The sequence below is a fragment of the Rhinolophus sinicus genome, chromosome X (genome assembly GCF_036562045.2).
Source record: "Rhinolophus sinicus isolate RSC01 chromosome X, ASM3656204v1, whole genome shotgun sequence".
Classification (NCBI taxonomy): domain Eukaryota; kingdom Metazoa; phylum Chordata; class Mammalia; order Chiroptera; family Rhinolophidae; genus Rhinolophus; species Rhinolophus sinicus.
Genome location: NC_133768.1, coordinates 45059614 through 45118268, shown reverse-complemented (window position 1 = coordinate 45118268; position 58655 = coordinate 45059614). Strand labels below are relative to the sequence as shown.

Sequence of the window (58655 nt, the reverse complement as noted above, 5' to 3'; positions counted from 1 at the left end):
TTGATGCCAGAGGCACAAGGGGAAGAAGGAAATTCATACTTATTGAGTGCTTACTATGTGCTTGGTATTACAATAGCCCCAGAAGTAGTTACTATTATTTACCCCCTTATCCATATGAGGACACTGAGGCACAATTTTTTTTTCAGCTGTTGGCTTCCTGGGAAGCACTAGGACAGTTTAATGTACAGGATATGAATTAGGGAGCCCTTGGGATGGACAGTCGCAGAAGAGAAGGAAGCAGGACTGGACAGGGGGAGCTGTCGGACCACAACAGTGTTAATGGAAACCCCAGTCCACCCTAGGAGGAGCTCTGAACCTGGAATGGCCCTTCCAGAGATACAATGTTCCCTATTGTATCTCTACAGGGAACCAGGTCTTTACATCAGCCACTATATCCCTAGTCCTTGATTTCTACTTTGGAGTTATTTCAACTACCCCTATCATCAAAGCATCCCAAAAGGGAGAAAAGTTTAAAGAAAAATGATTATGCAGAAAAAGTAGGGGGAAAAATGGTCTGAAACCAGACAACCTAAGTTCAAATCCTGAATCTTCTCTTACTAGCTGTTTGTTTAACTATGGACGAACTATTGAACTTCTCTGAACTTCAGTTTACTTTTTTTGGAAATGGCAATAAGAATACTTAGCTTGAAAGGTTGTTTTGAAGAGCAAATGCAATCATTTATACAAAGCATCTTGCATAGAGATCTGGCACAGAGTAAGTACTGAATAAATGGAAATTATAATAGTAAGATAAATTATTGTGCATTGATGTGCCTGGTTTCCTCATTTGTAGGGTGAAGTGAAGAAGAATCAAAAGCTACCCAGAAGGAGAAAGGGCATTACATCTTTTCTATTACCTGGTACTTATAGGCACTCAGTCAGCATTTACTCCAATGAACAAATGTTTATTGAAAAGGATTTGTACAGACATAACACTCTTACTTTCGAAGAGCAGAGGAATCTCATATTATGAACACACAGACACTGTGGCAACTTACAACTGCAGTTAAGGAAGTAAGGAAAAATATCTCTCCTTCCCCAGCCAGGGACTGAAACCTGGAGCTAAAACTTTTTTGGTCAGCCAACCCCATCCCTGTCCCTTAAGTCAGAGGGTGACTTTACTAGAGATCTGGCTTTGGTGGAATAAAGACCTGCAGGGCCTGGGGAGCCTGCTGCCTTTTTCCTTTGGGAGGAAAGCCCGCCTGCACAATCCACAGGAGAGGAGGTGGCCAGCAGCTGACCTGAGCTGAGGCTGCCTTGTAGAAGAGGGAAGACCCAAGAGAAGGAGGGATGAATGGAGGGGAAGTCCCATCCACTCGCATGTGTAAAGTAACTGGCACTCACATGAATCTCAACCCACTCCTCTAAACCCTAAGATTTACCATTGAGTAAGTACCAGAGTAACGGTTTTGAACAAAAGGCAACTGTTATCAGCCTGGGGCCCCTCTCAGCCTAAGGCAGCCCCGACTGCAGAGCCCTCAGCCCAATGACTTAGGCAGCAAGTTAGGCAGAACTCATGGAGTGGGTGTAGCTCCAGCTCCCTAATTTTGTGGGGGAACTTCTACTACTAATTTGTAAAAACAAGGGCTATGGGAGAAAGACCTGTAGATCTCAGGATCCCCAGACACACAGCCTGGTACATGAGAACTTTCGAATATCTGGGAGACTTGGGGTGGAGGTAGGGTGATGAACTCTATAACAGCCAGGCCTCCAAAATGAGTATAAAGAGGAGGGCTTGTCCAAGCTACCTCTGGGCCTTGAGGATGAGATGAGAGTAGGGGAAATACATATATAAGCCTACTGTAAAAGCCAGTAAGATGACTGTTGTCCTTTCAGAGCCTAAAGCAAAAGTACAGGGAGGTGGCAGACTGGAACCTTTACATGAAACAAAAAATGGGCCTTCCCCCAACCCTTAGACCTTAGGTCCCAGGCCTCAGGCACAAGAAACTGAGAATCACATTTGGGCCTTCTGCCCTTGCCTTAGCTCCAAACAAGGGCAAGGGTTGAAATTGGGAGGCAGAGAAGGGATCATCAGACACACTGTCATTAGCACCTGAACCACATCTCTTCCTAAACAGAAACCCCAAGAGCAGAAAGAAAGAAAAGTGAGAGAGGGGTTGTGCTTCTATCACATTAAATGGGAGATTTGGTAGAGGTGGGGAAGGGTTGTTTCACATCAGGACATTAATCACTGAACAAGAGGAGGGGTTATGAGCAGCAGAGATCTATGTGTTGTTCCTCTCTTCATTCATCCTGCTTCCGTTTTGGCTTTTTGGGGTTCCGGGACCGACTCTTGGCTTTGCACAGAGGGCATATAGGTGCATTCCGATGAATTTGCTGATGACATGACAAGCAGGCCTGGTGGGGTACACAAGACAAAGAAAGATTTTTTTTGTCAGTCAGATTTTTCTAGGCTGTACTTCAGCCTTCTGATCCCCAGAGGTCCAGAAAGCAATTGTGATTTTCCCGACAGGAAGGAGCAGTAATCAGTAAGTGAGACCTAAGTAGAGAGATCAGTGCTGGATGTAAGGGATGTAAAGGATATAAGGGAGTGAGGGTCAAAAAGGGGTATTGAAGGAAAATATCCAAAACTTGGAAATAAGGCAAAATGAGAATTACGTATCCATTTAGCATTATACTACAGCATGGTTTAATAGCCCACTCAAGTATCAATTCTCTAGGATATCTATCAGTAAACTTTTTCTGTAAAGGACAAAAGAGTAAATATTTCAGACTTTTCAGGTCATATGGTCTTACTTGTAACTACTCAACACTAACTGTTTTACATGAAAGAATCTATAGACGATTCATAAACGGGCATGCGAGTGGACCAACAAAACTTTATAAAAACAGGGAGCAGTTCAGACTTGGCCCGTGGGCTCTAGTTTGCTGACCCTACTCTAGGAGCATGTCCTTTTGTTTAACTATTTACTATTGATCAGGGCCCAGACTCTGTGATTTATGCTGATAAACTACAAATGCTTTTTGCCCATTAGAGATGTAAATTACTTCTGTGGTGAAGACAAGACAATCACTACAGTTACAGATTTGGCCTGTACGACATTAACCAGGTCTGTATTTAACTTTGCAAACTATTTCAGCATTCTTTTCCTTTCATGATTGTACAATTATCTGTTCCTCAAGTGCTCTTGGAACAAATTTTGCAATAACACCAGCTCCCACTTTAATGATACATGCTTACTATATACCAGAGGTGCCAAAAAATGTATACACAATACTTGTATTCATCTTTGGTTATTGATATATATTGAGTATTACAATTTTTAAAAAAATTTTTTTTTCAATTTATTGGGGTGATAATTGTTAGTAAAGTTACACAGATTTCAGGTGTACAATTCTATATTGCATTTCCAGAGGCTCACTTCACGCCGCCATTTTAATGACATCACTCAATGGAATTTTTTGAGTATTGCAATTTTAATACACCTTTTTGCTTTCTTAAAATGTGTATACATTTTTTTGGGAACCCTCTGTATTTGTAAGAATCATGTTTCTAACTTTCTGAAAATTATATTTTAGCAGAGCTTGCCAGTCTTCCTGCATTCTAACTTCTCTGGGAATGTAGGCAACAAAACCAGCGGGTCCAACCCAGCACAGACACCACACCCCTTCCTCTGTGTCCCAAGCAAAGACTGTTTTAGAAAAGCCCCAGATAAGTAAAGCCTATACTCCCAAACCATGGAGGGCTACTTAAGGGTAACTTGCTTCTTCCACAGTCACTACCCAGCTCACTCACCTTCATAGGTGGGGGCTGCTGCCTGAAGGTGGCTGTCTGCCGAGTGTCCTGCTTCCTAGCCACTTGAAGTTGTTGAGCGGCAGCGGCTGCAGCGGCCAGGGACTCAGGTATGGGGGGCTCCTGAGGCTCTGTCTGCCACTCTGCTTTCTGCTTCTCAAAGTAACTTTGGAGATGAGAGACATTAGCTGGATCATTCTGAAAACAAGGAGAACCTGCCCCTCTTAAGGACTCTATGCCACAGAACCAAGGGGGTTGGGCTGTGGCTCATTATAGAGAATTCCTGCACCCTCCCCAGCACAAGGTTCTTCTCCCTGGGTACCAGACCCATTGTCTGCTGGTAATCTTCCTGCTCCTTGGCTCTGACAGATCCAGAAAATAAAGAAATTCCAAGGCTAGCAAATTCCTCGAAAGGCATTCGCCTACCATCCATCCTACGTTCCTTTGCAGTATTTCTATTAAGTGTCTGTCCTCAGGCTTCTGTTGACATACCTCTAGAAATAAGAAACTCACCACTTCCACAGGCAGCCTGCTCTATCTTAAGGAAGTTCCTTCGACTGAACTTAACTGTCTCTCTGTAAGGTGAGCCTAGTTCTTAACTCTGGGTCTTAAGATGAAGTGCCAGGCTAGACCCTAGAGACCACGAAAGCTCTGCCTTCTGTGTTTTCAAAAGTTTCTGGACATCCCTTCTAGGCCTTCACTTGGGAAGTGACCTCTTGAGAGCTATATACATATACAGACACACCACACACACACACACACACACACTGTGGGGGCAGAGCCCCAGAAAGCAGTTTCCAGGCTCTCGGCCTCACATAGACAGGTGCTGGCTCAGGTAGTAAATGGCCAACTGTGATTGCATGGCCATCAGCTGTGGCTAGTTGGCCGTCAGCTGTAACCAGTGAGCCATTGGCCACAATATAACTGCTGTGGCTATGCTAGGAGAGAGAAGAGAGAGAGAGAATGGGGGCTAGCAAGAAGATGGCGGCTGGGCTGGCAAGTGTGGATGGCGGTTTGCGGACAGTATGGATCTAGCCTCCAGTGAGAGTATAGTGCCGCCAGAGAGAATATAGTGGTATGACTCCCCTACCTATGGCTCCGTGGGTGTTCCTTTTTGGCCTCACCATATCCTGCGTTCTTGTGTGGGGAGCGGGAGCAGAGACCCAGCAGGCCTCCCTGCATGACACACACACACACACACACACACACACAGAGTCATAGACATAGTCTTGTATTGTTAAAATTGCACAAAGAATTTTAAAAGCCATCTAGTAATTCAAGTCTAATCATCCTCCTTCTGGTTTAACAACCCAGCACAGAGGCATGCCCAAAGTCATGCAATGAGTTAGCTACTGACAGGCCTGGGGCCAGGACTGGGTACCCTGACATTCAGACCAGGCTCTATGTATGTTCCTGTGCATATATGTGTGTGGTGCGTATGTTACAGGGACAGGCAACTTACTCCAATGAGAGCTTTTCCTCCTCTTCACATAGGTCAGGGAGCCTCTGCAGGCCCAGAGTCATGCGCAGGGCATCCACGTGTTCCTTTAGTGGCTTATACTCATCATGTAGCCGCCGGGTAGACTCCAGCAGCTTGTTTAGGTCATTCTCAGACTGTTTGATGGTATTTTCCATCTGGAACACAGAGTGAGTTAAGCACAGAGAAAAGACTCCATGATATTTGATGAAGCTGTACACGTGAGTAGATGATAGCACAATCTCCAGAGTCATACCAATATATAGTCAAGTCCTCAATCTGCTATGTATTCTATGTGACTCTTGTCAAGCCTGTTTTTTCACCTGTATAATGGTTATAATAATAGTGCCTACCTTGGTGAATCCTTGGTGAGGATTCAATGATTGAATTCTTACAAAGTTCTCAGTACAGGGACTAACACAGAATAAAGACAATAAATGGCAATTATTCAAATACAGCATCTTAGAGCTGGGATGGCCTTTAGAGCTCATTTAGTGTACCCCACCACCATTTTACAGATCAGGGAATTGAGACTCAGAGAAGAAACCTCCTCAGAGAAATACTTCTTAGGGACAAAGACTAGATAAAAACTCAGGGCTTCTGCCTCCCAAGCCAGTGGCTTTTCTTTTAGATCAATGTTTTTCAAAATGTGGTCACCAGATCAGCAGCATCAGCATCACCTGGGAACTCATTAGGAATGTAAATTCTCAGGTACCACCCCAGCCATACGGAATCAGAAACTCTAGGGTGGAGTCCAACAATCTATTTTAACAGGACCTCCAGGTGACTCTCATGTATGTTGAAGTTTGAGATCCAATGGCCTAGATTCTCAGCCCCTCTGTGGCTAATATCTTGTTCATTTCATTGGCTCTGTATCCTTAGGTTATCTGGCAGCAGAACTGCCAACTCCCCATGAGACCCTGGAATCCTGTGATCTTATGACACAGAAAATCCCAAATACCTACTGCCCAAATTGCATTTATATTTTCTTTAAAAAAATTCTAGGCCTGGCAAAATCAGGAAATAAGTAATGCCACAGAAATGAGTTTCCTGAGAATAGAAACTTAACTCACTCAAATGTAGTTTTTAAAAAAAGACTTCCGATTGTCATAGGCTAAGAACTGGAAAAGACCTTATAGGTCAGCACCTCCAACGTCTGTCTGGGTGAAGGAATCATCAATACCACAGCCCAGACAGGTAATCACTCAGACTCTGCTTGAGCAACTCCAAAAAGTTGGGAACTTACCGCCTTAGCAGACAGTTCATTCCCCATGTTCCAAGAATCTCCAAAAGAGAGACTGTAATGAGTGGCCCCACTTTGGCAGGGGGGCAGAGATGATTTGTTTGGCCCAGTTAGAAGATTTGAAACCCTTTAGACTAGACCCCAGAGGTAGCTGCCTGCTCTGCTTTTCACCAAGGCTAGCTCCTAACTCCCAGACTCTCAGAATAAGGATATCAGAGCTGAAAGAGACCTTAGATATGACTGAGTCCCTCTCATAGTACAGAAAGGGGAAATGAGGTCCAGAGAGAAAAAGGGACTTTTCCAGTGATATATAGTCAATCAGTAAAAGCACCAGGGCTGGATCTCAGAACTCCTGGATACTTCAACTCTACCATAGCCTGATGTCTACTCCCCAAAGCTGCCACAGCCACATCTTAAGGAAAGGCTACCGTGCTTCCCCGAAAATAAGACCTAGCCAGACAATCAGCTCTAATGTGTTTTTTCGAGCAAAAATTAATATAAGATCAGGTCTATATTAATTTTTGCTCGAAAAAACACATTAGAGCTGATTGTCTGGCTAGGTCTTATTTTCGGGGAAACATGGTATTATTTATTCCTCAAAGGGCCCAGAGATAGACTTCAGGCAGCCAGCCACGTACCACATTGATATCAGCATGGATCAGTCGGAGTTCCTCCACATGGGCCATCTTCTCCTGTAGCAGGAGGTCCATCTCCTGCTTGTATTCCTTCAGGTGTCTCTCCTCTGATTCAAGGGCCTCAAACTCAGCTTTCAAACGGGCCTTGATCTTCTCCATCTGCAGGGTCTTGTTCCTGCAATTCCCCAAAACCAGGATACAGACCAACAGGAGATGGGAGGAAAATGGGAATGAAGTATAGAGTTACACTCTGAGCCAGGGCTATCTTTCTAAGCCATTGTTCTAAGCTTCCCTCTCTCCAAATAGAACCAACCTGTAGCCATCCCAAAAAAGTTAGGAGATTCTTTTTTCTAAGATAAAAGCTCTTGGGTCTCAAATGGATATAATTTTGCTCCTTTATGGGGCATTTGCAAACACTGGACAGGTTTTAGCTCCCACCCCAGATACCATCCATGACCTCTTGAGAAACTCTAGAGCAGCACTATCCAATAAATTTTCGACAATGATGGAAATGAACAGTATCTATACTTTCTGATACAGTAGTCACTAGGCACATGTAGTTAGTGAACACTTGAAATGTGGCTAGTGCAACTGAGGAACTGAATTTTGAATTTTATTTAATTTTAATTCATCAAATTTTAAATTTAAACAGCCACATGTGGTTAATGACTCTCATATTGGACAGCACAGCTCTGTAGGTCCACTCATCAGTTCCAGAAACGGAAGGGGAAAAGAACTGTAACTCATTTCTTAGAAAAGTAAAACCTGTTTCTGGTTGTTATATCCCAATTGCATCCCCTCTGACTCAGTAATCCCATACCTGGGAATTTATTCTAAGGAAATAACCTAGCCATTATCCATTACTCAGATTTGGTATCTCCTTTTTTCTGCCTCAGTAGCTGGCTTTCTCATCTGTTCCATCCCATACCATGGGGGCTCTTGCTCCACTCCCTAGATTCTGGCCTCAAACCACAGCCTGCTTCTGTCTTCAGTTTCTCTCTCCTTTCTCAGTATTGCCTGTGGCTTCTGACTCAAGAGGTGGCCCTCAGTGGCACAGAACCACAGAAAAATTGTGTGGCTAGGATCATGGGAGAAATCTTTCATTCTATATTGAAAAATTTACTTTCATGTTATTGTTTTTATCTTAGAAAAGGGTAAAAATATAGATGTTGTTATACCAGTTATAAGGAAGAAAATTGAGGTGCAGGGTATTAACTTGCCCAAGACCACAGAGCTAGCAAAAGGGATGTTAGGACTTAAGGCCAGGATTCTCTAACACCACCCTTTACTCTACATTGCCTGAGTGGGGTTACCCAGGCTAAGGGCATAAACATACTGAGGGTTCTTGGCATACCTGTTTAACTGTCTTGCAGAGGGATGATACTGATTTTGTATTGCTCAATTAAGTAACTATTTAGAGCCTTTCCTATCTAGACTTCTATTCTCCTCCTCTCGATTACATGAAGAACAATCTGGACTTTGCCTATCCATACCCCAATTTACAAATGGGAAAATTGAGATTCAGAGTGATATAGTGTCTTACCCCAAGTCATATAGCCAGGTTGCGGCAGTGCTGAGCCTAGAATCCATTTCTGCAGGCAAAGCCAAATTGTGACAGGAACATGGGCTTTAGATTTAGACCTGGGTGTAAATCCTGGTTCTGCCCCTGACTAGGTATTTGCCGTTGGACAATAATAACTATATTTATAGTTTAATTTATAGTTTATATTGAGGATCTATTATGTAACAATTAAAGATATCTTAAACAAATATTCATTCGACAAATACCAGGGGTGCCAAAAAATGTATACACATTTAAAGAGATGTCATCTTAAAATGTGTATACTTTTTTTGGCATCCTCTGTATTTATGGAACATGTATCATGTGCCAGGCACTGTACTACGTGCTAGGGATAAAGCAGAGAATAGTCTATGACAGGAAGCTTCATCCAATGAGGACAAAGATCCTGAATACACTGTTACATGTAAAACTATGTGATGAGTAGGGATAAGACGCAGAATGCAACAGAAGGCCACGACAAAGGGATCTAACAGTCTGAGGGACATTGTAGAATAAAGGGGGCAGTCGTTGGAAACTTCCCTGAGACTTGAGGATGTGACATCTATGAGTATGCTAACACCTGGAGAATGAGTAGGAGGTAGCTGGAGAATGCAGGTAGACACAGAGGAGAGCAGTCCAGGCAGAGACTAACATGAGCAATGGCCCGGGAGCAGAAAAGAACATGGCACATTAGAGGAACTGAACAAAGGTCAGTGTGGCTAGAGAATCCAGTGCAAGACGGAGAGGGGCCTCAGAAGAAACTAGAGAGGTTGCCAGAACACAGCCTGGAGATTGGGATGAGGAGTTAGGATGTTTATCCTCTGGGGACAGGGTAATAATCGTTGCAGAATTTTAAGCAGCAGGACAGTAACATAATCTGATTACCTCACTTCTCTCAGCCCTCTCACTTCACTTCCTCACAGTAGCACAGGAATAATAATAGCACCTACTTTACAGGCTATGTTAAGTGTCAAATGACCTAAGACACATAAAGTCCCCAAGTAGAGTATGTGGCACATGGCGAGCAGTCTACGAATGATAGTACCCTTCCCTCCCACTCTAACTCTTCTGCTCTGGTTATCTCCTTTACCACAATGGTTTGAACTTTGTTATAAAGAGCCTACAGTGAGAAGGGTGTGTTTTCTTTTGTGTGTGTGTGTGTGTGTGTGTGTGTGTGTGTACATATACTGGCATGAGTGGCAAGATATATTGCTGGTTACTAAGATTATAATAATAATCATTAGCATAAGCCTCCTCACAATGTCTATATAAATAATGACATTTTATAGGGCTGGGCCAAGCCTCCCTCATTTGTAACCAATTCAATTAAGATGTCAGCAACTACTACTACTAAATGAGATCAGGGTGAGAGGTCTCTCCCATTGACATTTCATAGAAATCAGCATAGTATATTTTCCCTGCTTGGATGAGTGCCTTTTTACCTAATCCTCACTCCATACCTAATTCTACTTACAGGACCCCATGATGTCATGCAGGAGACACTGCGATATCAGATTAAGTAAAAATAAACCAAAGGTGTTTCACTTGGGGTCACAGTCAAGTGCTGCCTGGAGGTGGAAAATCATAGGCACAAAGCCTTCCTCAAAGCACCATTGGTATTTTCTGTTCCTGGGGAGGATGGATGTCACCAAGTCAGCCTCTATCCAAGGTGTTCTGAAGCCTTTTTCAATTGTCCACTGTGACAAGAAATAGCAAGGACTAGAGACCATGACTAACTGGCAGAAGGGCCAAGACTCCTGTTTACGGAAAGAAAACCAAGTTATGAAGATGGGTTTAAGAAATAGCCTCTATTTGCTATTTCTAAAGTCAGTTTCTCTGGGGGTAGCCTGGCCCATGCTTTACTGGAAGAACAACAGTGTCAATGAAGGCTTTGATGGTACTATTGTTACCTCTCAGCAGGGCAGTGGGAGCAGTCCATCCTGGGTGCAGACAATAAGGGGGTACCTTGTGCATAGAGAATGAAAAAAATAGTAATAAAGCCAACTAAAGTTGTTCTGTTCTTTATTATCACCATGCACTTAAATGCTAAACAATGTCCATTGAAGGACACCTGGGCTGATTCCAGATTTGCAATTATGAATAAAGCAGCTGTGAATATCCCTGTACAAGTTTTAGTGTGACTATATTTTCATTTCTCTAGGATAAATGATCAAGACTACCATTGCTGGGTTGTATGATAATTGTATATTTAGTTTTTCAAGGAACTGTCAAACTGTTTTCCAGAGTGATTGTATCATTTCACATGCCCGCCAACAATGTCTGAGTGATCCAGTTCCCCTACCTGGCCATACATTTTACTTGAACTGTTTTAATAGGTAAGTGCTGATACCTCAAAGCGATCTTAAATTACATTTCTAGTGGCTAGTGACGTTGAAAATCTTTTCATGTACTTATTTGCCATCTATATACCCTTTTCCACGATATGTTTGTGCATGTCTTTGGTCCATTTTCTAAATGGATTGTTGTTGTTTTTCCTCATAGTTGAATTTTGAGAGTTCTGTATATATCCTAAATATGAGTCCTTTGTCAGACAGGTGGTTTGCAAAATATCTTCTCCCAGTCAATAACTTGTCTTTTCATCCTCTTAACCAAGCCTTCAGCAGAACACTTAATGGTTTTTTCTGAAGTCTAATTTACCAATTTTTTTCTTTTATGGATAATGCTTTGGTGTCATGCCTGAGAATCCTTACCAAGCTCTAGGTTCTGCAGAATTTCTCCTATAATACTTTCTAAAAGTTTTATAGTTACATTTACATTTACAGCACATTATGAGTCTAATTTTTGTATAAAGAGTAAGGTTTAAGCTGAGATTCAGTTTTTTGGTTATGGATATCCAATTGTTCCATCACCATCTTTTGAAAAGACTATCTTTCCTTTATTGGTTTACTTTTGCACCTCTGTAAAAATTCAGTTTGTTGAACTTGTGTGGGTCAATTTTTGGGTTCTCAATTTTGTTCCACTTATCTATGTGTCGGTCCCTTTGCCAATACCATAGTCTTGATTAGTTTTTGAAATCAGAAAAAGAAATTCCTACCACTTTATTACTATATTTCAAATTTTCTTGTAGTGCCTTTTTCTGGAACTGGTATCAGGGTATAAAGGGCTTCATGAAATGAACTGGAAAGTGTTCTTTCCACTTGTACTTTCTGAAGAGATTGCTAAGAATTAGTGTTAATTATTTTTTAACTATTTAGTAGAATTCTCCAATGAAACCATATGGGCATGAAGATTCTGGTTTGGGGATTGTTATATTACAAATTCAACTTTCTAAATAGTTACAGGGATATTCAAAGTATCTATTTCACGTTGGGTGAGTTGTGGTAGTTTGAGTTTTTTGAGAATCAGTCTATTTCATGTAACTTGTTCAATTTATATCAGCAGAGTTGTTCATAGTGCTCTCTTGTTATCCGTTTGAAGTTTGTGGGGTCTACACAAATCCTGTTTCACTCCTGAGGTTAATAATTTGTGTCTTCTCTTTACTTATTCTCTTTGATAGTGTTGCTAGAGGGTTTTTTTCAATTTTATATATTTTTCAACTAACAGCTTTGTGTTTCATTGATTTCTTATTGTTTTTTCTACTTTTAATTTCATTGATTTCTGCTCTTATCTATATTATTTCCTGTTTTCTGATTGCCATGACTTTACTTGAACTTTTTCTAGTTTTTTTGAGGTGTGAGCTTAGATGACTAATTTGAGGCATTTCTTCTTCTAATTAAGCATTTATTGCTAAAGATTTCCCTCTCTTGACTGTTTTTGTGGCATCCCACAAATTTTGAATTATGTTGTATTTTCACGTTCACTTAGTTTAATGTATTTTTATTTCCCTTGAGACTTTATCTTTGAAATATAGATTTTAGAAATATGTTGTTTACTCTCCAAATGTTTGTAAATTGTTCCTGGTATTTTTCTGATTTCTTGATTTCAAGTTTGATTTTATTACTATCAAAGAACAGTCTTATATTTCCAGTCTTAAATTTGTTGAGGATTATTTTGCTCAACAGGAGATGTTCTATCTTTTTTGGTATAAGTTCCACGGGCACTTGAAAAGCATGTGTATCCTGTTGTTGAATGGTGTGTTCTATCAATGTTAATTAGATCCTGTCATTGATGGTGTTGTGGAGTTCTATACCCTAGTTCTATCAAATGACAGAAGCATGTTAAAGACTCTAACTGTAATTGTGAATTTCTCTATTTCTTCCTTTGGTTTTATCAGATTTGCTTCACATATTTTGCAGTTCTGTTGTTTGGTTTATACCTATTTAGGATTACTATGTCTTCTTGATGGATTGACACTTTTGTCATTATGTAACGTACCTCTCTGTACTTAGTAATTTCCTTTGCTCTAAAGTCTACTTTACCTAATATTAATCTATCCATTCCTGCTTTCCTTTGATTAATGTTTTCATGGCATAACTTCTTCTATTTTTGTACTTTCAACATGCCTATATCTTTATATTTGAAGTGAGTTTCCTGTTGAAAGCATACAGTGGGCCATGTTTCTTTAATCCTCTTGTGTAATCAGTATTTGAATTACAGTATTTATGCTATTTATATGTAGGGTACTTATTGATAAGTTAGGGTTAAGTGTATCATTGCATTTTTGTTTCCTATTTCATCTCTTCCTTATTTGATTATTTTTTGCTAAGTTCCCGTGATTCATGTTTTTTTTTTACATTTTATCTACAGTGTTTTAATTGCATCTCTTTTTACAGTTTGTAATGGTTGGTCTAGGTATATTTCACAATTTATCATAGAGTACTGTGTCATCATTTTATTATTGTGAGCGAAGACTAGAAACATTACCTCCCCTTAATGCCCCTTTACCCTCCACCATTGATAACTCTCTTAACTATTCCTTCCACATTCATTGAGAACTATGCTGGACAGCACTATATCATTGCTACCACCACCAGAAATAATTTAGAAAATTAAGCAGAAGGAAACTATATTGTATTTTAATCATATTTTTACTCTTTCTGTTGGTTTTTCTTCTTTTCTATATCCCACGTTTTCTTCTTTAATTGTTTCCTTTCTTTTCAGAGGAATTCCTTTAGCTATTACTTTAGGGTAGATCTGCTGGTGACAAATTCTCTTAGTTTTCCTTCATCTGAGAATGTCTGATTTGTTCCTCATTCTTGATGGATATCGTTGCTACATTTTCAAAAAAAATTTTTTTGGGGGGGAAATATTGAGGAACAGTGTGTTTCTCCAGGCCCCATCAGCTCCAAGTTGTCGTCCTTCAATCTAGCTGTGGAGGGCGCAACTCAGCTCCAAGTCCAGTCGCCGTTTTCAATCTTTAGTTGCAGGGGGCACAGCCCACCATCCCATGCAGGAATTGAACTGGCAACCTTGTTATTGAGAGCTTGCGCTCTATCCAACTGAGCCATCCAGCCGCCCCTCCAGCAGCTCAGTAACAGCTCATTGCCTTCAATCTAGTTGTGGAAGGCACAGCTCACTGGCCCATGTGGAAATCGAATCGGCAACCCTGTTCTTCAGAGTTCACGCTCTAACCAACTGAGCCATCCGGTGGCCCTTGCTACATATTTTTGCTACAATCTGGGTTGCTGATTCTTTTCTCTCAGGACTTGAAAAATCATATGCCACTTCCTTTTGGCTTCTATATTTTCTGATGAGAAAAGTACTGTCATTCCAATAGTTTCACCTATAGGTAAGGTATCATTTCTCTTTGGCTTAACAAATTATTTTTCTCTAGTTTTCAGACATTAACTATGATGTGTCATGGTTTGGGTTTTTATGGGTTTATCCTGTTTGTGTTTCATAAAGGTACTTGAATCAGTGGGTGTATGTCTCTTTAAAACTTTGGGCAGTTTTATGCTATTGTTTCAAGTACTTTCTCAGTTCCACTCTCTTTTTCCTCTGCAGACAAGACTTCTCTGTTATCTAATTCCTTCCTTCCTTCCTTCCTTCCTTCCTTCCTTCCTTCCTTCCTTCCTCCCTCCCTCCCTCCCTCCCTCCCTCCCTCCCTCCCTTCCCTTTTATCCCCATTCCCTATACCATTTACCACCCCACCATAGGCAACCATTCAAAAATATTTAATGTCCGTTCTTTGTTTCATTTGTTGTTCTGAACAGTGTAATATTGTTTCACGTGCAAATATATATGAGGTCGGACAATTAAGTTCACAAACTCATCCTAGAAAAAGTGCTACATAACTCATTGTTGAGTATCACTATGGTGACCTTCGAAGTACTCCCCTTGGGAAGCTATGCCCTGATGCCAACTCTTAGTCCACCCTTCAAAGCAATTTTGGAACTTTTTTCTGGAATGACCATCAGAGCTATTGTCGTTTACCCTTGATGTCCTGAATGTCATCAAAATGTCTACCTTTTAATATTTCCTTTATCTTTGGGTAAAGAAAGAAGTCATCGGGGGCCAGAACAGGTGAATAGGGAGGGTGTTCCAATACAGTTATTTGTTGACTGGCTAAAAACTCCCACAGAGAGTACTGTGTGAGTTGGTGAATTGTCGTGATGCAAGAGCCATGAATTGTTGGCAAAAAGTTCAGGTTGTTTTCGTCTAACTTTTTCATGCAGCCTTTTCAGCACTTCCAAATAGTAAACTTGGTTAACTGTTTGTCCAGTTGGTACAAATTCATAATGTATAATCCCTCTGATATCAAAAAAGTTTAGCAACATCGTTGCAACGAGTTCGCAAACTTGTCAGACCTCGTATTCATACACAGATGTGCAGAGAGAGAGAGAGAGAGAGAGATAGATTGATTCTTATGGACTGAATTGTATTCTTCCAAAATTTGTATGCTGAAGCTGTAACCCCCAATGTGAAAGCATTTGGACAGAGGGTCTTCAGAGAGGTAATTAAGGTTAAATGTGGTCATAAATATGAGACCCTAATTCAATTGGACTGCTGCCCTTATCAGAAGAGGAATACAAACCAGAGATTGTTCCCTCTGCATACACAGAGGAAAGACCATGTGAGAACAGAGCAAGAGGTAGCCAAGTAAGATAGGAAGAGAGCCCTCACCAGAAAGCAAATTTGTTGGCACTTTGACCATGGACCTCTAGCCTCCATAACTGTGAGAAAAATAAATGTCTGTTGTTTAAGTAATCCAGCCTGTGGTATTTTGTTTTGGAAAACTGAGCAAATTAATACAGATTATGGTACTGTTAAGTGGGGTTCTACTTTAATAAATACCTGAAAATGTGGAAGTGGCTTTGGAACTGATTAGCAGAGGCTGGAAAAGTTTTGAGGTACATGCTAGAAAAAGCCTATATGGCACTGAAGGGACTGCTGATAGAAATATAAATATTAAAGATGCTTCTGGTGAGGTCTCAAAGAGAAAAGAGGCACATGCTATTGGAAACGAGAAAAGATGATCCTTGTTATAAAGTGGGAAAGAATTTGGCTGAATATTGTTCTAGTGTTTTGTGGAAGATATAACTTGTGAACAATAAAATTAGGTATTTAGCTGATGAAATTTTTAAGCCAAGTGTTGAAGATGAGGACTAGCTTCTCCTTTTTGCTCACAGTAAAATGCAAGAGTAGAGAGATAGGTGGTAGATGAGGGTAAAGGTGATCAAATATATGGTGATGGGGGCCGGCCCGGTGGCTCAGGCAGTTAGAGCTCCATGCTCCTAACTCCAAAGGCTGCCGGTTCGATTCCCACATGGGCCAGTGGGCTCTCAACCACAGGTTGCCAGTTCAATTCCTCGACTCCCGCAAGGGACGGTGGGCAGCGCCCCCTTGTAACTAAAATTGAACACGACACCTTGAGCTGAGCTGCTGCTGAGCTCCCAGATGGCTCAGTTGGTTGGAGTGTGTCCTCTCAACCACAAGGTTGCCGGTTCGACTCCCGCAGGTGATGGTGGGCTGCGCCCCCTGCAACTAGCAACGGGCAACCTGACCTGGAGCTGAGCTGCGCCCTTCTCAACTAAGAATGAAAGAACAACTTGAAGCTGAACAGCACCCTCCACAACTAAGATTGAAAGGACAACAAACTTGACTTGGAAAAAAGTCCTGGATGTACACACTGTTCCCCAATAAAGTCCTGTTCCCCTTCCCCAATAAAAATATTTAAAAATATATATACATATGGTGATGGAAAGAGAACCAACTCTGGATGGTGAACACACAATGTGATATATAGAGAGATAAATCAAATTAATCATTAAGCAAAAAAGAACTAGAACTTGAAGATTTGGAAAATTCTCATTTTATCGATATTGCAAAAAATGATAAAGCATGTTCTGGTGAGAACACTAAGTGTGGGGATGGAAAAATCACTCCATGAGGAGAGGCCTCATGATTTTAATCAGGTATCTAAGCAGAAGTCAGGAATAGAGATAGGATTATAGAGGTATAGACACTATCAGTATGAACCAAGGGGAGCAGGGAGAGGATAAAATATAGAAAAGTTTTTGGATTTCTGGGATGCTACAGGACAAGACAATAACGTTATTTTGCTACAAACATGCTTTCTCCTTAAAGTTAAGTTCATTTAATCATCAGGTATGCCACTCCCACTATAGGCCCACACCTAACAGGCCCAAGGGGCAAGGAATTTTCCTCTTGAGTTTCAGAAGGTGAGCTCCACTCCTCAGTTTCAGCGGGTCAGGATGTCTCTGACTCGTGCCTCAGAAGAAAGGCAACTGAAGAGCTGTGGAGGTGGGATTGCCACAAATAGTCATGGGTGTGATGCTGCTCAAAGCATCCAGCCAAACATTATTCTTTTTTTCAATTAATTTATTTTCCAATTACAATTAACATACAATAGTATATTGGTTTCAGGTGCACAACATGGTGATTAGACATTTATATACCTTACAAAGTGATCACCCGAATAAGACTAACACCCATCTAATACCATACACAGTTATTACAATATTGTTGACTATATTCCCTATGCTGTTCTTTACATCCCTGTGACTATTTTTGTAACTGGCAATTTATACTTCTTAATCCCTTTCACCTTTTTCACCCATCCGCCCAATGTCTTTTCCCATCTGGCAACCATCAATTTGTTCTCTGTGTCTAAGAGTTTATTTCTGTTTTGTTTGCCCATTTATTTTGTTTTTTTAGATTCCACATATAAGTGAAATCATATGGTATTTGTCCTTCTCTGTCTTACTTATTTCATTTATCATAATACCCTCTAGGTCTATCCATGTTGTTGCAGATGGCAAGATTTCATTCTTTTTATGGCTAAGTAATATTCCATTGTATATATGTACCACTTCTCCTTTATCCATTAGTCTATCGATGGATAATTAGGTTGTTTCCATATTTTGACTATTGAAAATGATGCTGCAATAAACATAGGGGTGTATATGTCTTTCCGAATAAGTGTTCTGGATTTCTTTAGATAAATACCAGCAGTGGAATTGCTGGGTCATATGGTTGTTTTATTTTTAATTTTTTGAGGAATGTCCATACTGTTTTCCAGGATGGCACCAATTTACAATCCCACCAACAGTGCACAGGGTTCCCTTTTCTCCACATCTTCTCCAACACTTGTTTGTTGATTCACTGATGATACATTCTTACAGGTGAGGTGATATCTCATTGTAGTTTTAATTAGCATTTCCCTGATGATTAGTGATATTTAGCATCTTTTTATATACTATTGGCCATCTGTATGTCCTCTTTAGATAAATGTCTATTTAGGTCCTCTGCCCATTTTTCAATTGGATTTTTTTGGTGTTTGTTTTTTTGCTTTTGTTTTTTGTTTCTGGTGTTAAGTTGTATGAGTTCCTTATACATTTTGAACATTAACCTCTTATTGGATGGATCATTGGCAAATACCTTCTGCCATTCAGTAGGCTGTCTTTTTATTTCGTTGGTTTCCTTCACTATGCAAAAATATTTTACTTTGATGTAGTCCCATTTGTTTATTTTTTCTTTTGTTTCTCTTTCCTGAGGAGACATTCCAAAAAAATATTGCTAAGAGCAATTTCAGAGTTTACCGCCTATTTTCTTCCAGGAGTTTTATGGTTTCAAGTCTTACATTTAAGTCTTTAATCCATTTTGAATTTATTCTTGTATATCATGTAGGAAAGTAGTCTAGTTTCATTTTTTGCAGGTATCTGTCTAGTTTTCCCAACACTATTTGTTGAAGAGACTGTCTTTTCTCCCTTGTATATTTTTGCCTCCTTTGTTATAGATTAACTGAACCTACAAGTATGGGTTTATTTCTAGGCTCTATTCTATTCCATTGATCCACTGTCTGTTTTTATGCCAATACCATTCTGTTTTGATCACGATAGCCTTGTATTATAATTTGGTATCATGTAATATGATACCTCCAACTTTTTTCTTCTTTCTAAAGATTGCTTTGGATATTTGGGTTCTTTTATGGTTCCATATAAATTTTAGGATTATTTGGTTCTAGTTTTTGAAGAATGTCATTGATAATTTTATATGGATTACATTGAATCTGTGGATTGCTTTGGGTAGCATGGAAATTTTAATGATGTTAATTCTTCCCATCCTGAGCACAGTATATCCTTCCATTTATTTGCATTTTCTTCAATTTCTTTCTCAAGGAAGATTATTCTTAAGCCATAAAAATCTAATAGTGTTTGCCTTGCTATGTTTTGCACTTGCTTGGTGCCTGTCATCCCTACCTTCTTTCTGATTTCCCCCTTTTAAAAATGGAATGTCTATCCTACCATTATACTTGGGAAGCATATAATTTGTCTGGTTTCACAGCTAGAAAGGAATTTAGTCTCTGAATGAATCATTCCTCAAGTCTCACCCGAACCTAATTTAGATGATATTAAAATGAGACTTTGGACTGGACACTGATGACAGAATAGGTTAAGACATTTGGGGCTGTTGGGAGGGGATAAATTAATTTTGCATGAGAGAAGGACATGCATTGGGGGGCAAGGATGGAATGTTATGAAATGCATTGTGTTCCCCTAAAATACATATGTTCAAGCCCTAATCTCCAATGTGACTATATTTGGAGAGAGGACGGTTAGGGAATTATAAGGATACTCTAATGTGGAGGACCCTAATATGATAATATTGGTGCACTTATAAGAAGAGGTAGGGACATGTGAGCTCTTTTATCTCTACACTAGAACAAAGGAAAAGCCACGTGAGGACACAGGAAAGAGGCAGCCATCTACAAGACAGGAAGAACCCTTACCAGAAAACAAAATTGCTGGCGCCTATATCATAGACATCTAGACTCCAGGACTGTGAGAAAATAAATGTCTGCTATAAAGCTACAATGATATCTTTCATTGTGGCAGACTAAGCAGATTAATATTATATACACATACACACACACACACTGTAGACAAATGATAATATATAATTTTCAAGCAGCACTCGGACGTTAAGATCCAGGATTATTTGCTTCTAAGTGTGGCCATCCACACACTTTACCTGTCCACTCTTCCAAGGATAGACTCACTTTGCTTTCATTTACCCACTCCACAAAGAACACTTCAATGCATATCCTTATACTTTTCTAAGTAAATTTAGGGTGCTGTATCCCAGGAGTGGGAATTATGGGACACAAGTAATGCATATTTTTATTTCCTCTAAGCAGTGTCAATTTGCTCTGTAGGATGGCTAGAGCAGTTCCCACTCCTACCAGTAGTGCATGTGAGTTCCTGTATCTGTGTTTGTACTCAGAGAGCAGAAGCAATGGAGAAGCTTGGGGGATCCACCCAACTGGACACCTGTAACAGAGTACACCCTGAGCTGGTCTCGTCTCATTTCTCTTACATAACCTCTGCCCAACTCACCTAGTAGCTCTACCTCACCACCACCAAGATCTGATTAAGAACTTTACCTAGTTATTGTGGCTCTGGCCCCCACCGCCCAAACCTTAATCACTGAGGGTTAAATAAGAATTTTATCCAAAGGTCTCTGTATTTATTTGGATATCTGCAGTGAAGCCAAATGAGGATAATGCTGGACTTTGACAGCAGCCAAGTGATTCACATGCAGAAAGTTGTTCCAGGGACTTCCAGACCAATGTGAGTAGGACCTGAGCACATGTGAATCTCCAGGCTGGGAAAGACCTTCAAAGGCATCTATTGTTCTTTCCCCAACCACTACTTAAATGCCTTTTGTAATACCACTGCCAAGTGTTTAATTAGGCCTTCTTTAAACAATTTAGTCATGGAGCTCTCACTACTTCTCTAGACAATATATTCCATCCATAGGCAGCTCCAACAATTTAAAAACCCTAGGGTCACAGAACACAAATGCCCCTTGTCCCCCCAAATTCATTCTCCCCTCCTTCGATAGTAATAGAACCGCTGATTTTCATCTGTGCATGTGATGCCTGGAATAGAGACTATACTTCCCCATCTCCTTTGCAGCTATCTGTGGCCATGTGACAACGTTCTGGGCAATGGATGAAAACACATGTGATATGTACAGCTTCTAGGCTGTGACTCTACTAAATGGAAGTATGCCATTTACTTCACCTTTGCCTTACTCCCACTGCCTAAAATGTGCACACAACATTTAGCCATCTTAAACCATGGAGATGAAAGTAACACCCTATACATGGTGAAGCAACAAAATAAAAAGAACCTGAGTCCCCAACACTGAGTAATCACACATACCAGCTTTTTCCCAGATTGATTATGTGAAAGAAAAATAATCTTTCTTGTTTTAACCACTGTTATTTTGAAACCCTGTTGGATTAGTTTTATCAATACCCTGGCTAATTGGTTATTGTATTAAATTTAATTTAAGATGACATTGAACATAAGGTACACATTATTTTATTCACTACTGAGAAAAAATGTGACCAATTAAATTATGACAAAATGTTTTCTTATTATTTAAATGTCAATTTGATACTTGTTGAAAGAGCTCTTGTAGACTTACTTAAGACACTATTTTTATCAAATTTCTAGCCTGAGTCATTCCTCCTACACAATAACTTTTCATTTCAAGGAGAACCATGGTGAAATCTTTTTGAAGATATTTTAAATGACAATTAAACTAAACACATACAGTGGCAATCATGCAGATAAGCCAATTAAAAGAATGATAATATGAACAGCCATGGCCAGGTTCACATGTGCTCGTTCATTGATTGACAACAACATAATTACCTGTTGGCCAACAGTAGTTGAAAGGTAGCATTGTATTTAAGACACACTGTGACTTTATATTTTTAAAATATAAAATATGTGTATCTTAGATGGGGAAGCATGATATTTTTAAACCAAATTTGGGGAATAATCTTGACTGCCATTTCTGGTCAAGACAGAGTTAACAGGGACCAGACTTACCTTCTCATGCAAAATAGCTAAAACAAAACAAACCACAAAAACACCAGACAAAATATATGAAACAACAGTGCTCATGTCACTGGACATCAGGCAAGTAAGGTCAGTGATTTTGAGAGATAAAAAAGCTTACATGAGCCCAAAGATTGCCCCATCTTTCTGCCTAGAGAAATAGTCTAGGCTGCAAGACAGGGACAGGGAAGTGATCAATCTGGTGATCTACCTTAATCAGTCTGGTGTCTACCTATATAGACAGTCTGGTGATCTACCTTAATTAAGGAAATGGAGCTATGAGTCTGGGGAAGCCCAGGGCATCTGGAGTTCAGTGGAACAAGTTTTGGAGAAGGGAGACCTGTGGAGAGAGCATGCTATAAGCTTCGGAAGATCCTCCGCAAGCATTCCCATAACATGGAGAATAATAAATCAAAACTGACCAAAGTGGACCGTGCTTCCCAGAAAATAAGACCTAGCCGGACAATCAGCTCTAATGCGACTTTTGGAGCAAAGGTTAATATAAGACCCAGTTTTATTTTACTGTGATACCGTGTTTCCCCGAAAATAAGACCTAGCTGACCATCAGCTCTAATGCATCTTTTGGAGCAAAGGTTAATAATATAAGACCTAGTCTTATATTATGTTAGATAAAACCCGGTCTTATATTATAGTAAAATAAGACCGGATCTTATATTAACTTTTTCTCCAAAATACACATTAGAGCTGATGGTCTGGCTAGGTCTTATTTTCGGGGAAACAGGGTATAAGACTGGGTATAATATAATATAATATAATATAATATAATATAATATAATATAATATAATACTGGGTCTTATATTAAGTTTTGCTCCAAAAGACGCATTAGAGCTGATTGTCCAGCTAGATGTTATTTTTGGAAAAACGCAGTACTTGAGAGAATTAGACAACAAGGACACTAATAGTTATTATGAATGCATTTCATATGTTCACAAAGCTTGAGGAAATACCAGCCACATTAAGTAGAGACATGAGAGATAAAAAAGAGACAAATAAAATATCTAGATATGAAAACTATAATTTCTAAGATGAAAACTACATTAGTCAATTTAGACAATAAAGGAGCAAAGATTAATGAACATGAAGGCATAGCAATACTAGAAATTTTCCCAAATGATATATGTAGAGGAAAAAAAGATTTACAAAAACCAGCATCAGCAAACTGTAGGATAACTTCAAGTGGCTAAAAATACAGGTAACTGGAGATCAAGAAGGAGGGAGAAAATAATAAAAAAATATTTGAAACATTAATCAACAAAAAGTTTCAAATTTCATGAAAGCTATACATGCACCAAACCAAAAAGTTCAATAAACCTCAAGCACAGGACACAAGAAGAAAACTACACCAAGTCATATCACAATCAAATTGCTCAAAACCAATGATAAAGAGAAAATCTTAACAGCAGCCAGAGGAAAATAGGCAGAGGACAAAGAACAATGGAAGCAAGATAACAGTGGTACATCATTCTTAAAGTACTGAGAGAAAAAAAAAATTACCCTGCCAATACAGAATTCTTTACACAGTGAAAATAACAAAGGTGAAACAAAGCCTTTTTCAGACCTGAAAAGGCTGGAATGCTACCATCACCAGCAAACCCGCTCTACAATAAATGTTAAAGGATGTCCTTCAAGCAGAAGGAAAATGATAGCAGACGAATATAAAGCACTGAACATGGAAAAATATAGTGATTTTTTTTTCTCATTATTTAAATTACTTAAAAAAGATAATCAACCAAGAAGTACATCAATGTAATAGCATAGAAGCCAGAAAGGAAGAAATGAAAGTACAATGTTGTAAGTTTCTTATACTACCATGTTTTCCCAAAAACAAGACCTAGCTGGCAATCAGCTCTAACATCTCTTTTGGAGCAAAAATTAATATAAGACCCAGTCTTATTTTACTATAAGACCGGGCACAACATAATAAAATATAAAATATAACATAACATAACATAATACCAGGTCTTATTTTACTATAAGACCCAGTCTTATACAATATAAGACCCGGTCTAATATTATATTATAACATATTATATGTTATATTATAACATATAATATATTATATTATAACATATACTATAACATATTATGTTACAATATAATACAATTATATTATATTACAATTAATTTTTGCTCGAAAAGACACATTAGAGCTGATTGTCCGGCTAGGTCTTATTTTCAGGGAAACATGGTATATCTGCAGTAGTATGAGATCAACTGAAGATAAATTATGACAAGTTAAATAAGTATATTATGGACTCTAAAGCAATCACTAACAGAAAAAAAACAACAACAAAAAACCCAGAATAATAGCTAATAAGTCAGAAAGAGGTCAAATGGAACCACAAAATATACTTAATTTAAAAGAAGGCAGCAAGGGACAGAAAAAGGAACAAAAACAGATGAGATCTATGGAAAGCAACCAGGTGGTAGATTTAAACCTGACCGTATCAACAAGCACATTAAATATAAATGGACTAAACACCCCCCAATTAAAAAGCAGATAGATTACATTAAAAACAAAATAAAAACAAGAATATGAGCTGCCCATAAGAATCCCACTTTAAGTATAAAAAAACAAGTAAAAGGATGGAAGAACATACACCATGCTAACAGTATTCAAAAGAAAGCTAGCTAAATGCAGTGTGGTATCTTGGACTGGATCGTAGAACAGAAAAAGGACATTATCTGAAACACTAGTGAAATCCAACAAATTAATCTATATAAGTAATGCAACCCTATCAAAATCGCAACATGCTTTTTTGGGGGTACAAATTGCTACTGGAATTAAAATTCATATAGTAATGCAAAGAGCCTAGAGCAGCCAAAACAATTCTGCAGAAGAATTACAGAGAGAACTCACACTGCCTGATTTCAAGAATTATTATGTAGCTGCAGTAATCAAAACAGTTAAGTACTGGCATAAAGATACACAAACAGACTTATGGAGCAGAATAAAGAGTCCAGAAATAAACCCACAAATATATAGACAACTGATTTTTGACAAAGGTGCAAAGGCAATGCTGTGGAGAAAGGATGGCCTTGTCGCCAAATGGTCCTGACACAACTGGATATCTGCATGCATAAATAAATAAATAAACAAACAAACTTCAACCTATATTTTATATCAGGTACAAAAAATAAGTGAAAATGGATCAAATGCCTATGTTTAAAACCTAAGAATAAAATTTCTGGAAGAAAATATGGGAGAAAATCTTTATGACTTTGGCTTGGGCAAAGATTTCTTTCATACGATACAAACATCACTCCATAAAAAATACCAATGAATTGGACTCCTTCATTAATATTAAAAACTTCTTCAATTCAAAAGGCACTGTTAAGAGAATGAAAAGACAAATCTCACACTGACAACATCTTTGCAAAGCATGTGTCTGATGAAGTACTTGTATCGAGAATATACATATAAAGATCACTCAAAATTCACAATAAGTAAACAAACAAGCCAATTGATAAATGGGGAAAAGGTTTGAATAGACACTTCACCAAAGAAAATATACCGGTGGCAAATAAACCCATGAAGAAGATGCTCAACAGGATTAGTCATTAAGGAAATGCAAGTTAAAATTACAAAGAACTACCACTTCACACCACTGGGGTGGCTATGTCCTTTTTAGACACACAATACAAGTGTTAAACAGGTAGAGAAACTGAAATCTTCATACTCTGTTTCTGAGGATGGAAACTGGCACCACTGCTTTGGAGAACAGTTTTGCAGTATCTCAAAAAGGGATATGTATATCTTATCATACGACCCAGAAATTTCACTCCTAGGAATCTAAACAGGAGAAATAAAAACATATCTCCATGCAAAGTCTTATATCCAAATGTTCAGAGCAGAATTATTCGTAAGAGCCAAAAGGTGGAAACATCCCTAATATATGTCAACTGGTGAAGGAATAAACAATATGTGGTATATCCATAGCATGGGATACAACTGGTCAGTAAAAGGAAAGAAATACTGATATATGCCACTATGTATATGAGCCTCAAAAACAATATGCTAAATTATTAGGTTGGTGCAAAGGTAAATGCGGTTTAAAAGGCTAAAAATAATTGCAAAAACCGCAATTACTTTTGCACCAACCTAACACATGCAATGTCCTGAAAAGGCAGATCTGTATAAAGTATATTACTGGTTACCTGGGGTGGATTACAGAGATGGACTGAACCTGGTCATAAGGATTCTTTTGGGGATGATAGAAATGTTCTAAAACTGTACTGTGGTGATAGTTGCATAACTCTTAAATTTACTAGAAGTCATTGAATTGTACACATAAAATGGATGGTTTTTATGCTATGAAAATTACAACCCAATAAAGCTGTTAATAAAATATCCTTTAATGGCTTGTTACTACACACAGAATTAAATCTAAGCACACACCACCACCTAAACCCAAATTCTAAGCTGTTTCTACTCCTCTGCTCCTGTTTTCCCAGGACAATAAATGACTTGTCAAAGGTTTCTGTAAAGGAAATAAATTTTTAATTGAGTTAGTCAATTGAGGTCCCCAAGAGGAATGGGAAGAGGATTAATAATGAAAAACAGAAATGGGGACCCGTTGCCCTTGTGCTCTTCAGGCTTAGTATCTAATGCCCAGCCTTCCATGCTCTGTCCAAAAACTGGGTTGTCTGGGCTAAGATTAAATCTAAATAAAATGTCCTTCCTTTCTCAAATCTACAGTGGGCATTATGCCAGCCACTGCTTAACTGCACACGTAAGTGCACATGCACACACACACACACTAACTTCCTTCTCTTTCCATTTTCTACCAATCAACCAGACCAAAAACTTTTACTAAGCAAGTACCATTTACCCAACAATGTGATGGATCCTGTGGATGATAGATAAGACCCCTTTCTTTCAAACCAAATAACTGATTATGATACAATACAGAAAGTAGATCAAATCATAACTGTTATGGTTGAAGTGGAAGTGAGTCTCCCAGAGTCCTTTAGAGGTCTCTCTTCAAATCTAACCCTGGCTGGCTCTATCAGAGTAGCCATTGATATACCTTACCAGGGCTCCTCAGAACATTAGTTCCAAGCCACCAATCAACTCCATCCCCTTCATTTCAGAGCTGAAGAAACGAGTGTCCAGAATGGAAAAGGAACTAGCCCAAAAGCATGCAGGTATGGTCATCTGGATCTTCTAAATGTACAGATTTATGCATGAAGCAATTGGAAATCCAGATAATTATATACACAAGAGACTTCGAGAGACTGGCACTATACCATATTTCTCTCTGTAAACTCCATATCATCTATCACACTGCTTTGGCCATCGGTGGGGCTCAACAATTACATTTGGAGGATAAAAATAAATGCAAACAGGTGGTAAATCCAGAGTACTGATTGTAATTTCAGTAGACTCAGAGAATGAAAAACATTACCATGGGGGAGAGGCTTTCATTCATTCAGTTAACAATCATTAAGAGTCTATTATATAAAGTGCCAGGAACTGGGAAGGAATTGGGTGTTAAGAAAGTCTTTATTTAATAACAATATTTATTATTTTGGGGGGTCTACTACATTAATGCAACTGTGCTAGACCTTCATGCTAATTTAATCCTAATCGTGACTGTATGAAAAAGGTATGCTTAGCTTCATTTTTACAGATGAAAAATTTGAAGCTGAGAAAAAAATGAGTTGCTCAAGATCACAGAGCCAAGAAATGGAAAATCCAGTGTGCTGAGCCTTGAGAGCAGGTCTAATTCATGTTAGTGGTCCCCACAGAATATCCCAGCCTTGTGTATGACCCACAGCAGGTGCTTGATAAATGTCATTAAATGAAGAAAACCACCAGCTTTTCCTTCTTCCTATAGTTTCTTGAGAACACTGCCTAAATACCAAGTGTTCTTCCATTTCATATTTGTTCATCTGAGAAAACAGCTACTGTCAAAACAGCGGGTTTCTAAGAACAGTTCGCCTTAAAGAATTTCTTATTGCTCACTACAAAATGTCAATGCCTTTCCATTCTCTCCTGTGGTTAGCATTGTTTGGTTTGACCTGCCCATCACTAAGTCCCAGGGGTACCAGTGGTCCTGGGACTTGCGGTTGAGTGAGAACGGGAGCTGAGTCAATTCTCAAGCCAGGTGACAGAGGAACCTGCTGAAACTGCTACAGCAGTGACTGAATGAAGGAAGGAGACCCATGTCAATTCAAAACTTGGCATAAGGCAGAATAACTTGAGTGCTATAATAAATCTCCCTGTGGGAGCCCAAACGGGTAGGGATTCACTGACATGGGAATTTGAGAAGTTTTTAAACAAGAGGTGGTGTTTGTGCTGGGTCTTCCTTGAAGAATGAATTAGGATTTACAGCCATGGAAGGAAGGTATGGCATTCAAGAATGAGGAATAAACAATGGCAAAGGCCTAGAGGAATGGAAATGTATCAAACAGTGAGGAACTTCTGTGAAGAAAAAGGATAGGGTGAATGGAAAGGAGTAGTAGCAGATAAGATTGGAAAGGTGGGTCTGGGCCAGACTTGTGGGGGAGAGGGGCATGAATATCATGGCAACAACTATAGGCAAATGCCTGTCCAATAGATACACAGTAAATGATCTACAGTGAAAAATGAGTTTCACATTGTGACCCAATACACACATGCACAGATACAAAACTGAAGCAAAAGTTTCCACAAATACCTACCGTTTCTTATGCAGCCTATGCTGGTATTTTCTACCTTACTTTGTTCTATTTAAAAAATCTTTTGAAAAACTGCTATGAGCAACTAATTCATTTCATGATCTACTAATGGTTTATGACATGTGTTTTGAAAAAATACTACTATAGGCAATGGGAAGTCAATGAATGTGTTAAAGGAATAATATAATAAAACCAGTGCTTTAGGAAGGTCGTTCTCACAGCAGTGTGGATGGCATGGACGGTGGGGGGAGGGGGAATGAAGACAAAAGTAATTCTATAGGTGGATACATTACAAATATCCAGGCCAGTCATGATGAAGGCCTAAAATGGGGCAGTCAGTGTGGAGGTGGAAAGTGGGGCAGGAATTTGAGTCAGATGTTGAAGGTAGAAACAGTAGAACTTAGTAAATGATCAGAGGTGAGTTATAAAAAAAAAAAGGTAATAAACATTGACATTCAGATTTCAGTCTGAGGTAACTGTGCAGAGAATGATGGCATTAAACCAGAGGTTTCGGGCGGATTGGGGCAAGGAGAGACAAAGTCTTAAGAGTTGGCGATTTTGAGTTGTCTGTGGCACAAGGTGGACAAGCCCAGTAGGCTGTGGGATTATTGGGCTGAAGCTTGGAAGTTAGGGGTTAGATAGAGAGACTGGGGATCTGGGGGATAATATCTGAAGCCGTGGGAATAAAGGAAGTCACACAGAAAAAAAATGTGTAGAGAGAAAAAGAGCACCTGCAGCAGAAACTTACACTTCAGAGCATCTACTTAATACCACAATATTTACTTCCAAAATGAGTTTTTCCTTTCTTAAGTGAGGGAAACTCATAGTGTATGGCTATGTGTGCATCAGGGCATGGGTGTGTGCAATGTGTGTGTATGGATGGCATGTTCATGTTAAGGAGATATTAGTACCCATTTGGGGAGCCGGTGAAGGGCTCTGGTTCATCTAGTGGTGACTGAACTTACTTTCTCTGCCTCATGGTTTCTTCTCCCTTTTTTCCCCCTTTTCCATCTCCTTTTTTTGTTCCAGTCTTCTCTTCCCCTTTCCACATGTTCCTTCATCACCACTTAAAACCTTAAGGAATGGATGAGCACAGTGTTGGAGTGTGGTTGGGATTGGGAGGAAAAACAAGGCTGGGCACGTGGTCTGAGTCAGGAGTAGGGAATGGTCTGTAGTGGGAGGATCCATTCCTGAAACATTTCCCACTTCAAATTCTGCCACTGGAGTGTGTAAGCACTGAACGTGTATATTTCTAGGCCTGTGCCTGGGGGTGTGTTTGGCTCTGTTTGACTTAATCAGGTCTTTAAGTGATATTGCCACCATCCCTACTACTTCAGCCCAGAAATAACATTATTTTTTAACAGAAATAGGCAGCTCCTTTTAAGGGATTTAGCAGTAGAGCAACTGAATTGTGAATAATGGTTAATCAGATTATCAGCATTTGTTGAAATGCATATGCCATGTGAATAAAATATATTCTTTCTTAGATGTGTTACCTCTCTGAGCCTCAGTATCCTTATCTGTAAAATGGGGATAATTTCTACCACAGATTTCCATTAGGAAGATTAAGTATTAAACAAGCCAGGAGCTTTTAAATTAGTAGCCGTCCAACAAACGTTAGTTCCTTTCTCCAGTTCCTTCTCGCCACCTCTCATACATGTATACCTGTCCACATGTGAACATCAAGTACATATTTGTAGTACTTTAGCCCCATTTTAAATTCTTAAACTAAGTGATGTAACCTTTGTACAATGCTGTAAAATTGTTAAAAGCAGGGTAATTTAAATCACTTTTGGTGCATATACATCTACAATTGTTATGCCTTCTTGGTGGATTGACCCTTTCTCATTATGTAATGCCCCACTCTGTCCCTGAATATGTTTTTTGCTCTGAAATCTGCTTTATCTGATAATAACATATCTGCTCCTGCTTTCTTTTGATTGTTTGCATGGCATCTTTTTCATCCTTTACATCCTTTTTACCAGTTAAACCTAACTGATCATTATATTCGAAGTGTATATCTGATAGTATATAGTTGAGTCATGTTTTTTAAATCCACTCTGTCTTTTAAATGGTGTATTTAAACCATTTATAGTCAACATAATGATCGATATGTTAAGGCTAAGTCTGCTGTTTTATTTTTTGTTACCTGTTTGTTCTGTTTTCAGTTTTTGTTTTCTTTGTCCTGCTTTCCTGTGGGTGCTTGAATATTTTTCCAAATTCCATTTTGGTTTATCTATAATGTTTTTTTAGTGCATCTCTCTATAGTTTTTTTAGTGTTTTCTCTCAGTATTACATTATATATACATAATTTATCATAGTCTTCTGATGTCATTTTACCAGTTCAAATGCAATATAGAAACTTTACCAATCTTTTACAACCCTTTACACTCTTGTTTATAATATGCCTTAAATATTTCTTCTACATACATTGAGAACATGAGACTGTGATAAATTTTGATCCAATTATCAAACATAATTCAGACAACTCAAGAGGAAAAGAAATTCTGTTTTTACCCATGTTTTTTCTTATTATGTTCTTTGTTCCAAGATTCTTTCTGTTTCTTTTCTGTTCTAAGAACTTACTTTAGTCATTCTTATAGGGTAGACCTCCTACTAATAAATTCCATTTCCTTCCATCTAAGAATGTCTTGATTATCTCTTTATTCCTGAAAGATATTATCACTGGACATAGGATTCTGGGTTAATGGTTCTTTTTCTTCACCATTTGAAAAATGTGCCACTTCTCGCTAGGGCCTCGTCAGTTTCTGGTGAGAAATCTAATGTCATTCTTTTTTTTTTTTTCCTCTGAAAGTATAGGTAAAGTGTTGTTTCTCTTTGGCTGTTTTCTAGATCTTTTCTTTGCCTTTTGCTTTCAGAAAGTTGACTATGATGTGTCTTGGTGTGAATTTTTTTGGGTTTATCCTGATGGTGTTTGCTTAGCTTCTTTAATCTGGAGGTTTATGTCCTTTGCTCATTTTGGGAAGTTTTTACCCATTATTTCTTCAATGTAAATACTGCCGCAGGTCTCGAGGTTCTGCTCAATGCTTTCATTCTTCTCTCTCTCTCCCCCTCTTCCTCTGTCTTTTAAATCTAGTATCTTTATAGATGATGTAATACAGAATTGTACACCTGAAATCTATGTAATTTTACTAACAATTGTCACCCCAATAAATTAAAAAAAAAAATCTAGTATCTAATTTCCCTCTGCTGTTTAGATTGGGTGATTTCTATTGTTTTATGTTTAAGTTGTCTGATTCTTTCCTCTGTCTCCTCTACCTTGCTGTTAAGCAAGATTTAAGAGCTTTTAGAGATTTATTTTGGCTACTACATTTTTTCAGTTCTCAAATTTCCATATGGCTCTTCTTTATGTTTTACATAGAGGGTGCCCAAAAAAATGTATACACATTTTAAGAAAGTTAAAAACAGTATTAAAATTGTAATACTCAGTATATACCAATAACCAAAGATGAATACTACAATGTGTATTCATTTTTTTGGCATCCCTGGTATTTCTTTGTTGAGATTTCTATTTATATGCTATTTTCTATTTTAGTTTGTTTCAAGTGTGTTACAATTGCTCATTGAAGCATTTTAGTGATGGCTGCTTTAAAACCCTTTTCAGATAATTCTAATACTCAATCTCAATGCTGACATCTGTTTACTGTCTTTTGTCATTTAAGTTGATAATCTTGGCATGGCATGTGATCTTTTTTGATTAAATGTGAACACTCTGGATCTATTTTAAATCTTTTGCTTTTGCAGGCCTCCTCTTAAATTCTCCCTTTGCCGGGAAAGGGAGCCTAGGGTTTCTGGTTGACATCCAGGTTGGGGGAGGGGTTTTTTGCTACTGCTAGTTGGGGGTGGGAATTCAGCCCTCTCTCCAGGCCTCTGATGATCCCATCCCCGCTAGTAGAGGTAGGAATGCCTGGTTTACCACTGGGAAGAGTAGAAGTCATAGCCCCCATTTAGTCCCCAATGGGAGGGATCACTTTTCCTTGCTCCTAACTTTCCTTTTCTTGGGGTTTGGGCAGGGGCTCCTTTAAAGCCCAGTAAGAGTAGAAGTTTAGGCTCTCCACTTGCACACCTAAGCTTCTTATTAGCTGCATTGTTATTATGACAGCTGGCCTTTTCCTGCGCTAAGGTATCTCACTCCTTATCTCCTGATACTTTTGCAGAAAATAATTTGAAACATGCCCCCTCTCGGATAGACCTTCTATGGGATAAAGTGGGAAGACCAGAGCCTCTCCATGCAGACTGACTGGGTTCCTGTCAAAATCTGCTATGTTCAAGCTATTTAGCTCTGGAAAAGTTACTTAAATTTTCTGAGCCTCTATTTTCCCAGTTGTAAAGGAGGTACAGGAAATTCTCAGGACTCTTGCTGAAATGAGAGATAGTAGGTCAAAGGGCTTGGCACACCAAGAGTTCAGTAAATAATAGTTCCCTTCCTTTCATTCGTTTGCAAAAGTAAAGATGCAACCCCTCCAAAGGACAAAAAAAGTCAAGGTGCTTCCCCACCACCATAATTTGTGAATCTTATCCTAGATATTCACTCCAAGGGTAATTTAAATCTCTTGGTTAAAGTCTTATTTCTTAAACTGACACATTTGATAATCCTCTCCTCTTTTTTTCCAGGTTCCTGGAAAACACTAAAGGGAGACAGCCCGAACCATACCACCCTCAAAGGGTGGTAGCTGGGGCGATGGGAGAGGGGGTGCTCCGGCAGAGGAGGGCAGGTGAAGGAAGGCCTGGTGCCGGCCCAGGCAATCCACTTGCCCGGCACTATTGTGTTCTGAGCAAGGACAACACATCATCGCCTAGCCAAAGCCGCTCCCAGAGCAAAGGAGGGGTTGGGGGACGCAGGCAACTCCCTCTTTGCCTGCCTGCCCTTCACCTCTGTCGCCTCGGAGCAGCAGCTGCGGTTCCACAATCTGATGCAGCGACCTCCTCCCCAGTTTCCATCGCTCCCATCCCCCTACCCGGATAGGAGAGGAAGAAAGTATTGAATGAGTGAAAGCAAGAAATACACACGCGCGAGCGGTCGCTGTCCTCCCAATCCCGGCCTGCTGGGATTCCTCCGCACCCCTCCCAACCCCCGCCAGCAGTCCCTGGTACATGCGACCAGCCCCAAGGCGCTAGACTCTGCTCTCAAAAGGCTCACCCGAGCTCCACGTCCTGAAGTTGAATGGGAGACTGAAAAAAATTTCGACTCCTAAACAGCAAGGAGCCACATACACCTTGGGGCCAACAAGCACTGAAAAAAATAATGGGTCCAAGAATGCCGGCCCCCAACTCCCACTCCAAGAAGAATAAAGCTGTCTTGGGATCAACAGCCCCCGCCCCGCGATGTATCTCTCTCTGGCTTTCTCAGACCATCTGGCGAGGTCTTTCTGTCAGTCTCCCTGTCTCTCTACTAGTCTCAGTTTCGACTCTGCCCAACCTCCTTCCCATCCTTGAAATCCGTGGTATATGGGCTCCTTTCAGCCCCCTCCGCAAGTAGTCCAACAATAGATACTTTCCAAGGTAACTCAGCCCTCTCCCTCAATGAGGGATTTTGGGGGGCTTCGAGGGGGCCTGGGAGGCGCTTTAACGTTCCACTTACCTGATCTCTTTAATGCTTTCCAATTTGCACATTATTTCTTGCTCATCTGCCATGCTTTTCAGTCTCAATTTCACGTCCCGAGAAATGTACAAACACACAAGTCCAGGGATTACAATAGACACAATGTAACCACGTCCTCCAGGCATGGGGCTCTGAGTCTGTGCAGTTTGGAATCGGAGAAGGCCTGGGAGCTGTAGTCCGCAGTTACAGGACAAGCCAGGCAGCTCGAGTGCCTGAAGGACTACAAATCCCAGAAGGCCAAGCGAGATATGCTTGTTTCTCTTCCTGCAGCCGCACTTTAAATCAATTTGTCACAAATAATTATGTCAAAGGTTGTGAGAAGTGCAAGGGGAGGGTGATATTCATCTGTCCCGTCTGCGTAAAAAATGGGGAAAAAAATACCGCAGGAGACAACTGGAAAGACGAGAGACATACACCCCTCCCCGGGCCCTCAAGCCTACTCACCCCCAAAAGGTTACCAGGAGTTGCTAGTAAGTGGATACTTTGGGGCTGGATAGAAATACCCTGCGGGGGAATTCGCTTTGAGATGTTGAGTGATTAGGCTGAATGCTGCCAAGGAACTAACGGCTTTGGCATTCAGATGGAGATGGTGGGGGTGGAGTAAAGGCTGGCGGGAACTGGGAGCAGCTGCTAAAGCTGGGGGTTGGAAGGGAGACTTCATTCCTTCAGGCCCTTTATCCTTTCAAAAAACAATTACTGAGCTTAGACTTTGCCAGTCAACGAAGGAGTTACTGGGGGTGGCGAAGATAAATAAAAGCAAGTCCTTGCCTTTGAGTAGCAGGAGAGACTGAAAGGTAACCCATTCGAGTTCAGTGTGCTGCCACAATAAAGGAATAGCAAGGGAAAAGTCAGGGGGAAAAAGCTTCCTGAAGGAAGAGTTCTGAGGGGGGAACTAGGCAGGAAAGAAAGGAAGGAGCTGGAGGCATCAAGGATTCATTCATGCAATCAGCCATCAGCTATTTCTTAGGCACCTACTACATGCCAGACACTCTTCTAGGTACTGAGGATACGATGCTTTGCATGTATTCAGTTTAATCATTGCTATGACCTTATGAAGTATTACTGTTATTCCCATTTTACAGAAGAGGAAGCTGAGACAGAGAAGTTAAGTAGCTTTCCCAGAGCAACCAACTAATAAGCAGAACTGGGATTTGAATTTAGACAGTCTGGCTCTGGAAAACATGCTCTTAACCACTATGTTCTGTTGCTTCCCTAAGATTCCTATCCTCATGGATTTTACATTCTAGTGAGAGGAGCCAGACAATAATCACAGAAAAGAAAAAGAAAACAAATATCATAATTTTAGGTACCTATAAGTCAATAAACAAACTAAAAGAGGATAATGGAATAGAGTGGTAGCAGAAGAGAGAATGTTTTAGATAGGATAGTCAGGGAAGGATTCTCTTCAGTGAGGACACTAGAGTAGAGGCCTGAGGAGGAGTCAGCCATGCAATTGATACAGGAGAGTTAGCATGTCCCTAGGTAGACAGGGAGGTCCCTGGTGGAATAAACAAAGACAGTCATATCCTAAAACTTCAGGTTTGAAATCACTCCTTTGCTCCAGGACATAATGTAACAAGGCCTTGAGGTTAATCATAAAATTCATTTTGGCCTGACAAATGGAGCTGATCTGATAGACAGAGTGGGTTACTTTGCTAATTCCTCCAGGATGGGCAAGCAGAACAAACCTGGTAGACGAATTTCATTAGAAGGCACCAGTTCCCTTCTTCAAACAGTTCCCTTTTCCAAACAACTCCCTTTCCCCAAACAGAAAAAGGAAAGGTATAAAAGTAAGAGCTTTTGCCTCAGTCATGGGGCACCTCCCATTGGGACCCCCTCCCGCTCTTCTCTTGCCTCTAATAAACTATCCTCTTTTTAAAACTTTTTGCCTCTCCCTGGTCTGTGTTTCCATTCTTCGGCTTCACGAGACAAGATCTCAGCCCACACTCAGAAACTGCTAGCAGATCCAACATCACCCACATCACAATGATCTGGAGAAAGAGTATTCCAGGCAGAAGGGAATAGCCAGTGCAATGATCCTGAGGCAGGAACATGCTTGGCCTATGAAAGAAAGATGGCAGGGCTCTTGCTGACTGAGGGGAGCAGTAGTAGATTGGGGTTGGGGGGGAGACAGATACTACAGTGTCTCGTAAACCATAGTGAGGAGTTTGGATTTTATTCTAATTACAATAGGCAGCCATTGATCGTTTTAAGTAGGGGAGTAACATGATCTAGTTTTTAAAGATCACTCTGACTGTTATGAGGAGAATAGATTGTACTGGGGCAAGAATGGAACCAGGAAAACTAGCGAGGAGGCTATTGCAGTTATCCAGGAAATAGACGATGGTGGCTTGGATTGTAGTACTAACAGTGGATATGGAAAAAAATATATAGACTGATTGGAAACATCAGTATTGGATGCAGAACTGATATGATTATTGGTAAGACAGAGAGATTGTAATGGTGGCATTATATATCTTCTATTTTGAGATTTGGCTCTATGGTATAATTTGATTTAACAACTGTAATTTAGCTTGGGACTTTTTGAAAGCTTTTCTTTCTCCGCTTCCTTTCTGCTAGGATTTATTGATTCTGCTTCCTATACATTTACCATGCATACCAGTTTCAATGTTTCTATTTACTTCGGCCCATGCTGGTCCTGTGACTTGGGAGAGGTTTTGCATCAGTATGGGATCCACTCCTGGCTCCAACTTAAATCTACATAACATATGCAAAGGTTGCGATAACCAGCTTAACTACACCTTCCCCCACCCCAACGGACAAAGCCGAACTCATTAGAAAGTTCCACTACATCCGAAGCAATTTACATCCTGGTTAGAAAATATGAGACTTGAGACCAAAGACTCGTCGCAGTAGTTTCCAGCAGACTCTGCCCAGCTGACCCTCTTACTTTAATAAGTCTTCCTTCTATATTTCTACCTGCCTCGTGAATTCAACCATAGAAAGATTGAAACTGTACCATGAAAAGTGACACTCATAAAATAAAAATGAAAACAGTCTGGGAAAATATAAATAACTCCTATGTCTTGGGTTTACATCACTCACCAATTGGTTGTATTATAAACAGTGAATTAAATCTTGAGTCAAAGGAATGAATCTCAATGATTGAAATATCAGGCATCAGCAATGGATTGGAAGATGAGTGGAAAGGCAAATGTCTCTTCCATGAACCCTCCAAATCTCATTGCATAGAGCCCATATGATGGCCCAGCTTAACTGCCCCAGTTATCCCTTTCTTTCCTAGCACAGATGGCAGTATGCAGAGTGGTAAGGCACACAGACTCTGCAATCAGCCTTCTCGCATTCATGGCTGGGCTCTAATATTTTTAGCTGTTTAACTCATGTACAAATCACATCCCTTCTCTAACTTTTAGTGTTTTCATCTGCAAAATGAGGATGATATTAATTATAACTAATTATAACTCTAAGGTTTGCAATGAGAATTAAATTAATATTTGGAACTGGCTTAAAAGCAGTTTTAGTTGCTGGCATATAAGCATGATAGAGATATTTGCTATTATTATAAAGATAGATATTCTTATTGAAGAATATATTGAATAATAATAATAGCAAAAGAAAAACCCTTTGTTTTCTACCATTGGCAGCCTAACTATCCCACCAGGCAGGTTCCCCTTATGCTCTAAATCTTAAGGATTGATAGGAAACAGATCTATCTGCTTAGGAATGGAAATATCAAATAATGGTGATATTTCGTATGATCACCAATTGTAAAATTGAGGACACAAAAAATTTAAACCTGACACCATTTAAAAATAGGAAAATTATATCCCTAGTTCTACAAAATGGCCATAAATGTTCATATTGATTGCATGATCTACTATTCATACTAATAAAATATAATGTCAAATAAATCCTACATACAGCATACTAGCACATAAAATATATGTCAACTGTATCAGAAATCAGATACAAAATGAATGTCAGCTCTATTCAAACATTTAATTAAAATGATTTTGCTTTCTTAAAATTTACGTAAGCTGGCATACACATTGAGAATGAAGAAGTCAAATTATCACTTTCTGCAGAAAACATGATACTTTATATAGAAAACCTTAAAGACTCCACCAAAAAACTATTAGAAACAACAGATAATTGGATAAATAAGCTGTGTTTTATATATATATATATATATATATATATATATATATATATATATATATCAATGATACTGTGTTTCCCCAAAAATAAGACCTAGCTGGACAATCAGCTCTAATGCATCTTTTGGAGCAAAAATTAATATAAGACCTGGTTTTATTTTACTATAAGACTGGGTCTTTATAATATAATATAAGACCGGGTTTTATATTAATTTTTTGCTCCAAAAGACGCATTAGAGCTGATTGTCTGGCTAGGTCTTATTTTCGGGGATACACAGTATACATATATCTATATATACACGAGATCAGACAATTAAGTTCACAAACTTGTTGCAATGATGTTGCTAACCTTTTTTGATACCAGAGGGATTATTCATTATGAATTTGTACCAACTGGACAAACAGTTAACCATGTTCACTATTTGGCAGTGCTGAAAAGGCTGCATGAAAAGGTTAGACAACCTGAACTTTTCGCCAACCATTCATGGCTCTTGCATCACGACAAGGCTCTTGCATCACGACAATGCACCAACTCACATAGCACTGTCTGTGAGTTTTTAGCCAGTAAACAAATAACTGCATCAGCCCCGAATGATTTCTTTCTTTACCCAAAGATAAAGGAAATATTGAAAGGAAGACCTTTTCATGACATTCAGGACATCAAGTTTAACATGATAATAGCTCTGATGGCCATTCCAGAAAAAGAGATCCAAAATTGCTTTCAACAGTGGACTAGGCGCTGGCATCGATACACAGCTTCCCAAGGGGAGTACTTCAAAGGTGACCATAGTGATATTCAGCAATGAGGTATGTGGCACTTTTTCTAGGATGAGTTCACAAATTTAATTGTCTGACCGTGTGTGTGTGTGTGTGTGTGTGTGTGTGTGTGTGTGTGTGTGTGTGTAACAACATTGATTGGTCTCCAGGGCATTATGTTAAGTGAGATAAATCAGACAGAGAAAGACAAATGCTATATGGTATCACTTAAACGTGGAATCTGAAAAAAGCAGAATTTGTAGTGTTGGTTACCAGGGGTTAGGGAGTAGAAGGAATTGGAGAGATGTTATTTAAGGGTACAAACTTACAACCTGTAGATAATTAAATCCTGGAGAGCTAATGCACAGCATAGTGATTATAGACAATAATACTGTATGATAGACTTCAAAGTTGCTAAGAGACTAGATCTTAAGTGTTCCCACCACAAAAAACAAACAATAATAATTATGTGATGTGATAGAGGTGGTAGCTAATGCTACAATGGTAATCATATTGCAATATATAAATGTATCAAATCGTTTTACACCTTAAACTCACGCGATATATTAAATTATAGCTCAGTAAAAATAAAAATAAATACAGAATATAAGAAGTGTTGGCGAAGTTGTGGAGAAATTGGAACCCTCATACATTGCTGCTAGGAAAGTAAAATGTACAGCCTCTGTGGAAAACAGTTTGCTGCTTCCTCAGAGTTGAATATAGAATTTCCGTATGGCACACATATACCCCAAATAATTGAGAACAGGGATGCAGACACTTGTATGCCGATGTTCACTGCAGCATTACTTACAATAGCCAAAAGATGGAAACAGCTCAAGTGCCCATCAACAGATGAATCGATAAACAAAATGTAATATAACCACAAGATGGAATATTATTTATCCATAAAACGGAATGGAGTTGAGATACATGCTACAATACGGATGAACCTTGAAAACATTATGCTTATTGAAATAAACCAGATACAAAGGGACAAACATTGTATAATTTCAGTTATATGAAATATCTAGAATAGTCAAGTTCATAGAAACAGGAAGTAGATTAGAGGATACTAAGAGCTGGGTGGAGGGGGCACAAAATGGGGAATTATTGCTTAATGGATATTTTCTATTTGGAGTGATGAAAAAGCTATCAAAATAGATAGTGGTAATGGTTGCACAGCATTGTGAAAATAATTAATGCCTCTGAATTGTACACTTAACAATGGTTACATTGCATTACATATATATATATATATATATATATATATGTATATATATATATATATATATATATATATATATATACACATGTATATATATATATATGTATATCTCCACAATTGAAATAATTTTAAAATGGATTTTCTTGTATCTTTCCTTCCTGAGTTAAAACCCAACACTAGAAGAATCCCAAGTCAAATCAGTAAAGACTTACTGATTGCATAATAGCAAAAGTCAATCTCTCATCAGTCAATAAGAATTTAAAGTATGTTTAAATGAGCCTAAATAATTGAGTGGAGAACTTTGGGCTTGAGAGGTATCCCACAGCACAGTGCCTCAAGCCCTGTGCCCTGGTGTGCATTCAATCAACAGATATTTACTGTGCACATTCTATATGTTCTCCCTGGATGATTCACCCATTCCCATGATTTAATGACTACTTGTATGTTGATAACTCCTAAGTATATATCTCCAGCTTAGAACTCTCTTTACTTCAGATTCATATATCCAACTGCTTGCTGTCCATCTTCATTTGGATGTCCTATAGACATTGCATATTCAACGTATCCAAAATTCATCAATTATCTTCTCTCCCACATACATTTACCTCTTTTCCTCTCCTGAATATCAGTGACTATACCCAGAAAGCACATCAGTCATTTATAAAAAATATATAATATGAAGAATTGTATTGGAAAACAGAAAAGCAAAAAAAAAAAAAAAGGAGACACTGAGGTATCACAGAGGTAGTAACCACTAGAAGCGGCTATCATCTCTAGGACTGGAAGAATAAAGGGTAGAGGTTGGGATTATTAGACTTTAGAAATTTAAAGAAGGAGTTCTGGGGAGCTAAGACCCAGTTCCCTGAGATGGCTACCCTGCTCTGCTAGTGTAGGGGTCTCTGAGGGATCACGATGAGGCTGGTTCTGGGAGTTTTGGGAGTGTGGCAGAAACTGAAGACTACAACCGATTTGCTACTGAAACCAACTACCACAGACTAGTGAAAGGCCACTGCTGGAACAACATGAAGAGGAACAGAAATCATAAAAAGAAGGAAATGTCGCTTCTGCCTCCTATTGGCAAAGCCTAACAGAAAGCCAGTTGGCAAAGGAAAATTCGTTTTGCAGTATCCCAGCTCGTAAAGTAGAGTTTATATGGGTGGGTTTGAAGCTGAGAGATAATAACCAGCATGGTGAGTATCAATGATCTTCATCAAAACATGTGTATCAAGGTTTCTTTGGTTGCAAGCAACAGAAAATGACCCTGACTAATTGAAATCAAAAGGAAATGTAAGGCTACCTGGGAGATACAGAATCAATGGGAAGATTGCAGAAGCATAAGAACTAGGGTAGATCCAGAAATCAGATAGCAAGAACTAACTGAAGGTTTCCTGACAGTGCTACACTTGAGTGAATCAACTTGAAATGTTTTTCCCTATTCATGCATCACTTTATTCAAGTTTTATCGTTTCTGAAGACAGTTTAATTGGCCAGGCCTTGGTCATGAGCCTACCCTTTAGCTAGGGTAGGCAGGGCACCTTCCTTGACTGGTAATCATACCAAGTCTACACACAATGGTGTAAAGAGGCCATTCTTTAAAATAAAATGAAAGTGACACTACCAAAGGAAGGGGCAATGAATGCTGGGTAACAAAAACCCACAAAGATCCACCATGGCACCCAAAAGAGAAACCTGAGAGTCATCATTGACTCTTCCTTTGCCCTCATGCCTCATTTTCAATAAGGTCTCAAGTTTGTTCATTATTCCTCTTTCAAATCTACCCACTTCTATCTACCTTCACTCCTAGTACCTTAGTTCAAGCCCCATCATCTCACATCTTGATTAATTGCGACAGTTTCCAGTCTTGCTTACCTGCTTTTTCTTGCCTTCAATTCATCCGTCACACAATAGTCAGCATGCTCTCTCTAAAATGTTAATTTTATTATGTCCTTCTAGTAATTCTGTAATCTACCTGCTTCTATCTAATGCCCCTTCTCCTGCCCATAACATTCCATCTCCTTACAGCTTTCAGGATAAAATCTAGAGTGTCTGATTTGTTGGCTTTTGCCTACGTAACTCTCTAGCCTCATTTCATATCTCTTCCCAGAACACCCCTTATCTCCAGCGACAAGTAACTACTTTTTTTTTATTACATGGGACATCCAAACAGAATTAGACTCCATTATGACACCATCCTGAAAATGGTCTTATTTAGTTTTATCATCTCTGGGAATTAGAATGTTGGCCATAATGGTAAGGAAGAGCCTACATGTTAGGAGATAATTCTTTATGGATCTCTCATACTTCTGCACATTTTGCAAGCAGAGGTACTAATGAATCTTTTGTTTTCAACTATCTTTTCCAGGATGTTTGTATAGAGAACAACCTTGCAAAATAGAGATAGTGCCTTCCTCCAGAGCAAAGGGCAGGTTGGTTTACTGTCCAGTATAATAAAATTAATGCTTCCCTCCAAAGAAAAAGTCAGACAGGTTTGCTTACTGCCCATTATAAAAGATTGGGTTCCCTAACTAAGCTCAGCGTTCCTCAGTTTGATGCAAACCCATTGCATGTGCAACACCCACCTAGATTCTTTTATGTGACCCCTGTAGCACTTGGGTGGCAAGGTGAACCAACACAAATATGATGTTCATGATGCTTACTGCGCTGTGAGTAATACATTCCTTTGTCTTTAACCCAGGAGTTTCATGTCTTCTGTCAGCACCTATGAAACTGTGTCAAGATAACTTATTACTATGTTGCAAAACGGTAAAATTTTCAGACTCTTAATAGTTCTTGACACTAAACAACCTAGGTAGGAAAGCCTGGAGAGGTCACATTTAATTCTAGAATTTATGAAGATAGGAATGGAATATATTGACAATTATTGAACTCATATTCCTTAATAAGAACAATATGAATTTTTAATATCCATTAACCTAAGCTAACGTATATTTTTTAAAAATCATAAAACTTCTAAGTGCTCGTCACTCACAAATTAGTGTATACCCTTAGTTTCTCTTTTGGACCTATCTAAATTTCTTCTCTTTGCTATGGTTCTGTTGATCTCCTCCCTAGAATTTGTTGTCTTATTAGTTCACAATTCTTATTATTATTTGCTTCTCTGCTTATATGCATGATAGACATGATATTTTCAATCTGCATACTCACATGTGCAAAAAATATAAATTTACTTTTCCACAACCAAACTTAGCATTACCTCAAGCCCCCTTTCTGTCTAGTGGCACAAAACTTAATCTAGTCAAGGCCTGACATATTAAGTCACATCAGGGTTGTTTTTTTTTTTTTTTTAAGATTTTCCTTTTTAAGATTTTATTGGGGAAGGGGAACAGGACTTTATTGGAGAACAGTGTGTACTTCCAGGACTTTTTTCCAAGTCAAGTTGTTGTCCTTTCAGTCTTAGTTGTGGAGGGCGCAGCTCAGCTCCAGGTCCAGGTGCCGATGCTAGTTGCAGGGGGCGCAGCCCACCATCCCTTGCGAGAGTCAAACCGGCAGCCTTGTGGTTGAGAAGACGTGCTCCAACCAACTGAGCCATCCGGGAGCTCAGTGGCAGCTCAGCTCAAGGTGCCGGCCGTGTTCAATCTTAGTTGCAGGGGGTGCTGCCCACCATCCCTTGTGGGACTCGAGGAATCGAACTGGCAAGCTTGTGGTTGAGAGCCCACTGGCCCATGTGGGAATCAAACCGGCAGCCTTCGGAGTTAGGAGCATGGAGCTCCAACCACCTGAGCCACCAGGCCGGCCCCACATCAGGGTTTTTCCTCAGTTATCCTCAAACAGTTCAAGATTTTCTAATCTTCCTTCTCTTTTTTCATTGGGCTTGATTTAAGTTCCAATAGCATACGCAGGAAGACATCTGGTGTTCTGTGCTGGCATCTGCTGAGGGTAATGTCTTTTTGGTCATTGGGGATGGTCATATCATCACAGTACAATCTTCTGATGCTTTGACAATTTATCCTAGTCTCTAGTAATAAGGCTTGTGTTGCTCTCCATTGTAGAAATAACTCATCATGAAGTCAAGACCCCTTTAGCTCTTCTTCTTAATTAAGTTACATATCCTTCTTAGGAGCACAGGAAAGTTCAGGTGCTCTTCCTACCACTCCAGGCCTATGGAATATTTTGCTTCATGCTACTTCTGCTTTGGTAACCATACTTAGCCCTATTTGCTTTGAGATCTTATATCATGATGTCACAGGAACTCTTGCAAGGTTGTCCCTCACCCTCATGTTTTCAGATGAAAAGCAGACATGAATATGCTCTGTTCTTTTTTTTTTTTAAGATTTTTTTATTCGGGAAGGGGAACAGGACTTTATTGGGGAACAGTGTGTACTTCCAGGCCTTTTTTTCCAAGTCAAGTTGTTGTCCTTTCAATCTTGGTTGTGGAGGGTGTCGTTCAACTTCAAGTTGTTGTCCTTTCAGTCTTAGTTGTGTCGGGTGCAGCTCAGCTCCAGGTCCACTTGCCGTTTTCTAGTTGCAGGGGGCACAGCCCACCATCCCTTGCGGGAGTCAAACCGGCAACCTTGTAGTTGAGAGGATGCGCTCCAACCAACTGAGCCATTCGGGAGCTCAGTGGCAGCTCAGCTCAAGGTGCCTTGTTCAATCTTAGTTGCAGGGGGCAGAGCCCACCATCCCTTGCGGGACTCGAGGATTTGAACTGGCAACCTTGTGGTTGAGAGCCCACTGGCCCATGTGGGAATCGAACCGGCAGCCTTCGGAGTTAGGAGCATGGAGCTCTAACCACCTGAGCCACCGGGCCGGCCCCAATATGCTCTGTTCTTGATTCTCAACCTTTTTTTAGGTGCCACTGTTATTGAAGCCATCTTTTGGTAGGAAGAAGGTAGGGTTAGGGCAGGGGATGCTTTCTGAGAGATCCCACGAACTAGCTTGTTTTCATTTCCAAATCTCTCTTTTTGTTACTGGAGCTCAGGGAACCTCTACCTAGTCTTTTAGAGAGGGTAGGTCAGCAAAAAGTTTTCCAAAATATTTATTTTTAGCGACAGAAAATCATTTAATATAATTACAGAAAAATGTATGTTCATGTATTGACAGCTTTTAGATTATGCATTTCCTTAGACATATTCAGTAAAACATATAATTTAAAGCCAATATTAAGAAAATATCTTTGATAGAACATAAAAAGATTATTTTACATAAATACAGAATTTATTTCTATAGTTACTATTTTCAAACTATTATTTCAGTCATTAAAAGTAGTACTTAATTTAGTCCAGTTACTTAAACTCAGAACAATTCAATAGTTTAGATAATCTTTTTGGGAAATTAGTCTTTTTCCAATTTAAATGCTGAGACTTTCAGAATAAATGTAATTTGAATTGGGTCTTGAGAGTTGGACGGAAATTCACGAGGCAGAAAAAAACAGCATAAGCTGTCTTTTTTCTCTCAGATTTAGACAAAATTCTCACTAAAAGAACATCTAATTACGCCATGCATAAGAGAAGGCAAAGTGCTTTTTACAAACATTGCTACTTTTAATTCTCATTATTAGTATCCCTATTATTAATTCTCAATATAATTATTACTATATTATGGTTAAGGAATCTGAAGCTCAAAGGGATGAGTTATTTGTTTAGAGTCACCCAGCTAAGAAGTAGATGAGCTTGGATTTGAGTCTTTCTGACTCTAAAGCCCAGGCTTTTTCCCACTGTGTTACAACATGTTACCCTTCGCTCAGCCCTTTCTCTTAGCTCGTTTCTTCTGATCTGATTCCTGCCACAGTGGTCTGTGAGACAATCAATTGAATTTAGAGAGGCCCTGGAAGAGGGAGAGGTCTGGGACCTAGTCCTGTTATTTGTATAAGGTGTGAAGTAGTGAAGGTAATCTCCCAAAATTCAGTTTATGATCTTTGTCTGACCATCAGATTAGGGGTAGTAAAAAAAAAGTGGTATCCCTCTAGATCAGGGACAGAAATTGAAATGGACAGACATTGAGATCTACAGATGGACATCGAAGAAATGAGTGTTCTGTGGAGGTTGAAGAATTTCTTGTTCAGTCAATCTGCAGTGACTTGGACGAGTGAGGATCAGATGCAGGGGATAAAGTATGCCATCTTTGCGAAGCTGTAGTGATGTTATGGCTCTTTAGTAGACCTCCGTCACAGCTGGCTCTAGAGCTATAAAAGCCACTGGGAAATTTAATGCATTAGATTAATTGCCATCTTTCAGTATCCTGCTTTTTAAAATTCACTCAAGTGTTCATGCAAGGTATATTTGGTTACCAGTTATAGAAATTTACTCAAGCAAAAAGGACATTATTGTAATGATACAGTAGAAAATCTTGTGGAACCCAATTACAGAAGTTCAATCATGTCTCAGGGAACTGGAAACCCTTTCTATCTTTGGTCCTCACTTATTTTCCCTTGGACTGCATAATCTCTTACCTTTCTTTCTAAACATCTGCTCAACAACCCACTTCTTGAAGACCAGCTTCCTCTTCTTATTTATCATACCCAATCATCAGTTTATCGTAGCCAATCATGGCTATTCAAAAATGGAAGTTTCAGCCCTCCAGGCTGCATGACTGCACCAGGTACACATGCTTTCAGCAGCAATAAACAGGACATCCAGCTACAGTTACTTAAACAAATAAGGTATTTTCTCATTTAATAAGTCTAGATATAGGGGATTACTAGCGTTGATAGAATAGTTTAATGATGTTAGAGCCAATATTTCAGTGACCTTCCTCACATGGTTGCAAGATGGCTGCTTGAACTTCAGCCATCATAGCCATGATCATAGCAGAATAAAGGAGGAAATTGATAAAAGAAAGTGCTAACAGTTTTGTCCCTTTTCATCAGGAAAGCAAAGCATTCACAGAAATGTTAATCAAATTTTCCCTTATATTTCATTGGCCAGAACTAAGTCTTATGGCTACCCCTAGCTACAAAGGAGGCAGGGAAAGTGAGCTAGGTACATTGTTGCCCTGAATAAAATCTCAGGTCTGCTAACAAGGAAGAATATGAAAATGGATACCATATCGATAGCTAAAGATCTCTGCTACAATGACCTGCCAGCTCAGCTCCCTGCAGCAAACCCAGTCTCTGTTTAGCCTAATCAAAGTCATTGTCCAACCCAGGGAAATGAGGGAACAGTGAGAAGGGCTGCCTTATTGGGCCTGTGATGGGGATAACTTCTCTAAGAAGGAATATAGAAGGGTCTGTGTAGTAGGTAAACTTCTAAGAGGACTCTCAATGATCCCTGCCTCCTAGTATCCATTTCCAGTGTAACCCCCTCCACCTGAATAAGGGCTTGGCCAAGTGACTTGCTTCTGATGAACAGAATGTGGTCAAAATCATGGGATGTCTCTTTCAAAATTAGGTTACAAAAGATGGTGACTCCATCTTGCTGGCAGACTCTATCTTCTTCTTAGCTTGCAGCTTTGATGAAACATGCTGCCATGTTGAACTGGCTCATGTAGCAAGGAACTAAGAGTAGTCTCTGTCCAATAGCTAGCAAGAAACCGAGGCACTCCCAGTCCACAAGTAGTTGAATCCTGCCAGCAACTATGTGAACTTGGAGGTAGATTTTCCAAAGTTGAGCTCTGAGATGACCACAGCCCAGCCAATAGCTTGATAATTAAGTGCCTGTGAGAGACCCTGAAGTTGTGGAGAAAATCAAGCTGTGCCTGATTTTCTGACCTACAGAAACTGTGAGATAATATATGTAAACTGTTTTAAGCTGCTAAATTTCACAGGCAATTTGTTTCACAATAAAAAATGGCACAGGAAGGAAACTATGGACATCTCCTGAGCATCAAACTTTTTGCCATAGACTGACAACTCATGAATCAGATGACTTCTCTTCTAATCTCTCTTCCCCAAGCTGTCTGCTTGTGTAGAGAAAACACTTTCTAATATTTAAGTTAGAGAAATCTTAAAGTGGAACTAAATAAAAAATAGGTAAATGAGTTTCCCATCTCTGGAGGTATTCAAGCAAAAGCTATATGGCCATCTGCTTAAGATTTTGTGGAAAGGATTCAGGCATCATGAATAAATGGTTAGACAAGATCAGTGTTTTCTAACCCTTTTCACATTATAGAAAATAGTGTTTTAATGGCACACTGCAGGTAAACAATAAGGCTGCTTGTGGCCCAAAGTGACCAGTTACTCCAGGTTCCACGCAACCAGTCCGAGGGCAAAAGTGATGCAATACCTCTGCATACCTGTCATTCATTCATGGCACACTACTGTGCCTTAATCCACTGATTCGGGAGCTCGAGACTGGATGACTTAAGGCTTTCACAATGGAGCAATGGTTTTCATGATGCGATCCTCAGAAGAGCAGGGTCAGCATAATCTGAGAACATGGTAGAATGCAAACACTCAGCCCAACCCTAAACCTACTTAATCAGAATCTCTGGGGATGGGGCCCAGCAATCCTTGTTTCACCAAGTCCTCCAGACAAAATTGGGTTTAAGTTTTTACCCTTGAACTTTCTGGCTATAGTCTGGAGGAAATATATTTGTTTCTCTAGAACTCAGTTACGTCATCCATAAAATTGGCTGAATAAGACATTATGAAGGATTACATGATATAGCATTTATAAAGAGCATAGTGTAGTGCTTGACATATAATAGGCATTCAATAAATGTTAATTCTGGGGCGGCTGGATGGCTCAGTTGGTTAGAGCGCGAGCTCTCAACAACAAGGTTGCTGGTTCAATTCCCACATGGGATGGTGGGCTGCGCCCCCTGCAACTAAAAATTGAAAACTGCCCCTGGACTTGGAGCTGAGCTGCGCCCTCCACAACTAGATTGAAGGACTACGACTTGGAGCTGATGGGCCCTGGAAAAACACACTGTTCTCCAATATTCCCCCACCCCCCCAAAAAATGTGAATTCTATTTTTGTTGACAAAAATGAACTGAATTGATTTTAAAGATCATTTATGAACATATTCTGCAGTTTACTAATTGCATGAAAGGATAAGGAAGAAAAATATCACCCATAATTTCACTTCATAAAGATTTTCACTTTCAACATTGTAGTGTCTATCATTCCAGTGTTTTTTCTACATCCTGTTACACCTATAATAAATAAACTACAGTTTCTAATTGTGAGTAATGGCTATACACTGCCAAATCTTGATTATCTGCTTGACTGTCTACTTTGTGGATCATTAGTGGCAAATTGAAATCCCAAGCTGGTTTCCCTCGGCCACACAGCATTTGTCTGTGGTCCCTTCTCCAGTCATCATTTAATATTTGCTTGGGAATGAAAATTCATTTTCATTGTAGCCTAAGGGAAACAAGCTGCCAAGAAATCAGAGCTGGTCTGCTAGAAATGGGACTCAGATTACTGGAGACTTTATCCCTCTCCATGAAAGCAGGACTCTGAAAATTGGTCCTTGGAGCACCTACTATGTTCAAGGCACCTTATTCAATAAAAAGGATGAATCAGACACACTCTCAATGAAGATTCCAATTTACTAAGGGAGTTAAGATAGGAATATTGAGAATTACAACATAGGACAGGTCAGTTCAATTTAATTAAAGAAATATTTATAGACGATCTACTATGTTCCAGGCATCTGGCTAAGTGATGGAATGCAATCATGAATAAGATGTTATTCCAGTTCTCAAGGAGCTCACCACTTAGTGGGGACAAGAAACATACATAACTCGGATATTGGATGGGTTTGCCTTACTTCTCAGAGATCTTACAATAATTGATTTTTGACTCTGTCATTCCATGATATATGAACTCCTGACTCTTCCCGTGATTTCTGTGCTCACATGTGGGGCTTAATACCTTCTTGCTTTCCCTGGACTCTGGCCTATAGCTACTATTTACACATGCTGTCTGTGTTTTATTCCAATAAAATTTACACATACAGCTCAGTCCTTTACCAGCTTTCATAAGAAATCTATTCACAAAAATCCTTTCATGAGTTCTATATTTTATTAAAGATTTGGAGGTAATAGGAAAAGTTCAGAAAACGAACATGGCTTTCCACCATCTTCTTTCTCCTCCACTCATCTCTTCTCTTAACCCCTTCCCTCCCAGATTTCTTCCATAGTTTCAAACACTTACTCCGCTGTTTTGCAGACCACTTCTGCCCTCCCTGGCTCCTCCCTGCTAGCTTGCTTACCCAATTCATAAAAGATATGTTGCAAAAAAAAAAAAAAAGCCCCATTTTTATTTATTTTTTTAAGACAAGAATGTTGTTTATTTTTTAAAATTTATTAAATTTATTGGGGTGACATTGGTTAATAAAAGTATATAGGTTTCATGGTCCCTCCTCAGGCTCCTCAGAAGCAATTATAGCCCTTTCTGGCCACACCTCTCTTTTCAGATCCTGATATTTCAACTTCCAATGGAAAGCAAAACCTTATTACTGTACCTCCATCCAACGAATTGAATCATATGTCAATTCATGAAAGGAAAAGGAATAGAAAAGGAAACCAACCTGGATGTCCTCTCGCCGGGGAAGTCTGGGCCTCATCAGGACTGTCCAAATGTTCGAGTTAAGACAGCTTTATGAAGACAGTGGTATCATCCCCAAAGAAAAAGAAAAAAACAAAATAAAATTCCTGAATATCAAAAAAAAAAAAAAAAGTATATAGGTTTCAACTATACAAATCTCCTTCCTTCATTATATATTGACCTCCTTTAGCCTTTTCTAACCCCCTCCAACACTCCCTCTGGTAACCACCATACTGTTGTCTGTATCTATGAGCTTTTGTTTCTTTGTTTGTCTTGTTCCTTTGTTGCATTCAGTTTTATATCCCACATATGAGTGAAATCATATGGTTCTTGACTTTTTCTGTCTGACTTATTTTGCTTAGTGTTATAACCTCAAGATCCATCCATGTTGCCGCAATGGAAGTATTTCCTCTTTACTTATTGCTGATTAACCTTCCATTGTATATAAGTACCACATCTTCTTTGTCCAATCATCTATCAAAGGACACTTTGGTTGTTTCCATGTTTGGCCACCGTGAATAATGCTGCAATGAACATAGGGGTACACATATCTTTATGAATAAATGTTTCCAAAATTTGGGGGTAAATACCCAGAAGAGGGATTGCTGGGTCATATGGTAACTCTATTCTTAATTTTTTGAGGAACATCATACTGTTTTCCATAGTGGCTGTGCCAATTTACTTTCCTACCAGTAGTTTATCAGGGTTCTTTTCTCTACAACTTCTCCAAACACTTGTTATTACTTGTCTTGCTGATGATAGCCATTCTAGCAGGTGTGAGGTGGTATCTCATTGTGGTTTTGATTTGCATTTCCCTAATAGCTACTGAAGCTGAGTATCTTTTCATATATCTGTTGGACATTTGTATGTCTTTTAGGGAGAAGTGTCTGCCCTAGGTCCTCTGCCCATTTTTTAAACCCACATGTATATGGGCAAATAGTTTTCAACAAAGGAGCCAAAAACATACAATGGAGAACGGTTCTGGGAAAATTGGGAAGTTACATGCAAAGGAATGAAACTAGACCGCTATTTGTCACCATAGAAAAATTAACTCAAAATGGATCAAAGTCCAAAATGTAAGATCTGAAACAATAAAATACATACAACAAAATATAGTACTGAACTTATGAAACTTGGTCTCAGAGAAGATTTTATGAATTTGAATTCAAAGGCAAGGGAAGTATAAGCAAAAATGAATGAATGGGACTATATCAAAATAAAAACATGTCTGCACAGCAAAAGAAACCATCAACAAAACAAAAAGGCAACTAACCAAATGGGAGAAGATATTTGCAAACAACACATCCGATAAAGGGTTAATATTGAAAATATATAAAGAAGTCATACAACTCAACAACAAAAGAGCCCCTTTTTTAAACAGATTACTTTGCAAGAAAGTTAGGTTTATATTTAGCAAATCTAATTTTGTATTATATCTATAAATAAATGAATCAGTGTGACAGACCTTGTTAATTGCTTTCCTCCTTTTACCTTGTCAACAGAATCCTAAATTTGTTCTGAGAAGTAATGTTACTGACCCCAGGTAAGATATTCACTTTTCCAACTTCCTTAAATTCAGGGTGGCCATGCACCCAGTTTTGACTATTAATAAGGGAATTGGCTTAAGGGGACTCCCAGGAAAACTTTTGCTTTTCTAATAAGATGGAAAGATGTAGCTGGTGCTGCTTTCTTACCCTGAGGAAAAGACCCACCTGAAAAATAAGGTGGTCATCCCTGGTCCATTCAAGTATGCTTAAGAGTTATGATTATGTTCCAAGAGCATGGCAGCTGTTGTTCAACCTTGTAGATGGTGGGGTAGAGGAACAGCATAAGGAGAGCAGAATTCCTAGAGAGAGTTTCTGGGTAGATAATCCCGTAGGTACTTGATACAAAAAAGTTAGAAGAAAATAGTATTGGGGATGTGAAGAGATTTTGTTGGTATTGACTAGCATACCCAAGAATGCCCAAATTCTTCCCTACTCTTCTCCTCAATTGTTCCCTGAGAGGAGAACAATAGTAAATGGTGAGAATTGAGGTCATAAAAATGGCAGCGTGAGGTGAGCCTCTTGAAATCTCCTCTAGAATTTACAACAAATGAACAACTATAACTCCAAAAAGGACTCCCTGTACAGTACACAGGTAAGACTAAGAGGCACACTACAGAAATAACCTAAAGGTGGGCAAATTGAGTGAACGGGGGAGGAAGGAAGGGAGAAGTGCAGAGAAGTGGCCTAGCGGTAACAGGACGCAGACCTAGCTCAGTGCGGTGAGCTCACTCCATCCCCGAACTACCGCAGCTGGGGGAGAGGGAAGAACTCGGACTGCTAGGGCTCCACTTTTGGCCCATAGGGCTGAAGGGACAGCATATAACACGGCTGAACCCAACGCTCACGGCAGAGACCTCGGAGAAAAGACTGAGGGAAGAAGGCTGAAAACTGTGGTTTAAGCCCTCACTGCCCAGCAGAGAATGGAAACGTTAGTCATTGAGACTAGCCGCCGGCTCTCTACCCTCCCAGAGATCACCTCACCCACTCTTGCCCAGTGCTAGAGGCAGAACAGTAGCAGTGTTAGATAAAAAGTACAGAATATTTGCAGTTCTGAGAACTCTGGACCGCAGACACAGATTCTCAGCCCAACTAGTTCCAGCAAAGGGGAGAAAGCTGTGGAAGCAGGACTAGATGTGGTGGTGGTCGCCGGCATTGCTCTGGGCCACCACTCACACCCAACCTGCCCTGTCTCCACCTATCTGGATGGATCACCGCAGGAGTGAACAGAGCTGCTGAAACACACGGGCTCTGAATCTGGTGCAGGAAGAGCTTTGGAACTTCAAAAGCTCACCGCATCCCTACATGGATGCGGCACCCTATGACCCAGCCAAACTGTGAACAGAGAAGAAGCCTGCCTTCCAGGGAATCTACCCATTGTGTGAGAAGCTGGAACAGTGCAGAGAAAACATAATACTATAGTGTGAGAGAGAAAAAAAGGCTGCAGTAGGAGAGAAAATAAAACATTCTACCAACACCCACTGGAAAACAAAAGAAAGACCTCTTCCTATACACCTGTTGTGGAACCAACTCTTGTTCATATCTAGGAAGAGAAATAATAAATCATTAAAGGCCATGAATAACCAAGGCAACAAGACAGCTCAGAAAGAAAGTGAAAAGTCTCCAGAAAAGGAACTTAAAGATATGGAAATATGTGACTTAAATGACACAGAATTCAAGATTGCAGTTCTAAAACACTCAATGAGATGCAAGAAAACACAGAAAGGCAGGTTAATGAACTCAGAAACAAAATCAAAGAACAACATGAGCATTTTACCAAAGAGATTGAAAATTTAAAAATGAAACAAATAGAATTTCTGGAGATTAAGAACTCAATAGAAGAAATGAAGAATGAAATAGCCAGCTTAGGTAGTAGAGTTGACCAGATGGAGGAAAGAATCAGTGGCATCGAAGATAGAAACCTGGAAATGACATGGATGGAAGAAGAAAGAGACTTTAGACTTAAAAGAAATGAAAGAACTCTACAAGAACTTTCTAACTCCATCAGAAAGACCAATATAAGAATAATGGGGATACCAGAAGGAGAAGAAAGAGAGAAGGGAACAGAGAATATATTCAAACAAACAGTCGATGAGAACTTCCCAAACTTGTGGACAGAACTCGATCCTCGAATCCAAAAAGCAAATACAACACCTAATTACCTCAATCCCAACAGGCCTTCTCCAAGGCATATGGTATTGAAGCTGTTAAAAATCAACGACAAAGAAAGAATCCTCAAGGCAGCCAGGGTAAAGAAGATGGTAACCTACAAAGGAAAGTGCATTAGATTATCATCAGATTGTTCAGGAGAAACTCTATAAGCCAGGAGGAAGTGGAACCAAATATTCAAACTATTGAAAGAGAGAAATTATGAGCCAAGAATAATATATCCAGCAAAGATATCCTTTAGATATGAAGGAGGAATAAAGACCTTTCCACACTAAAGAAGCTGAGGGAATTTTCTAATACATGACCTGCACCACAAGAAATACTAAAGGAGGCTATTCGACCACAATCAACAGGGACAATTTGTGGCAACCAAAACATAAAAGGCCTGAACCGGAACATGAGAACGGAGAAAGTAAGTGTGCTGAAGAAAATGGAATACTCTAAATATCAAACTTTCTTTTCCATAAACTTAATGGTAACCGCTCAAAAATATCGAGAACTGAAATATATACTGTAATAAAAGAAGAAACAGAGGGAAACATCATAGAATTCCAACACACAGAAATAATAGACAACAACAAAAAGGCAAAGAAACAATGGAGACACAGTCTTACCAGAAAACTGAAGATAAAATGATAGGAAATCCTCACATATCAATAATCACCCTAAATGTAAATGGACTGAACTCACCAATAAAAAGGCACAGAGTAGCAGATTGGATCAAAAAACTAAACCCAACCATATGTTGTCTCCAAGAGACACATCTCAGCTACAAGGACAAGCATACACTCAAAGTGAAAGGGTGGAAATTGACACTACAAGCAAATGGTATCCAGAGAAAGTCAAGTGTAGCCGTACTGATATCAGATGAAATAGACTTCAGGGTGAAAAAGGTAACAAGAGACAAAGATGGACATTTCATAATGGTAAAGGGGACTATACAACAAGAAGACATAACAGTCATCAATATTTATGTTCCCAATCAGGGAGCACCGAAATATTCCAAGCACCTACTAACAGAAGTAAAGGGAGAAATTGACCAAAACACAATTATACTAGGGGATCTAAATACATCATTGACAACTATGGATAGATCATCCAAACAGAAAATAAATAATGAAATAGCAGCCCTAAATGACACAGTACATCCAAAGGACATAACTGACATTTATAGAGCACTTTATCCTAAAACATCAGACTACACATTTTTTCTTAGTGTACATGGAACTTTCTCAAGGATAGACCATATATTGGGACACAAAACTAGCCTCAGCAAATTTAAGAAGCTTGAAATCATACCAAGCATATTCTCTGATCACAAGGCTTTGAAATTGGATATCAACTGCAAAAAGAAAGCAGGAAAAACCACAAATACAAGGAGGTTAAATAACATGCTTTTAAAGAATGACCAGGTCAAAGAAGAAATAAGAGGAGAGACCAAAGATACATAGAAACAAATGAGAATGAAAATGCATCCTACCAAAATTTTGGGGATGCAGCGAAAACTCTTTCAAGAGGGAAATTTATATCATTACAAGCCTAACTTAAGAAACAAGAAAAATCCCGAATAAATAACTTCATGTTACACCTTAAAGAACTAGAAAAAGGAGAACAAATGAAACCCAAGGTCAGCATTACAAAGGAAATAATAAATATCAAAGAGAACTAAATGAAATAGAGCACAGAAAATCAATAGGAAAAATCATGTGACAAAGAGCTGGTTCTTTGACTAGATTAACAAAATTGACAAAACCTTGGCTAGACTAAGTAAGACAAAAAGAGAGAAGACACTAATAAACAAAATCAGAAATGAAAAAGGGAAAGTTATCATGGGTGCCACAGAAATACAAAGGGTCATCCAGAATACTATGAGATAGGAATGGCTTGGGCGGCAGGGCAAGAAGGAAGGGAGTGGAGTGGAGATGCGGCCTGCATCCGAGGCTGTGGAGACACAGGGGATCTCAGGAAGGAACAGAGACAAGAGCCAGGAGGTGGGCTCTTTCTTTGTGTCCCACATCTGATCTCTCCTGCAGAGAGCAGTATATCCAGACTTTGAGGTAGTAACCTCAGCTGAGACCTCCAGCTAGGCCCTAGGTTGGACAAAGGAAGTAAATACAACACCTGCGTCTCTCCCTCCACACACACTTCCAATCCTACCCCCGCCCTTTCAGACACTCAAGGTGGCCTCTGAACTGAGGCGTACTATCAGATTACAGAGGAGCAATAGTGCTCAGGATCTGGAAGGACCTAGTTTGCAGCTGCTGAGCCACAGGGAAAAGGCTGGGAAGAGTGTGACACTGCTGGGCTGGGAGAGAGAAGACTCCTCCACCCCTAGCCCCCACCTTTTCTGGCCTGTGGGAAGAGTGTGTCACTGCTGGGCTGGGAGAGACAAGACCCCTCACTCCCCAGGCTCCACCCTATCTGGCCTGCCTAGTGCAGGGCAATTACAACTATGGAGACACTCCCAGGGATCAGCAGTAGGTGGCAGAGGCCTGCCACACACACACACACACACACACACACACACACACACAGAAGAAGTGCCCTAAAATTCAGGAGAACTGGGCACAGGGCTGGTTGTGTTCATCTCAGTGCACATATATGCAGCCAAGGGCAGAAACTGCACTAACTTTGTAGAAACTACCATCCAGACCCCTTAGCCTCACTCATCTAAATCTGCAGTCCCAAGGTCACTCTGGGCACCAAGTGACTGGCTCTGCCTGCACAATACGCCGAGAACTCTTTGGTACAGAAGATGACAAGCTGGAGATTACTTGGTGGGCTTAAGCCAAGACTGGCACTGCTTTCTTTGTTTTGTTTTGTTTTTATACCTTTGATATTTTTGCCTGTGTTGAGTGTGGGTTATCGGTTGTTTTTACATGTGAATGTATTTGGTTTTTCTTTGCTGTTGTTGTTGTGCTTGGTGATTTGCTTTGTTCTGAAATTGCCCTACACCAGGTCCCAGATCAAAAGGCACAAGATTCAACATACTCAGAGGTCAACTCCAGACCAAACCAGAGTACTACCGGGTTTGACCTACAAGTGACACACCCAGAGGGAATTCTCTACAGGCACAAGAGCCCATAGAGGTCAAGCCTCATTTAAGTGGTCAACCCTCATGCAGAAGAACATCCTGCTGTGGGCAGAGCCAAGCCACACAACTAGTCAGCCTAAGAGTCAATCTCACTTACTCACAAGTTAAAAGCAATTAAAGATCAACTTTAACAGGACAATATACACAAGACAAGAGTCACCTTTGGAGCACACGCAGAGGAGAAGAAGGAAGTAGTGCAAGTCAAATATAAAGGACACATACTACATAAGATAACCCAGCAAGAACTAAGAACTCTAGGGGATCTACCTAATACATCGAAGCAAACACAGAGAGTCAGCCAGAATGGGGAAACAAAGAAACATGTCCCAAATAAAAGAACAGAAGAAACCTCCAGAAATGGAACCAAATGAAACAGAGGTAACCAACCTATCAGAGACAGAGTTCAGAACACTGATGATAAGAATGTTTAAGGAGCTTAGAGACGACATAAAGAAGGATAGAGAAATCATAATGAACAACCAGTTAGAACTAAAGAACACAATTACTGAAATAAAGAACTCACTTGAAGGAATTAACAGCAGGTTAGATGAAGCAGAGGATCGAATCAGCGACTTAGAAGACAAGTTAGCAGAGATCACCCAAACAGAACAACAGAAAGAAAAAAGAATAAAAACAATGAAGATGGTTTAAGAGACCTCTGGGATAACATCAAGCACAACAACATGCGCATCATAGGAATACCAGAAGGTGAAGAGAGGAAGCAAGGGATTGAGAACATATTTGAAGTAATAATGTCCAAAACTTCCCTAACCTGATGAAGGAAACCAACATACAAGCCCAGGAAGTGCAGAGAGTTCCAACAGGATAAACCCAAACAGGTCCACACCAAGACACATTATAGTTAAAATGGCAAAGGTTAAAGACAAAGAGAGAATCCTAAAAGCAGCAAGAGAAAGACAGAGGGTTACATACAAGGGAACTCCCATAAGACTATCAAATGACTTTTCTACAGAAACATTGTAGGCCAGGAGGGAGTGGCAGGAGATACTCAAAGTGATGG

General features: G+C 39.5%; 1 protein-coding gene across 3 annotated transcripts; it reads right to left on the bottom strand.

Annotated features, from left to right (window-relative positions):
* Positions 1-884: 884 nt before the first annotated feature.
* ZC4H2 (zinc finger C4H2-type containing) lies at positions 885-34467 on the bottom strand. 3 transcript variants are annotated; one of them, XM_074323561.1, is made up of 6 exons: positions 34235-34370; positions 10581-10635; positions 7113-7284; positions 5217-5389; positions 3758-3920; positions 885-2358 (listed from the first exon to the last, which is right to left on the bottom strand). In XM_074323561.1, the coding sequence occupies exons 2-6, from the start codon at positions 10607-10609 to the stop codon at positions 2245-2247; spliced, it is 651 nt and encodes a 216-aa protein (XP_074179662.1). In that variant the 5' UTR covers positions 10610-10635; positions 34235-34370; the 3' UTR covers positions 885-2244. The 3 variants fall into 3 exon arrangements, with proteins under 3 accessions (XP_074179662.1, XP_019574428.1, XP_019574429.2); XM_019718869.2 differs by lacking the exon at positions 10581-10635 and having other exon boundaries at positions 34235-34454; XM_019718870.2 differs by lacking the exons at positions 3758-3920; positions 10581-10635 and having other exon boundaries at positions 34235-34467.
* Between the last annotated feature and the right edge of the window lie 24188 nt (positions 34468-58655).

Excerpts from the sequence above, each read along its gene's own strand:
- ZC4H2 (XM_019718869.2), bottom strand. The coding sequence starts at position 34,380 with ATGCCTGGAGGACGTGGTTACATTGTGTCTATTGTAATCCCTGGACTT. Across the intron at positions 3,921-5,216 it reads GAGGAAAAGCTCTCATTGGA|TTACTTTGAGAAGCAGAAAG; the intron begins GTAAGTTGCCTG and ends TCATCTCCAAAG. Across the intron at positions 2,359-3,757 it reads AGCAGCCCCCACCTATGAAG|GCCTGCTTGTCATGTCATCA; the intron begins GTGAGTGAGCTG and ends GTACCCCACCAG.